Source organism: Lycium barbarum, chromosome 3 (genome assembly GCF_019175385.1).
Source record: "Lycium barbarum isolate Lr01 chromosome 3, ASM1917538v2, whole genome shotgun sequence".
Classification (NCBI taxonomy): Eukaryota; Viridiplantae; Streptophyta; class Magnoliopsida; order Solanales; family Solanaceae; genus Lycium; species Lycium barbarum.
In genome coordinates, this window is record NC_083339.1 from 135,786,899 (window position 1) to 135,858,987 (window position 72,089).

Below are 72,089 nucleotides of genomic sequence, written 5' to 3' on the forward strand. Positions count from 1 at the left end.
GAATTCTTAACAATTGTAATTGTAACTCAAAAAGAGAATTTGAGTAAACCAATAAGACACTTGAACTACCGGAGCAAAGAACAAGACTGAACAGCTTGTGAGTTCTACTTTTGTTTGGAAATATATCTTTTCACCTCCCCGTGTTTATTACACCAAACACGTTACTTTACAATGATAGATGATACATTTGCAGTAAAGTAGATATTCCTTAACCATAGTTATGTAATAAAGCCTATGTGAAAACACATATCCTATTATCATTAGTTTCATTTAAATATTGAGCATTATAAGTAAATCTTATTGTCTGCTAGCTATTATCCTTATTTTAGTTGGGCCGATTTCATTTTCAGCCCATTCTGAGCCCTCAAAGAGAAATTGGCCCACATAAAAGTTCCTTTTAGCAGAAAACTGATGTGCATTTGCCCGATTGGCCTTATTCGGGTTGGTTTAATATTTGCTCTCGAATTGGTGGTCTTTAATTTTTGTCCTTCGCTAAAATAATTTCGGGTTCGAACCCCTGCTCAATCAAAATTTTAAAAAAATTCACAAGGTAGAGTTTGAGCAAACTCTACCTGATCAAGCACATAAGGCAAAACTCTACCTTATGATAGAGGTTTGCATTAAGACAATTTTTTTTCTTTTACTCAGTTAGAATTTTGTAAAACTCTGCCTTAAGGCCTAACTTTTTCTCTAATAGGCCTAATTTTGCTACGAAACTCTTCCTTGCGATTTGTTTTTACTGAACCGGAGTTTGAACCCCAAATCTCATGATATTAGGTGAAGGACAAAAATTAAAAACCAGCAATTTAAGGGGGAAAATTAAAGAACAGTGCCTTTAAAGAGCGATCCCCACAAAAAAATTGAAACTAATCATCTTATTGGGGGCGCTTCATCTTATTCGAGCGCCAATTAGATCATTGTTGGTTTACTCTCGAATTAAGATGGACAGCCCAATAAGATGATCAGTTTTGCTAAAGGTAAACTTACAGAAATAACTACCTTATTAGAGGTTCTTACCATTAGTAGCTACCCTTTTCAATATTACGATATATAGCTACCATCTCATTAGTTTATGTATTCGGACGAGTGTATTTGAAGATCTTCAAATACATAACTAATCTGTAAACAATAACCAGATCCCTTAAATTTAGGCATTAAAGCTAGTGTTTATTAATGACAGAATAATATCTTTTTTTTTTAATATCTTTCTCTCTTCCCTTCAAACACACAAAAACATGCAAACATATGCATCACTGGTTCAAATACACAAATTACATACATATTAATTAATGAAAACAAAAATAATAGTGTAGAAAATCAATGAATCAAATAACATTGAAAGCCATTGAGGCATCAAGAAGGTATGTTAACAAATGCCATATTTTGATGCCAAAAAAAAAAAAAAGAATCTAATATGTTTGGCAGCACCTGCAACAATAATGATAGCCGTTGTTGAGAAGAAGTTAGGGTTTAGGGTTTAGTGGAAAAGAAGAAGTTAACAATGATAGCCGTTGTTGAAAAGAAGTTAGGGTTTAGGATTTAGTGGAAGAAGGAAATGGAACATAGTTGAAGAAGGAAAGGGAAGAGAGAAGGAGAATCACGATTGAAGAATGAAAGGGAAGCTAAAATTATGGAATCAGTTTTAATAATAGTCAATGCCTACTGTTAAGGGATTTGTTTAACCATGTATGTGCATAGTTACTGATATAGTTATGGATGGTAAATTAGAAAAGTAAATTAGCTACTAAATATAAATAACTAAAAGGGTAATTATTATCAATAAATAGGTCTTATAAGAAGTTACATCAAGTAATTATTCCTTGCTAAAAGGAACTTTTAGGTGGACTAATTTCTCCTCTTTAAGGGCCCAAAATGGGATAAATGCTAGGCCTCATCTAATAGATGACTCAAAAGTGTGCCTTCAGGGGTTGTTTGGTTTGAAGACAGGTTATGTTGGAATTAGTTATTTGGTATTATTTTCAATTCACTGTTTGATATGTTGTATTAGAAATAACATGCATTGCCTAATTTTTAAGAAGAAGTTGTTTGTTTACAAAAATACCCTCCACCCTATTTAGCCTAAAATGTCCAAAATTTACCCTCAGGGCTATTTTAGTCAATTTTCCTATTTTATCCTGGGATAAATTATTGCCAGAATTATTATTCCACCCTCTAATTGGTATAAGTTATCTCGGTTCTATTTTTAATGCTAGGATAACTTATCCCAGGATTAACAACCAACAATGAATAATGTGGTACTAAACTTTTATCCCTAGACTAATTTTGCTTATACTTCATACCAAACGTTGCCTCAAAGTTTAAAATCTTGTGGGCTATGATTACAGCCTTCCCAGGTAGGGGAGTACAAAAACTGATTTATCCGATAAACCAAACCAATAAAAACGCTATTGGTTTATCGATACCAGGTCATTGGGTTAACGGTTTGTAAATGATTTTGTAAATTTTTTTATTAGGTTATCGGTTCGGTTTTCGATTTTAGAGATTTAGTAGCTTAAATTTTAATTTTTAAATACAAACCTATTTCTAAATTACTTACCGCAAGCACGCTTATTCTCTCAATTCTCATGGGAAACTAGGGCTTGCGCCTTGTGATGCCTAACGGTCTGCTGCTTACTGCTTTCTTTTGCATTTTATAGATTTTGTTTTACATTTGATAGTTTTTGTCTTGTTCGTAGTGTTTTGTTTATGAAAAAGTTGGCCTTGTTTATGAAGAAAATGAACTGTGAACTGCCCTTGTTTGTTTTTGAAAGATTAATACAATGCATTTTATAATTTGTGTCTTGTAACTTGTGTAGACTTTATGCATGAAAGCAGTGTGTATGTGAACAAATGGAAACAAGAGAAAGCCAAAAAAAAAAAAAAAAACCGGAGCATTTTCTTATTGGTTAAATCGAAAAACGAACCGTTACGGACCAATAACCAATAAACTAAAACGGATAACGAATATCTTATTGATTTGGTTTTGGTTTAGCATATTTACAAACCGAACCGCTAAGTTCCAAAACCAAACCGACCGATAAGCACCCCTATACCCAGGTGATTTAAATATTATAGTACTTTTTTTGTGGCAACAGGTGCAAGTGTCAATGGTACAGTTTGGGCGGTGATTTTATAAAATTTATACCATACCAATTTTTCGGTTATTTTATTTTGTAAAATCAAAATTAGACTTTTCGAAATCGTCACTTCATCTTGGTTTCTCTTCGGTATCGGTACGGTTCGGTTAATTTTCGATTTTTTTAACAAAGAGCACGATATCATGCATACTGCTATATGACTTTGGAAAAAAACTCTCTAGACATTTTTACTATTTAAAGAGTGATGAATCAAGAAAACATGAAAGACGATAAGAATAAGGATTGGTCCCACTATTTTACGATAGTGTAAAATAATGTTAAGCAAAGACAAAGAGTGAAATTAAGATCGCACAAGGGGGAAAATTCAATCAAGATGAGACTCAAGAATGGAGTCTACTAAGATTAAGTATTTAATAAAAAATTAAAATCATACGAGAAGAAAAATATCTAATACTTCTTAGGTTTCTATCCAAGATCGTTGGAATACCTTGTAGCTTACAAGGTAGTTACTACTCGAGATGCTAGAACTAACTTGATTTCAATAGGAGTAGTTTAATAGGTTTCAGCATTGGAACTTTAGGTGTTAATTATATCGCCGGCTTGTAGTCGTTTTCATCATCCCAAACCCAAGATGAAAATTTTAATGTATAGAATATATTTTACAAATATAAACTTATTTGGTACGGTTCGGTATTTTTTCGATTTAATTTTATAAAATTAAAAACCAACCAATTAGTCGGTACGGTTCTAAATTTATATAAAAACCGTCGGTTTTATTAAAAAAAAAAACTAAAAATTAGTTCAGTACGGTACGGTTCGGTCGGTTAAGTCGGTTTTCTCAAAATCATTGACACCCCTAGGTGCAACTAGACATAAATACATATTTAAATATTACATATATATAATTTTGATAACTCTTCTTTTTTTTTGGTATGCACTAACTAATTTCTTTCTTTTGGTAATTCCAAATTGCCTACGCATAGGAAGGAAAACATACATTTTGCATCTAATTTAAACTTCTAAAAATTGCCTCACATAATTTTTTTAATGAAAAAGTCATTTAACTCTGCATAAGTATAATATACATGCCTTTTTGTTTTCTTTTAATGACTTTTTTACTATAATTAGGTAAAGTTGAGTGATCTTTTAGTTACAAAAATAGTTTAACAACTTTCGTGACACTTAAATAAAATCGAGTGATCTGTTAGTTACAAAAAAATAGTTTAGTTACTTTCGTAACACTTTAGATAAAGCTGAATTATTACAAAGAAATAGTATGATAATAAGTGTTATACTGTGAAAGTTATTACCATATGAAATTAACCCAACCTAACAAGTAACAATTAATCATTTAAAGAAAAAGAGAAAAACAGCAAAACACGCGCACAATGTAAATACATAAAACAAAGATCTTGAAGTTATCTGCTTACTGTTCCAAGTAATAACTAAGTATTGTCTGCTGCTTAAAACTTAAACCGAAAGTTATGATAATTGAGGCCCCGTTATGAGATCAAATAAGCAATGATTTGATGATAGATATTAAGCTCCCAACCCAACCACCCAGAAATCCCATGTCACTTTCAGAAAATCTCATCTATGGCTCGAAGATGTCTTGCTTCAATAAAACATTAGTTGCACTCAATTTCGTATTTGATTAAAATAGCTAAATTAGTTTTATAAACCAAACTATATGAGTTATCATGTTTAAGCGAGAAATTTCGGTAAAATATATTAATTAAACATGATTAAGTAATAAAGTACATAAAAAGCGAGAAATTTAGGTAAAATATATTAATTAAACATGATTAAGTAATAAAGTACATAAAAAGACACCTGACATGCCTTTTGTAGAACAAGTTACTCTATACTTATGCTAGTGAAGAGGTTGGAGGTACTCATAAAATTAGTTAAATTATAAATTGTCCTGAATGTTACGATTATCAAAAAATGAAAAGAAGAAACTTGGCATGCATTTATTGGTTCACACCCGAAAATAAGTAGTAGTAGTTTCTTAACCTTGTTCTCTTGACAACTATTGGAAAGATCGCTTTCTCCGGGCCCTATCTTTTTATTTTCTCCTCCATAAATTCAACTTGTGAAAAGATAGAAGGAGGAGAACAAAAGAAATTGGATACTTGACAACAAGGTAACATTAATTACAATGAAACAAATGCTTACAATTGGATAAAGAAAAAACTAAAAAAGAATACATGGCTATAGAAAGGAATCAACACTAGCAATCAAGTACTCCTATCTGAAACAGAACCTCTCATCCTTTTCTCTTTCCCCACAATTTGTAATGTACTCCCTCCACCATTCACTTTTACTTGTTCAATATTTTAAAAATAAATTTTCACATTTACTTATCACTTTTAGCATATCAAGAGAAAGTAATTTATTTTTCCTGTTTACCTATAGTATTAATTACTCACTTCAAATCATTTTTCAAATTCAATAAAAATATGCATCAATTAGCATGAGTACATTGATAAATTATGTACTCAATTTATTATTTCTTAAACAACATTAAAAGTTTGAAGTGGATAAATAAAAGTGAACGGAGGGAGTAAATCAAAATATACTACCCACTCCCCAGTCCCTACTTCAAATAAAAAAAAAAAACAATTATTGTTACCTTTAAGTCATTTCAAGTGCAACTTCACTAGAATTATTGCTTTGTTCCTCTGTTTCCACTGGCGATTTAGCACTTGCTCTACAAATTGGACAAGCACCTGTTTTTGTTAACCAAGAATCAATACATTGAGCATGAAAACTGTGATTGCACTTTGGCAACAACCTGCACTTTTCACCAACCTTAAAATTCTCTAAACACACAGCACAATCCACTGGGCTTGTACTCTCTTTCACACCTTCCACTTTGTAATCAAAACAGGGCAATTTCTTTATGTCCTCTTGTGACATACTTCTATTCACACTTCTTGGATTAAAAATTACACCATTGATGCCATTTCCGTTACCGAAAGCTCTCCCAACTATACAAACATGAATGAACACCAAAACAGCTATACCCACTAACAGCAACACCACGGAGACCACAATTTCCATTACCATAGTCTTTTGAAAAACACCTGGACTGCAGAAATGAGTTAGTTTTCAGTTTTGTGCCCAAGATTTGGTCAACAAAAGACCACAACTTTCATAAGTAATCCGTGAGGGTAACGAGTAATTTGATCTGATCAATCACAGTTAAAACACAGCTCTGATTTGAATTTTCGATGATAATTAAAAGGGGAAGAAAAGCATGAACTAGGAGCCAGGGTTATTGGAATCATATACACACTTGACACTAGTCATGCTGTTTGGATTTTGATTATTTGAAAGTGTTTGCTGTATAACAAGGTTATACTCCATTGGTTTATTTTTCTTTTTGGTTGTCGTTTTGTTTTATCTGGTGGCTGAAAGCTCAGACAGACAAATAATGTATTAACGTTGCATTTCTCGGTCAAGTAATGCAAGGCAAATTTGATTGTTATCCTGGGGTACTTTGGTGTGTTTGTTTAGTCTCCTATTATACTATCAAAAAATGTGAATCGTAAATGGGGCTTATTTATAGCTTTTGGGCAAGAGGGGTATTTTGTGAAAATAGTACTACGTAGTAACGTAGAGAATGGTGAACTAATTATTGGTAACTAGACCGAATTGAGGATTAACGTCACATTCATTATTTGTGAGACTCTCAGCGGTAGCAGTAAATTATTAAATTAATTAGCTTGGACATAATTACTTTAAGTTGAAAAAGATGAATATTAATTTAAAGCTGAAGGTAAACCCGTCAACCGGTTCGGGTTAACCGGTTCAAACCGGTAACCGGACTGGTAAAATCGGAACCGGAATCGGAACCAGTTAACCAGTTCCGGTTAATCATTTATTAACTACCGGTCCGGTTTCGATTTTTTTGGAATCGGACCGGACCGGTTAAACCGGTAAAATCGATCGAATTAATTTTTTTTTTTTAAATGTAGCCGTTGGGCTGCTAATTTGGACCGTTGGCCAACGATCCATTTGCAAAAATGGCCGTTGCCAAACGGTCCCAAGCCCATATTTTGGCTCCCCCAACCCCTCAAGCTTTTTTTTTTTTAACACTTTAACCCATCCCCCACCCCTATATAAACCCCTCTCTATTTCCATTTTAATCCACACCAATTCACTCTTCTTTTTCTCTCAATCTCTCAATTATAGTTACTTTGCAATAATTAGCTACTTTAAATTTCTCTCAAATAAATATTATAAAGTTTTATTATAGTTTCAATTATTAATTTTGCAATTATAATATTGTTGGTGGAGTTGGTGATTTTGCAACAATCCGAAGTGACTTTGGTGGATTTACAATTCTAGCCGCATTCACTTTGTTGGAAATTAGTCTGGCAATTTGTTACCTTCGTTCCAACTCTATCTTTATTTTTCGCAATTTAATTTACGCAATTTAATTCTAGCAATTTAATTTGTTGCAATTTATTTTCTTGTGATTTATTTGAGTGTGATTTAAATTAATTCTATTTAATAATGGCGAAGAGATTTAGACGTGGTGCCGGTAGTAGTGGTATTGTTAAGGGTGGGTTTAATGAGGAAACATTTGTGGAAGAAACACCTAATTTAGGTATTGATGTTGGTGGAAATAATCCACTTTTAGGTCATGAGGCAATGCAACAATATTATACCGACACTTTTAATGAAATTGATGATGATGATGAAACACAAGTCCTCGAAAATCCCATAGGAGATACAGGTCCTGCACAATCACATACACAAGATAAACCGCCTAGAATTCGTAAGCCAACCGCTAAAATTTGAAATTTTATGACTAAGGATAAGGAAAGCCAAACAGTTAAACATAACATATGTAAACAAGTATTTGCTTTTAGGCAAGAAACTAGTAAGGATGGTGGAACGGGCACACTAAGTGGTCATATGAGAAAGAAACATATGAATGTTTGGGGAGAGCAAACAGGTTCAAATGTGGGGGTATTCAAATGACGATAGACCTACGAACCGGTAAAATTTTTAAGTATGACAAGAAAAAAGAGCGTGTAGAAATAGCTAAAATGGTAGCTTATGATTGTTTACCATTTTCCTTTCCTTCGGGTTTGAGGTTTGTTACTTACATTCAACGTTGTTATAATCCGTTATTTGAGGGTATTCCTAGAAGTACTTGTAGAGCGGATGTTATAGCTTTGTATAAAAAATATAGATTTTATTTGCGCCATGTATTTAATTCTTTAAATTGTAATGTTTCTCTTACCACTGATTTGGGTCTTAGTCTTAACAAGTTAGATTTTTTTGCTATTACATGTCATTGGGTTGATGATAATTGGGTTATGCAAAAAAGAATTATAGCTTTTTTATATGATGAAGGGAAAGGTCGTCACGATGGAATTTTTTTAGTAGATTCAATGTCTACCATTATGAGATTTTTTAACGTTTATACAAAAACACTTTGTATTGCTTTAGATAATGCTTCTAATAATACAAAGGGGATTGATCTTTTAAAAAGAGAATTAAACCCTCCGCTAAAAAATATTTTTCATATGAGATGTAGTTGTCACATTTTAAACTTAATTGTTAAAGATGGTCTTGTGTGTTTTGATGATTCTATTCAAAAAGTTAGAGAGGCGGTTGCGTTTCTTTTTTGTAATGCTAATAGGAAGACTTAGAGATTTAAGAATTGTTGTGTGGAAAATAACCTTAGACCTAGAAAAATTCAAGTAGAAATTGAGACTAGGTGGAAATACGTTTACATTATGCTACAACAAGCATATGAGTATAGGATTCGCATACAACAAGTTCGCAACAAATATAATATTAATAATGATGATTGGTTAAATTTTACGCATTGGGAAGATGTTAAGGAATGTGTTGAACTCTTAGAAATTTTTTATAATGCAACTCTTGCTTTTTCTAAATAATTCTATCCCACGATAACTGAAATTTTAGCTTACTTAGCGGAAATAGCTAGAGTTTTATAAGAGTATAAATATAAACCCGATTATCAAGCAGCTATTTTTTATATGACAAAAAAATTTAAGAAGTATTTTTTTCCCATCCCAACTTTATTTATATTGGGTTCTCTTTTAAATCCTTGTTTAAAAGTGTCTTATACTAAAACATTGGTTAATCAAATTTATACATTTTTAGAAATTGAAGAGGGAGTTCAACCATCTTTAGTTGAAGCCGAACTCGCTATTGATGTCGAGTTTAGAAAAGTTTTTAGTCATTATTCTAATTTGGAAGAACATGCTACACCCGTTGCTCTACGCCCTGCTACTTCTCAAAGTAGCAAAAAGGACTTGTCGGGTTTGTCGCATTTAAAAGTTTTATATTCACATCCAACTCCTTCTTGTAATGCAAACTTTGATAAATATAACTTTTATTTGATGCAGCCAAATGTGGATATCAAGGAACTAGATGATTTGGACGTCTTAGCATGGTGGAAGAAATACAAGGCAAGTCATCCAATACTCTCAAGAATGACTCGAGATATCCTTACGGTTCAAGTATCAACCGTGGCTTCGGAGAGTGCATTTAGCCAAGGAAGACAACAAATTAGAGACTATAGACACTCATTATCCGGCTTTAGCTTGCAAGTACTAGTGTGCATTCACAATTGGATTAGATCGGAGCGACACAACTAAAACTTAGAAGCGGAGGAAGGCAAAGAGGAAGAGATTGAAGATTTGATATCAAGTGGAGCAGACCAAATGGAAGACTTTGAAGATATCTTCATGGCCAAATATGATTTGGGGGAAATTAACCAAATGATTGAGAATTGGTGATTTTATTCTTCTACTATTTCTTTGCAACTCATGTATTATTTGCAAGTTAAAAAAAACTACAACTTGCAAATAAATATTATCCAAAAATGAATAAAATATATGGCTCATTGAGCTTTCTTCTATTTACTTGTGTGCATATTTTTACTTATATTAAGTTAGGAATATACCTAAAATATACTAAGAATATACTTATAATATACATCTACTTAAATTAAAAACTAGAAAGTTATATACTTGAAAAATAACTAAAATATATTAAGAATATACTTATAATATAAATATAATTAATTTATAAAATACGAATTTATAAACTTAGAAAAAAATTAAGCTATAAATATCTTAAGTTATAATATATAAGTGTGTATATATATATAAGTTATATAACCTAAGTATATTGATATATATAAGTATATTCTTTGTATATTTTAGGTATATGTAGTATAACTTAAGCATATAACTTAATATATATATATATATATATATATATATATATATATATATATATATATATATATATATATATATATATATATTGTTGTTAGTCAGTAAATATATAAACCTTACTTATAAACTTATATAACATACGTAAATATACCTACAACATATTAATAAATACTATAATATATACATAATATACAAAAAACAAAAAAGAAGAGGTTTTTGACACTTTTGAACCGGACCAGTCCGGTTTCGGTTATTTAACCGGTAAACCGGAACTGGTGGCCGGTTCCGGTTTTTGAACCGGAAACCGGCCTGTTTGTTAACCGGTTATTGAAATAGTCCTTCATGTTTCGAGAAAATGATCAAAATGGTCCTTAATGTATGAGGGTTGGATTGTTTTGGTCCTTGATATATTCACTTGATTGAAATAGTCCTTGATGTATGCAAAATATGGATGGTTTTGGTCCTAAATCCTAAATATAATGCCGTAACATTATTCAAATGTTTGACACAAAAAATCCATCAAATGTAAGTGAAATATTTTTAATTTTTTTAATTTTTACTTTTTTATTATTTTTATTTTTAAAATGTATTATTCTTTTTATATTATTTATTTTTCATTTTCTTTCTTTTCATTCCCAACCTTCACTTCTTATGATTCCATGTAATTGCTCGTATTTTTTTATTTTATTCATTTAGCATAACCGTGTTAGCATAACCGTGTTATTATTCTAATATTTGAAACTACGCCTCTTAATATTGAAAAGAATGAGTTATTAACAAACTTGACATATAACGGGTGACGTTATTAAAGTAGAATTTCATTGTGAATGGGGTTATAAACTTATATTTTTCCTTTCTTTTGAATTATTTACTTAAGTTTCAACGTAACATACTTATGTAATGTTATGAATAATACATGTCAAATTCTAACATTACATAAGTAAGTTTCAACGTAACTTAAGTAAATAATTCAAAAGAAAGGAAAAATATAAGTTTATAATAACACGGTTATGCTAAATGAATAAAATAAAAAAATACGAGCAATTACATGGAATCATAAGAAGTAAAGGTTGGGAATGAAAAGAAGGAAAATGAAAAATAAATAATATAAAAAGAATAATATTTTTAAAAAATAAAAATAATAAAAAAGTAAAAATTAAAAAAATTTCACTTACATTTGATGGATTTTTTGTGTCAAACATTTGAATAATGTTACGGCATTATATTTAGAATTTAGGACCAAAACCATCCACATTTTGCATACATCAAGGACTATTTCAATCAAGTGAATATATCAAGGACCAAAACAATCCAACCCTCATACATTAAGGACCATTTTGATCATTTTCTCGAAACATCAAGGACTATTTCAATCAAGTGAATATATCAAGGACCAAAACAATCCAACCCTCATACATTAAGGACCATTTTGATCATTTTCTCAGAGTATACTGTTGATCAAGTTTTATTCGGACATGTATTTTCATTTGAAAGAGAAATTGAAAGTCTCCACGCGAAACCCATAATTTCACTTGAAATGTTCATCGAACAAGTTTTCTAACCTCAATATTTTTATTTCAAGTTGAAGTTTAGATAATGGATAAAAGTGTTAAACAAATGCTGATTTGCAACTAATGTTTCACTATTTGCATATAGTGTTTCTCCATACTTCATGAGTTCATGTTGTAGTTGCAATTAAATAAAATAAACATGACATGAAGATTGTTGTCTTTGTGTAAAATTGTGCATAATCCCCCCCCCCCCCCCCCCCCTCCCCCCCTCTGATTTGACAATTGACTAGAGATCTGTCTTCTTTGAATTAACCAAAAAAACCCAAAATTTCCACAATTTAGTTTCAATCACTGGTTCCGTAGTAAACCAATATATCCTGGAAGAAGTTGAAGGTTCAATGTCAGTTGTAACACGTTTCAACACTTCCTCTGATCATACAGATTTATTAAGCCATAATTTATAAGTTTTCTTAGTTACCAAATACACGGAATCATACTTTTTGATCACCTTATAGACACAGCCGTTTAATTAATGAATAAAATAAGGAAACTTAAGAAAGATGGGAGAAGATTCTACACAACTGCAAGATATAATTAGTTCAATTAGTCATGCTATTTTAACATTATTGTCAAAACAAAAAAATAATCCGTTTCAATGGTAATCTTAGGTTTGAACAGAGAAGATTCTACACGTACACTAATAGATAATCACTTTTTTTTTCCTTACGATCTAGCAGCAATTGGATAAATATATCTGAACTTATGTTTACACTGAAAAACCTATAGTATGACTTTCGTGCTATTAGAATTTAGAACATCACTTGAGCAAACACATTTTTTATTCGGATTTTCCCATTTTTGGGTAGTGAGAGTTTCATCGTTATCCTTAACAATTAGGTCTGAGCCTTGACATTTGTATCTAATTCCATCAATAACATTCTTTAAAAGGAATTAAATAAATCTTGACAGGGAATTCATATATATTAAAAAGGGAAGTTCACGAGGGTCCATCATGTGGCTGGCGTAAAGAAAGTTACTTCAACCCAACAAGCGTTATTTCAACTGAATAAATGTATGGTTGAATGCACTATAATAGGAGATATCTTCTACTTCTATAAGCTTATCCTTTCACTTCAATCCAATAATATCAAATAGCAGCTGGCAAGTTTGGCTACTTGACTGCACAAATGCACTGGCAGTGGGATAAGTTGGATAATTTTGATAGTTACCAGCCATAGAGAATAAGGAGTTTAGAGTATAAAAATAAAGACATCTTTGTTGCATGGATTTGACATAAATCCTTCAGTTTTTGTAGTTTGTATATTTTAAAAATTACTTAAGTAATACTATTGATGAAGATTTAAAAAAATATTTATTAAATGTTAAGAGATCGTAGTCAAATGAGATACATTTTACTCTCTAAATAGTAACAAAAGTAATCTATAAAGGAGATTGCTATAAGGAAATTATCTCCCAACATCCAACAGTTCATTATTTAATATGTTATCATCATATCAATAGTAATTAGCAAGCAGTTCAACGTCCGATTCAAGGAGGTAGTAATGCAGAAGATCACTCAATTATGGATAATAATCTCTTGAGATCATGTTTTTTTATTTTATAACAATAAGGTCATCTAACTTTTTCTATATCACATTAAAAGTCACCTAATAAATATTTGACCAATAAAATATCACATGAAATTGAATTTAGTCCACATGAACTTTTCCTTTTTTTTTCCTCAGTCCACATGAAAAAAAGACCCGACCCGACCCGACCCAAATTAACTCTATTCTCTCTTAATTAAAATAGAGTTTCACTCTATCTGAAAAAATTGGCCCAACATTTTATTAAAATTGGGTAGTCTTCTTTTTCCTTCTCTCAGGAGAAGTCCATAATGATTTTTTTAACGACATAACAAAATAAGGATATACTAAAATATAAACAAGGGCAAAGATGCAAATATACCCCTCAACTTTGCGATTTGGAGCAAATATACCCCTTGTTAAAAAAAGTGGTATATATATACCCCTTACGTTACAAAATGGTGCAAATATCGTGGAAATATAGCCTTTTCATTGACGATTTTTTTCTTTAAATCATTTAGCATATTTTTTAATTAAAAAAATGTCACGTGGCTTTAAAAAAAACGTCTATCAATTTTTCTTGAGTAGACATATTTTTTCTAAAGCCACATGGTAGTTTTTTTTTTTTTTTTTTACCAAAGGTGCAAATATACCCCTCAACTTTGATAGAGAAGATATACTCTCGATAAAAAGTGGTGTATATATACCCCTGCCATTAGAAAATGGTGCAAATATACCCTTGCTGTTACACAAATGGTGCAAATATACCCTTTTCGTTGACAGATTTTTTTTTTAAAAAATCATTAAGATTATTTTTTAATTAAAACAATGCCACGTGACTAAAAAAAAGTCTACTCATTTTTTTGTAGTAGACATATTTTTCTAAAGCCACATGGTAATTTTTTTTTTCTGGTGTGTTGGGTCTGGTTCGTTTAAAAAACTATCTCCGTGACTTTAAAAAAATAAGTACCCTTTTTTTAAACGAACCAGACCTGACCCACTATTGTTTTTTAATCATGTGGTTTTAGAAAAATATGTCTACTAAAGAAAATGGGAAGACTTTTTTTTAAAGCCACGTGACATTTTTTTAAATTAAAAAATAAGCTAAATGATTTTTTCAAAAAAATTCTTAAGCAAAAAGGGTATATTTGCACCATTTTGTAACGGTAGGGCATATATACACTACTTTTTAATGAGGGTATATTTGTTTTGAATCGGAAAGTTGAGGGGCATATTTGCACCTTTCCCCTATAAACAAAGATATCAGTAACAAAACAAGGTTTCTCATATACCTTCCATAACAAAATGGGAAAATACATAAACTCCCCCCCCCCCCCCCCCCCCCAACGTATAGCCAGATTAATTATGACGCACCCAACTTCTGCGGGCGACCTATTACCCCCCCAGTCTTAATTTTTCTGTATTTTTGTACCATTTTTTGACTGACGTGGCAAAAAAAAAAAATTGAAGCCGAGTTGCACAATGGAGAGTGTTGCACACTCTCCGCCACGTCACTGCAACTTTTTTTTTCATTTGATTTTTCTTTTATTAATTATATTTACACTAATTAATCTCTAATTAACCATTAAACCATTAATTTTGTCTTCTTCATCACTAAACCCTTCTTCTTCTTCTTCTTCTTCTTCTTCTTCTTTGTTTCAAGAAATCCATCAACCCATTGTCTTCCTCCATTAGCACACACACATTCAACCCATTTTCTTCCTCCATTAACACACACACACACACACACATTCAACCTATTTTCTTTCTCCATTGTTGCTGCTGCGGTGTGGCGGCTATTGACACCCAATTTTGTCCCTCCTTTATTTGATTTTTATCGGGTTTCTAAATTTACTGACGAGCTAAATACTTTATTTTCCAAATATTTTATTGCTACTACTATTAATATCATTACTTATACTTTTCGACGTTATGAGCATTACTTTATCATAAATTTTGAACAGTTAGTCATCATTTTCGTTTCGGGTTCGGATTCGTTAAATTAATTACAAGACAATACTTTGTAAAATCCTTACTTTCCATATATTAATTACTATTTATCTTCACATAATAAATATTGTACTGGTTACTAAATTAGAAGCCCGAAAATAATTAAATAGCGGAGGAAGGATCAATATTTTTAGCCAAATTAATAGCCAAAAATACAAACACAATATTATTTTTTACCCAAATAAACAACCCACATTTTTTCAGCCCACTACCATTTTAATTCCCTCAGCCCATTACCCATTTGTCCTACCCGGCCCAAACCAAAACTACCCGACCCGGCCCAATTTTTCCCTAAAAAACCTAAAACCCTCAGCCGCCCCTCATTTTTTATTTTCTCCTTTCTCTTTCCCTTTCTCCTTCGTCTCCCTCTCTAACCCTAGCCGCCTCTCCCTTTTCCCTCATTCTCGCTCCCATCTCCCACCATTTCCGCTCCACTTCCCTCTGTCCCCCACTATTCTCTTCTACGCTCCTCTCTCTCTTCCTCAAACCCGAATCGAAAACCCTATAAATCTAGGACGAATTGTTCTGCACAAGGGGGGGGGGGGATTTTTTGGGGAATATCTTTAGAGATTTGAGGGAGATAACACTTAACACTTCCTATTTTTTTACTCTAATCTAAGTCTGTTTCAAATTCTTTTGTTAGAGTTCGTGGAGTTAAAAACGAAATCAATCCTACAAAAGGGGAACAAGAAGCCGTAACCGCAAAAATCCCTACCAAAAATATCGATTTTGATCATAAAAGAGTCTTTACTCGAAAAGGAACAACCAACAATCACTCTATTTTTGGTTGGAAATTTTTGTCACTTTAATCGGGTTCTTCGAGTATAAATCCGAGACGTCGACACCCACTTCACTGCACCCACAAAAGGTCAGCGTGTTTCTTTCATTTTGAATTTAATATGTGATGTTGTTCGTGTATGTTGTTGCTTCGGTTTTTGGTTAAATTTCAGTTTATCAGTTCAATAGTATTGCGTATATCCAAGTTTTAGTTAGTCTAATTTCGGTTTAGTAACGAGTAATGTTTAATTTATCTGCTGGTTACGTTAGTTAAACAATGTTTGTGAGTTGATGTTTTTTTTTAAAAAAATGTTTTATTGGGTCTGAATTACTACTACTATACGACCAGATATCCCAGTACGCCTTAGCAGGGTTAATTTCAATTGTGATTAAGTAATCAGGTACAGAAATATTTTCTATAGTTTCACAATTTCATCTTGATATAGAAATGAAGCCATTTTTCATTTGGTCTGAAGGTATTTTGTAAAAAATAGCAAAGATCCTTCACATTTCGTGTTTTGAAAAGTTTTGTTTTTGATCTGTTAACCTCTGTCTGGATACGATTTAATGATAAATACATTTTCATAAGTTCGGATGAAATATCTATACATGTTGGCCTATAGTTAAAGTGCAAATGTCTCTTTTAAGTCAAGAAAAAAATTTGTTGCGGCTGAAGCCAAATACATTTGCTTGTGATCAGTTCACTTCACTTTCCAGGAAGCATAGAGAGGTTTTGACTTAGTTGATTTTCTGGTTTGATCCTTTCTTTGCCCAGTCGTAACAACTTTCCTAACATTGGTTTTTCCATGTCCTGCTTAGTCATTGAATTCTAAAGAAAACATGCTATGTATTTAAATCTAGAATACTACCAAATGGTTCTTTCAATCTTAATACATGCTTAGTTGGGGTTCCAACTTGCTCATTCTTATTTTTTTTTTTTAAAAAAGAGGTTTGCTTCTCTGTCAAACTGAGCATGGGGTACTGTTGAAACAATTTGAAGGTTCACTTTGCTAAATTTAAAGTCTGCATCCCTACATCTGCTTTCAATATGTCTACAAAACCAATTGATGAGTGTATGTTTTAGTTGGTCTGGCCTTAGGTTTAGCCCTAAAGATTCTGGGCATGTATGGTTTTATTAAAACCTTGTATGTGTTCATTTCAGTCTGCTGCAGTGTCTTCCTGTTTGAAATATTCCCTCTATGTATTATTGTATGGAAAAACTCCACTCAGCTCTACATCAATGTTTTGAGTTGGTTGTCAACCTAATTTGCCTTTGTTGGTCCTTAGCAACCGCATACTTCTCCCTTTTTTTTTACCTTGCCTACAGCTGCTATTACTGTTTGTCTGCAGCCTTCAGCCCCTTTATCTGCAAAACAAAATGATTGTCAAGGAATTTATTCTTCGTTTCATTATAGCAGTGAAGGATGTATTGAGTTTGTGGCTTGAGTTTTCTTTGTTCTTTTCACAATAAGAATGTCTATGAATCTTGCTAAGGTACTTGTTTTCTAGTATGGTTTAATGTATGTCTAGAGGCAGTTGGCCGCTCAATTTGCCTCATTTAACTGTGGCTTTCACTTAAAAGGAACAAATCTTTGTATTCGACTAAGGAATGGTTGCGGGTTAACATATGCCACTACAAAATTTGTTATCTTCAAAGGGGAGTAGTTTGCTGACTTTTGAAAGGGCTGGTTGCTTTAAGTTTAATAGGTCGTAACTGGTTGTTAATTTGTTGCATTGTTGCTTCGTTTGCGGGGGGTGAATTGAGTTGTATCCTCTAAACATTTTGGAACTAGAAGTACTGCAGTTATTGCAGATATGTGGTTGCAATTTTGAGTCAATTTGCTATGGTGTTTCGAGAAATAATCTGCCATATTTTAGGCAGATTCGATTCTAAAATAACTGCAGAATTTTGGGTCATTTGTTGTTTTGGGACAATACTTCTTTTGTTTAAAAGGCAAATACCTGCTACGTTTGTCTTACTTCTTTCTTATTGCTTGTTTGGAAGTCATTAATAAGTTTAGTCACGGGCAGACCCTGTTTTAGTTAAAAGCTATTGTCTTGTTTCGCATTCGCATTCCATTATGTTTAATCTTATTCATTGATTATATATATTAATCCTTTATTTTTATTTTATGCATGACTATCGATACGAGTCCGAGAGACTCGTTCTCCCTCCGCACTTGGCGTTGGGCTAAAGCCCAACAAACCTCTCTCGAGTCAGCCTGCAACAAATAGAATGCAGAATTTGGGCCAAAGCCCAATAAAATGTGAACAGCTACAGTAGCAGGCAACATCACTCTTTAACGGACTGAGCCCATTTAATTTCTTTGCTCCTCTATCTTATCTTTGTGCATTTAATTTTGTTGTATGATTAATTCTTTGTTTGTTAATCTAGATGAATTTTTTAGCAAATTAGTGGAGTTTAGTTGGATAATGGGTAGCTAATTTAAGGAAACTAATAATAATAATCAATTCCATGAAGTTTCATTTTTTTTAATTATTTATAGAATCTCTAATATTTACTTTTTGTATAATTGATATTCGATAGCAAATTCATATTTCAAGTCAAAGAAATCATACTTTATTTTACTATCTTAGAATTCTCAAAAAACGTCACTAATATGTAAATTATTAATCTGAGTATTCTTTATAAACATTATTTTGAGACACATTCAACTATGCATATCTTTAGCCGAATTAGTTAAATAAGTTAGTAAGAAATAAAATTCACCTCCTTTGCCTCTTATTAAGAATATAAGTCTAGGTATTTTTACACCACCATATTCACATAATATCATCTTTACCTAAATATCATATTGTCAAATCATATTTTAAAAGGTTATTATTCATAGGTAAATTAGCTTATTTTCTGCAAATCATATTTTTGAATAGCATTATTATATTTTTATTTAAGGTCTTAGCAATATCTTTAAGTCTCATTTAACATTTAGAATCTTCTTTTACACAAATTATTGTGTTTTCTACAAGTATTATTTTAAACAAAATTATTGTACTTTCGTTTAAAACTTTAACAACATTTATAAGTCGTATTAGAAAATAGCATTAAAGATACACTTTTCATACAAATTATTACTTTTCCACAAATCCCATTTTTTTCTAAACAACATTTTTATATCTATCTGTAACTTTAACTATATTTACCAAGTTATTTTTTTATAATACTATATTTACACTTAGCCTAATTAATCATAAGTCCGGTCGGTTAACCATTGTTAATGGGTCTTAAAGGGTGCCTAATACCTTCCCTTTAGACTAATTGAACCCTTACCTAGAATCTTAAGTTTCGCAGACCTTAAACAAAGTTAACTTTAAACAATAACTTTAAAAAACTTTAGGTGTCCTAATTCACCGTAAATAATTAGGTGGCGACTCCTTAACAAAACAACAAAAATAGGAATCTCCAATATGTCGTACTTCTAATTTAACTCTACGGGGTTAAAATGGGGTGTGACAGCGGCGGCGGCGGTGGTTGCTACTGCTGCTGTTGCGTTGTTGCTGCTGCTGCTGCGGCGGCGGCGACGGCTGTGTGGCGGCGGTTGCTGCTACTGCTGCGTTGTTGTTGCTGCTGCGTTGTTGCTGTTGCTGCGGTGTGGCGGCAGCGGCGGTTGCTGCTGCTGCGGTGGCGGCTGCGGCGGTAGCGGTGGTTGAGGAGAAAGAAGAAGAAAGAGAAAAATAAGAAAGAAGAAGAAAGAGAGGGAGGGTGGGAGGGTAAAATATAAATAAATTTTAAAAAATTAATTTTTATTAAAATATCTTGTTTGGACCATTTTCACTCGTCATATTTTTTTTTTTGCCACGTCAGTCGAAAATGGTACTAAAATACTGAAAAATTAAGACTGGGGGGGGTAATAGGTCCCCCGCAAAGGCTGGGTGCGTCATAATTAATCTGGCTATACGTTGGCGGGGGGGGGGGGGGGGGGGTTATGTATTTTCCCATAACAAAATAATAGGCAGTTTGCAACTATTCTTTTCATAGTTGACTATTCTCTTATTTCGTTAAAAAAAATCCTTATGGACTTCTCCTGAGAGAAGGAAAAAGAAGACGACACGATTTTAATAAATGATGGGTCAATTTTCTTAGAGAAAGTGAAACTCTATTTTAATTAAGAGTTAGGGTTAATAAGGGTTTGTGTCGGTCGGGTCGAGTCATTTTGTCATGTGCACTGAGAAAAAAAAAGTCCATGTGGACTAAATTAAATGTCATGTCATATTTTATTGGCCAAATATTTATTTGGTGACTTTTAATGTGATATAGGATAAGTTGGGTGACCTTGTTATTACAAAATAAAGAAACATGATTCTGTAAAGTCCCATAGTTGGGTGACCTTATGTGTTACCGCCTGCAACACCTCCCGATTCAAGTCCCACCACGACTTTCTTCCTTGCTTTTATTTCACTTCATCTTTTAAGCATCACTCTTTATAATATCATCACATAGTTAGGACTGAAGCTAGAAGCCAATTTATGGTTTCACTCAAACTCAGATGATTTTTCCTAATTCTGTATTTACATTATGAAAATTCATTAAATATATACAAAATGTAAATTTACAACCCAATTATTATACTGGAATTTTTTGTTGTAGATTTCAAAACTCATAAAGTTTAAATTTAAATCCGCATCTAACATTATATTATAAATTCTGTAATGATCATAAAATATTTCATGCAATGCTCTTGGTTTTTTTTTTTTTTTTTTTTTTTTCATGCTTATTGAGGACGATTATAATAAGGTAAAATTTAAACCTCCTTAGTTGTACTTTTCAATTTGAAGATATTTTTATTGGTAGAAGGTCACTCACGGTAAATTCCTGAATGATATTAGCTAGCTTTAAAGAAAGGTCCCGCCTCATTTTATCATTCTCTAAACATTCTTTTTCTTTTTGCTCCTATTTTGCTTCATCATAAAGATTCAAGTATAATGAATCACCTTTATTTTCATAATAATTAATTGATTTATATGATAAAAGATTATATCTATAGCATTTTTCGAAACTGCTTTGATTAAAGAAACAAAATTGCTACTTAGTTTCAAACCTGAAGCAATCTAATCCCTCCAACAAACAATTGACACGGTTGCAGTACTATTTTGAAAGAAATTAAATATTTGTAAGAATCTGATGTCGTTCTATAAATCTATGATTAATTACTCCTTTTCAATTTACTCAATCCAAATTACAGACATCATGTGAATTGTGAGGTCTCCTTTTAGAAGGAGAAGTAAGTATGACGCACTAATCAAATGCTTCCAAAATTTTACTTAAACTGTACTGTATCTTATCTTTGGTTAATGACTTTGTTACTTATTTAATTTAACGTCGTTAACATGACATTTTCTTTAATCCCCCGATGGTTTCGCCTCTCTTCCCTAGCATATGATCTTTCAAAAAGGAAAAAGTAAGAGATGAATAAAACGAATTACAGCGTGTGAACAATTTTTGGTCAATAGACTCACTACTAAGTCACTAGCATAAGTAGTGACCATATATTATACTAGTGACGTAATTAGAGATAATTAACTAGATAATACCCGCAAAAATTATGCAAACATTATGGTCACTATTCACTAGCATAACCATAATATCCTTGAACAAAGAAAATTCACATGGCTCTGTTAAATTTGTGGATAAGGTTGCATGCATATAGCCAGAAAAAGAGCTATTATCACTTGACCTTTTTCTATTTGTTCTTCACTTCTCACGAGTAACCGAAAACAGAGGAAAATTTGCTCATCCATTGTTCATGTATAAATACTTTGAAAATTCGATGGCTTTCCTTTAATAATTGAAGATATAAGTTATCCATGCAAACAAATTGCAGGTTTTACTTTCCAATATACACTCTGTTTTCAAATTAATCCATTTACAAAAATTAAATTGCCTGAAATTCCCTGATTTAGTCTTCCTTTGACATTTAATTTGCCATCTCTTAATTAGCTTTTAAGGTGCTCGTATCCTTAATCTCCTCGATTGCTATCTCCTTCTTCCAGCATTAATCGGATATATGGCTAGTAGAGAGTCAATAAGGACGGTTGTTGGGATTATTGGTCTGTATAATTAATTTGTCATACTAATCTTTAAATAATATATCTAGCTATATCCGCTCTTAACATTTTTTTTCATGCAACAATTCATGTAGGAAACGTTATATCATTCTTCCTCTTTCTATCCCCAGTGTAAGTCCCTAGCTTAACGTAAATGTTGATTAATTAATTATGTTTTGGTCGATCACGTTGAAACATTAGTGAATTTAGTATTATTGTTCTTTTGGTTGCAGGCCAACGTTCATTAAAATATGGAAAGCAAAGACGGTGATGCAATTCAGACCAGACCCATATGTTGTAACTGTGTTAAATTGTGCAGTTTGGGTATTTTATGGAATGCCTTTTGTTCATCCAGATAGTCTTCTTGTCATCACTATTAATGGCATCGGTCTCGTTATTGAATTAATTTACGTTTCCGTCTTCTTTATCTATGCCGACTGGCCAAAGCGTGTACGTACTCAATATTAGTTGTAATTATATTGCCTTGTAACTCTAGATAAATTTAATTTGAGCTAACATGTTGTTTTTATGTGTATCATAACAGAAGAGGATTATTATTGTTTTGATAGCTGAATTAATCCTTTTGGCGATCGTCATTTTCGTTACGCTTACTTTCCTTCATGACACCACGACCAGATCTATGCTCGTCGGTATATTGGCTGTCATTATGAATATTCTTATGTATGCTTCGCCCCTCACTGTCATGGTATTAATCCATTTGAATCCATTTCTCTTTATTTTATTTTTTTATATTCAAGATAAGAGTACTTTACACTATCGAGTTTAGGTTATATGCATTAACAATATAATTTATTTTTCAACTATCATAGTAATATTCTAGGCTTGATATATATAGAGAGATTCATATTATTATAGGTCAATTAGTTAACCTGATAGTGTAAACGTATTTTATATTGTTAGTTCAGAGAACATAAACTCTACCATGCATATATTCATTAACGTTTGATGGTTACTTTTATGTAGCGTCGAGTCATCAGCACCAAGAGTGTGAAATACATGCCATTTTACCTGTCACTTGCAAACTTTGCCAATGGATGTGTTTGGTTCGCGTATGCCTTCCTCAAATTTGATCCTTACATCCTGGTAATTTTCTTTCTTAATTTCTTTTTTGCCTATTCATGTACATTACTACATAAGTTAAAAGTTGGTAATAGCATTTTGAATTAATCTGTATTTTCATTTTAATGATAGGTACCCAATGGTCTGGGAGCCTTATCTGGAGCAGTTCAGCTCATCCTTTATGCAACATATTACAAATCCACCAACTGGGACGATGATGGAAAGTCGAGTGAAATTGAACTTCCAAGGAATCCCACAGCCTAATTCACTAAAATATTGTCACAGTGGCTATGTTGGAGATACACTCTCCACTGACCCCCAAAATAAGAAGGAAAAAAAAATTAATTCTAGATCAGTTTAATTTAGAATTTAAATTAGATGCACCGGTAGTTTTTTTTTTTTTTTTTTTTTTTTTTTTTATAAGACCAGCTTGATTTAACACGTTATGGCAAGTCACTTACCATTTTTATGTAGGTTGCCGGTCAAGGCTTATTAGAGAGAGTTATCCTAACTCCCAATGTAACTGCAGTTTAAGCTACTTACTTGATTGTGTAAATATTTTCTTTCACTATTAGTGCATAGATTTTATCTTTTCAATATAGCCACTTATTTTGTTTCAACACATTAGCAATTGTGTTCAATCACAGAAAATACAACTAGGCTACCATGTTATTGACTTGCAACTGAAAACTGGAAGGCACAAAAGAGAAAGTAACAAGGCAGAAATCAGTAGTCAAATTCCAATCAGTTCCAGTTTAATTTATTTGTTCCGAATCAAAAGACAATATAACTAGTACTGATAACTTCAACCATGCTTTGCGCATTTCATTTTAGCCTCAATTTTTATGACTACTACTGTTATAAAATAAATGTCAATACATAGAAGGAAGCAGTGTCAATCCCATCAACCAACCTACAGAAGTCAAATTGATGACATATTTGAAAATTTCGCAGAAATAGAAAAGAAAAGAATAAGATTGGGGATCTTATAAGCAAAAAGAAAAAAAGAAAAGAAAAAAGAAAACAGAAGTAACCTTTACATCAAACCAAGAGAAAAATGCATGTATGTAGCATAGCTTCTCAATAGAACTGTTCAAATACTCTGGAGGTCCGCAAGTTCACTTCCTTTGTCAAATATTTGGAAATTGAGATGGAATTTACCTACTTTTGTATGTCTTGATCTGCTTGAGGTATAAGGTTCAAGGTCCACGATGCTTTCGGAAACAGAAACAACCCTGTTGTTGATCAACGGGAATCATTCCTCCGCCCTTTGACGTATCAATAGCCTCTATCATGGATACTACCTCGTCCATCTCAGGCCGCTTGTCAGGGTTGGCGTCCCAGCATCTCTTCATTACATTAGCAAGGGAACTCGGGCAACACCTTGGTATTTCCGGCCTCAGATTCTGCTTGGCACAGCAGAAACCGTAGTTAACCAAGTTGACAAAAGCATATACGCAATAAGAAGCCAAGAACTATATATTATTCTCTGAAGATCTGTTTTATGCTTCATATGTCATTACTTATATCCAAGAAGTGCTATGAAGTTCGAGAGTTTACTTACCTGGCGAACCACAGCTGAAGTTACTTCTGAGAAACTGAGGTCAGGATATGGCATGTCGCAACAATATACCTCCCACACGCATATGCCAAAACTGTACACATCACATTTTCTATTGTATGGATTGCCGTTGAGAACCTGTAATTTTAGCATTTGAAAATTCAGCAACAGTGAGTTATGTCCAACTACGTTCCTGTTTCAGCGTTTTCATTTTTCACATATCTTTCCCAGTCTTAATGAAACACTTTCACCAGTTAACTGGATTTTGGGGGGATTTCAGCATATTTTGAATAAATACCGCTAAACATTGTGTTATGTAGTATGTATAGTTATATAGATCAAACGGCTCAGAGAGCGAGTCTTGCACACAAAGGGTTGTACTTCCACAACTTGACAAATGAATCTTGGAGAAAAGAAGGGAACGTTTTGCGAGTAAGAGTAGCAGGAAAAAGCTTTATATGCGCTGAATCAGATTGATCCACCAAAAGAACAGAAAATGACCAGACAGATTACTGACATGAATGAAGGATAGTGTGGAAAAGTGAATCCTAGCCCACTTCCAAAATTACCTCAGGAGCCATATATCCAAGGGTTCCAGTCTCCCCAGTCATGTCATTTGGATTAGAGGCCTCAACGCGAGCAACCCCAAAATCTGCAATTTTTACCGTACGCGTCTTATCCAATAGCATATTCTCTGTCTTGACATCTCTATGCACAATCTTTTGAGAGTGAAGGTAACTTAACCTACAAAGTTCAAATGTTTGACCTTCGTTCAGATAAATGATAAATGGTAGTATATAATTCAGGGATGTTTGAAATACATGAGAAAGAGTTCCAATTACCCTCTGGCCATATCAAGTGCCATCTGCACAACAACTTTGAAAGCTAGCTTCTTTCTTCTGTTCTTTATAAGGTAAGATTTTAATGCACCACCCGGAAGGTATTCCACAACAACGCAGCATATGTTACTAGGCATGCCAATATGACCATTTTCTGTTTGTATATTGAGACCAGAAGAGCCCATAGTTGCCCCAATGAACTGCATTAGATTGAAGAGATATATTAGATGTCTTTCTTATGTGAAATAAACAGTTTATTAGAAAGATAAACTGTCCTTCAAGAATCATTTTTTCACCTTCACCATAAAGGTTCCTTGTTAGTTGTAATCAACGAATGAATATTGTATTTCATTCGCTTAAACTAGAAGTAACACATAAGATGTCTTTTGTCCTCACAAAAATGTTTTGAGAATTAAGATATTTGTGTTCTGCATGCGACATGATAGCTCAAGTACATTGAATATCAGAGATCAGAACTTGACTATCAAATTAAAACTTGTCGCGATTTCAACAAAATTCAAAAAGACATTCTTGCAACTTCCTGACAGCCTAGTATCCTGATACTTGGAATTTAAGGTTCATCCAATCAAGTTGACTTAACATGTAATATTCTTTTTCTCTTTCTCACTTTGAAAAGTTAGGTAGTGGCGCCTGGCGTAATTTACTGTTAACAACTTTGTCACTATGAAATTCTAGTTCCCTCCATCAACCCAGTTGGTGGTCAAGAGTATGCTAAATTTCCCAATCTCAAGCCTTTTTCTGATCTTCATCGTTATAGAAATTTTATCTCAAAAACCTACCATTATCAGCTCAGATAATTCTGTTGCTATTAGATGAGCTATTATCTTTGTTCTCTTTTTCGGTCATACTCTTGATTGTTTTACCAACTATTAGTTGCTACTACATACCTATATCATCTCAACGTACCACTGCTAGAATTGTGCTCCAAAAATGACAAATTTAAACAGATCTATTAGATGCATCAACAACATCCTTATGCGAAAGTTATAACACTGAATTAAAAAGAAAATCTTTTTCAAAGCTTCAGCAATTTGACAGAAAAAAGCAACACACAGATAAGCACACCTTGGTACAAAATGTGTCATCATTCAAATTTAGGAGGTCACACGAGCATGATTCACATAGTTCTCAATTCTACTAATCAGAACCTACTATCTAGCTTGGTCATCATAATGGCATATTCTCACTATTGACTTCAAGAACCACACGCTAAATTGGTCTCTCCACCATAATCTACTTTCCTACTTTAGAACCCACCATCTCTCATATTTGTTTCTTTTCTAAAACATATCATCTTACTTTGAACGTTTACCATTAGGTATATCATTCACAATACATCTACATGTTGAGTAAGCTAATCACTGCCAAACTAGCTGTTGAAGAACTGCTCTACCAGCATTATGTCCATGCTATGTTAGCAAAGTAGTGAAAAGAGTACAAACTGACTAAAAGGTAGCATATGCTGGAAAATATTAGTAGGTGGACCACAAAACTTTTAGCCCCTTTGATTTGTTAGAGCATTTAGGACAATTAAGTTTCATGTAGAAGCAGTAGCATCAAAGAAGTCTTAAATTATTCCCACATAAACATGTTTTTTTTTTTTTTCCTTTGATTTGTTAGGAGCGAGCATAAACGACAATGAAGTTTCACGCAGAAGCAGTAGCATCCAAGAAGTTTTAGGTCATTCCCACATAAAAAAATTTGAGGTCAAGTGTCACCTTAGTAACATTTGGATGGTCAAGCTTATGCCACACTGATACTTCCTGAGTAAATGCTGCCCTTAGTGATGCTATTTCAGCGTCCGTTCTGTGGCCCTCTTCCCCCCAGTCCAGTAGTTTCACTAAGGATCACAGAGGAATTAATACAAAATGTGAAACAATAAACATGTTAATAAGACCACTATTTTGCGGTAGTCATTAAATCATTCCAAAATTTGTTAAAAGGTAAGCACATTTTATTAATGCGTTGTAGCAGTGACAATGACAACCATATTTAACACCAAAAGGGCAAAAGGCTAGTTTAAGGAGGATAAAAAATAAAAATAAAAAAATAGAAAACCAAAAATAATAATGAGAGCAAGAAAATGAGATCCAGAGTTGTAGGATGTGCATTAATGTTTAGGATTACTTTATTACTTGAATAACAGATTGGATCACATGAAAGTTGAGAAATACAGCAACATTGCAAGACCAGCTAAATTTAATGCAGTCATCTGCAACTTGCATAACTCAACCCAAACCCGTGCCATTATTCACGGATTCCATAAGAATACACTCAAATTACGAGCCATCAAATCATTATACAATATTCATTCTGTTACCCTCAACACACTCCAGCCGAAAGAAGAAAACTAATAAATGAGTAATAAAGTACCAGATACAAAAAGTTGTTATATCCAGCAGATTATAGAACATTAAAATTGAATCATGAATAGGCCCACAAAATCAATAGTGAAGTCCGAACACAAGAAAATAAGATGGACCTGAGCACAATTTTTCCACTATTTACTATACAATTAATGACTTGCCAAAATTGTAAACACGTGAACCCTTTTTTTTTACCATTCTATTTTGTTTAAGTTCCTAGCACCTATTCTTTAAAATGGTATGATCCATGCATTATAATTAAATAAATGAAAGGAAAAAAGAGAACTTTTCAACAGTACATAAAAGGAAAATGGACCGACAATCCCAAAAATGCTCTTCCCGCGGTTCCCTAACAAACTTTCTGCCCCTCCCAAAAAGTTAAAATAGATAATAATAACAACAATAATAATGATAAAAAAATATTTTGAAAAAGAAATCGAAAAATCAGGGATAATTGAGAAACTATATCACACAGGAATCATTGAACAGATAATTTTCCGAGCATGGTAAAAAATACCCCTACACTATTCCCAATATATCAAAAATAACTGCCCATTTTGAATAGTTGAACGACAACTATGGCTCATTCCCCCTAAATTTGGAGCAACCGTCAGGAGGGTATTTACGAGCTATTTGGTTAGTTACGGGTCATTTTTGAGTCGAAAACGTAATGAAAAAAGTATTTTTGAGGAGGGAGTGTAAAGTGACCTATTTCGAATAAAATTATTTCATTTTCCGGAGCAACCGTTATTAAGAAAAGTATTTTCAAGCTATTAGGAGGACAGTTTTGGAAGAAAAAAATTAACAACAAAAACATTATTAACAAAAAACGTAAAGAGACCTATTTGGAATAGTTTAGGAGTGTTTTTGACCGTTCTCCCTTACTTAAAACATAAAGGATTAAAAAAAGACTAACCGGCAACATCTTGGCCGTCGTAAACGCCACGGTGGACAGTACCAAAAGTGCCACGAGCAATGACGCTTTTGATGATCAGTTTTGAAGGGTCAATTTCCCAGTCATGTCTTTGCCTGGGTTTAGATAGAGGGAGAGGAGCAGCGGCCGTGACGGTAGCTGCTGCTGCCGTAGCAGTAGAGTAATTAATGCACGAATCATCCGATGGTTTCTTCTTATTATTGTTGTTGCTCTTCTCCACAGTCCATGCTTTGTTAAGGTGCCTTTCTAGTTGTTCATCCAAACTCTTCAAATCAATTTGATCAGCTCTAACAAACCCATCACTTCCCTTCTCCATTTTGTCTCTTTTACGTAGTCCCCTGTTTCTTTTTCTGTGTTGAAATTGATGGATTGTTGGGGAGTATATATGATATGGGTAATGGACTAGATAGTACGTAGTGATTGGGTGTTTGATATTTATTGTTTCTTTTTTTTTGAACTACTTTTGCAGGGAGGAATTAATTAAGCGAAACAGAGAGGGGGAAAAGGGCAAAGGGTCTCTTTGGGATTAGTGCGCTGGGGAAAGAAGAAATGGAAGAGAAAATAATTACTCCTAGTAGGGGTCGTTTGGAGTGAATGCAAGTCATGCCGGAATTACTTAATATTTTAATATTATTTTTTATTGATCGTTTGATTTTATTGTGTTAAACATAATATGGAGTACGGTATAATTATTAAGAAGAAATTGTTTGTTCGCAGAAATATCCTCCAGTTTATTTAATATTAATAGGAAAAGGGTTTGAGGAACTTTGGGGGTATTTTAGTATTTATCATTGTTTTATTTAGGGCTGGTATTATTAGTTCACCATCTAGCACAAATAGCTTATTCTGATACTATTTCTAATCGAGATTCCAACAAGTCTTTCGTTGATCATAATATTTTCATATATTTTTTAAATATTTTGAACTGTCAATTATTGTGACTTATAGTACTTTTATGTAGTTTCCGAATATGTAAATTTTATACTTATAGATTTTATGTCCGAATACACTATCAAAATTAAACTATTTGATTCTCGAAATTCAAACAGTGTCACATAAATTGGGACAAGATGAGTAACTCTTTTCAAAATTAGTAATCAAACAAGAGATAACTCAATACTGAATTTTTGTATCAGGAGTATTTATAGTTGGGCGACATATAAAACAACCCCTTAATACTAGAGATTATGTGTGGCAGGGAAAGAAGAGAGGAAGTAATATGAGCAGCGCCATGTGGACACATGGAATTGCATAAAGACAACGTGTATTCCTGATCAGTGGCAGAGCAAGAATTTTCGCCGAGAGAGTTTAAAATATAAAAAGGTAAAGATACGAAGAAGTCTAAGGGGGTTTAACATCTACTCTATATATAAAAAATAATTTTAACCTTATAAAAATGATATTTTTTCCGCCGAGGGTTCATCGGCTCTATGTGGCTCCGCGACTGTTCCTGACCCACCACTCTTATCTTACTTGCTTCTCATTTATTTCTTCTGCTTCTTCTCCTCTTTTTTTCCCCATCTACTGTAGTCTTTTTTCCCAATATGGAAGTCAAATGATTGAATTTTGAGCGTAATTGACCATGATCCAATGTATAACTTTAATGCTACTTCCTTTGTTTGAATTGATGTGTTTTACTTTCTATTTTATCTATATAAACAAAAACAATTATTGGGTGTAGATTTCCATAAGTGATTCCTACGAATTTGGCATATTCATTAAAAATATTACTACTTAATAACATTAATTAAGAAGATTATTTAACTAAATTATCCAGTCATGGAAAAAGTGTAAAAAAGTTAATACTTTCGTGATTTTTTTTTTTAAAAACCACTTATTTTGGAAAAACTTAAAAGATTAGAAAATCACTTATTGTAGACCAAGGGAGTAACATCTTTCAATATTTTGGAAGAATTTAATTGTAACATGCATTTTCATTTCATTCTTAATGACAAATTCTTGTAGGAATAACATCATGACATGTTTATTATATTCAAATTAAAAGATATTTTCCGTATATTATATATGTTTAGTTTTAGATCAAAATTCAAATTTTTTCTTTACATCTGTAAATTTCGTTTCAAGAAAAATTAAGATGCATAAAAATGGAACAGGGGAGGTACCAGAAACATATGAGTTGGCTCAACTATAACGAATGTCTTAAATAAATACATCATGATAAAAACTGTCAGTTTTAACAGGGTATGTCAGTAACACAATATAAACCAAAAATTGACGCCCATGAGAAAAATATTACGAAGTAAAAATTGTTGTTTGAAACGGAACACCCATAAAAATACAAAGGATTGAAATGTGTTACTACGTGTCTAAGTTGCCCACTATAATTGCCAGAACACTATTTCGTCTAAAAGGTTACTGTCAAAAGTCAGGGTTGACTTCACATGTCCTTTTCTTATTTGAAAAGGAAAAGAAATTTATTTATATTTGACTGGCCAACCTTTATCTTTGCCATTAATTAAAGTTCGCAAAAAGGCTATGTTTTGAGTGCTTAAATCACATCATGATGGGGAGATATCCTAGAATACTAATTTTCCTAAGGGATAGACATCGACTATGAGTAATAAACAAGTGATTTGTGATATAATAATATGGTTTTGCATGAGAATAAAGTTGAGTAAATCACTAGTTCCAATAGTAAACAAACACCTCAAGATCAAGATAGATATTTCAATTACTCAAACCACTCAATGAAAGAGGAGAAGGGGGGTTCAAATGAAGGGGAGGGACAGCAGAAGTTCTGTAGGAAACATTTGGTTAGAATTTTGCTTGTTACTACGTACATTGAGTATAAGTACTTCAAACGTAGAGGGAATATATTTGCAATTTTACTATAACATACACAATCCTTCCTATATTTTAATAATCCAATAATTTGATATTTGCAGTATTTTACATACCCAATTTCACACTTTATTCCATATTTCTTCTTACTAATTGAATATAAAAATCATTTTATCATTTTGGGTGTGTTCGGTATGGAGGAAAACAAATATTTTTCAATTTTCTCATATTTGTTTGGTAAAAAAATTTGGAAAACATTTTTCTTAAAATTGGGAAAAATGACTTCCCTAATAAAAATAGAAAAAACAAGTTCACAAGTTCATTCCACCATCCAACCCAATCCCGACCACTCCCAACCCCCTAAAAAAAATATTTTTTTTTGAAAAAAAAAAAAGTTAGACTTTTTTTTGCACTCCACCCCACCCCGCACCCTACCCCCTCCCCACCCCCGCACCCCTACCCCCCTCACCCCTACCCCACGTAAAAAAAAATTTGAAAAAAAAAGTTGACTTTTTTTTTGCACCCCACCCCACCCCGCCCCCTACCCCTCCCCCATGGCCCGCACCCCCACCCCTACCCCCAGTAAAAAAAAATTACTTTTTTTGAAAAAAAAGGTTTTTTCTTTCCACCCCCACCCCAACCCGCACCCTACCCCTACCCCCGTCACCCCCCTCCCCTGGCAAAAAAAATTAGTATTTTTGAAAAAAAAAATTTGACATTTTTTTTTGTTTATTGCACCCCCCAACCCCCACCCCACCCCGCACCCTACCCCCCCCCCCTCCAAAAAAAATTGAAAAAAAGTTGACAATTATAAAAATTGAATGTTTGCATGGTTAAAATTAAAACTTTTGGAAGGGGTGATGGGGCATTTTGGGTCGGGGGCGTGTGGTGAAAAGATTTTTTTTTTGGGTAGGAGGTGTCTGGGTGTGTAGAAACCCGCAAAAGACAATAAAAAACTTCAAAAAAAAAAAATTGGGGTTGGGGTTGGGGAGGGGGGTGTTGGTGTGGTATGGGTTCCATGCAAGGGAGAGGGGGTGATGGGGGATGTGGTTGTGTAGAAAATTTAGAAAAACAAATTTAAAAACTTCAAAAAAAATATTGTGGGAGAGGGTGGTGGGTGGGGGGTAGGGTGCGGGGTGAGGGGTGGTGTATGGGTTAAGGGAGTGGTTGGGGGTGGGGGTGCAAAAAAAAAATGGAGGGGGGTAGGGATTAGGGGTGGGTGAGTGGGAGTGGGGTGTGGGTGGGGGTATGGGGTTGGGTTGGAGTTGGTGAGGGTTGGGGTGGGGGTGTAAAAAACAAAAACAAAAATCAAAAGAATTTTTTTTTGGACGGGGGTTGGGGGAGTGGGAGTAGGGTGTGGGTAGGGTTGGGGGTATGAGGTTGGGTTGGAGTTGGTGAGGCTTGAATGAGTATTTTCCGGAAAACGTTTTCTATCAACCAAACGAACATGAGAAAATAAGTAAGAGATTCACTTATTTTGAACTACCCAAACGAACACGAGAGAATAAGTGGAAATTCACTTATTTTCTAGGAAAACATTTTCCTCCATACCAAACACACCCTTTGTCCTCGTTCCCTTAAAGCATGTCTTTACTCCCAAGACTGGATCCATTCACAAAGGCTTCCCTTCCCTTGCTTCGATGTTCTTCCATCTCGGGGGTAAGCTGCTCTAGCTTTTTGGTACATGTATCAAGCTTGAGGGTTGAAATATTAAATTAATACTAGAAGATTGGGATATCAGCTGAAACACTCGAAGATGCACATTAATTTGGGAATTCAACGATAAAGGCTGGACAATGATCTGACTTTCTTCCCCATATTCGGTTTGACTTATGTTCAATTGCTCTACCAGTAAAACGACATACCAAAAAAGGCTCGATTTTTGCCGTTGCGATCTGGCTTTAGCATCTGCCGAGTACATCTAAGCAGCAACAACAACAACAACAAGGCTTGTATAATCCCACCATGTGGGGTCTGGGGAGGGTAGAGTGTACGCAGACCTAACTCTCACCTTGGAAGGTAGGGCGGCTGTTTCCGAATTCGAGTACATCTAAGCGAAAAATAGAAAAAGATGCTACATTTCAATTGATAATTCTTTTCTTTCAGGTATAAGTCAAGTTGAATTTACAAAATGGTCAACCTGCTAACATATATTGTGGGAGTACTCTCTTCACTATCACAGAAAACATGTTGCTAAAAATTGTCAACTTTCAAGATCTCCTAGAGCAAGGGGCTTGGGACATGTATATACACTTCTAAAGATGTTTCATTAGGACACAAGCATTCCCTATAGCTATACCTATATTGGATCCATTCATAAATTATGTAACCCAATGCTAATTGTGTTGTACTTTCATAATCAATCAGTTATAATATTGTATAAATTCAATGTGTTTAATGTTAAGAGTCACATATGTACACCTGTCAAGCATAATACATATGTACATTCTGAATGCATATAGTATATCAATTATGTACAACCAAAAGAATTGTGTAAGTTTGAGCAGTACTGCTTCGAGATAGCTTCCAAAAATATTTTACTGTGTAGTGAATAAAATTTAAACTATATTCCTTTTTTCATTTCTTGTGGTCGATACCGAATTAATCATTCAATTCTCTTTCTGAATATTTGTTATCTGGTGGACGGCTAAATAAGTGGATCACCAGAAGTCTACTAGGCATGACAAAGTGTTAGTGATATTGCAATGAAATTACAATTACAATTGAAAAATAAAAGTGAAGAAATAAAAATTTCTTCGGCTGAGGCGCGGATATCTCGCTCTCTTTAAGGAGATTCAAGCCCACTGCAGCAAATTTACCGGTCCAGCAGTAATCTTTCTGACTTGTCCCCTCCAGGATACAACAGCCCGAACACGTCGTATAACTCAACGAACTCTGGACAAGATGTTGAGTCCAAAGCTCCACCAAAAGAACACCTTCCTTCAACTAATAAACTCTTTTATTTTTCACTTTCCTCACTTTTCCTCTCTACACCCACAAGTTAAGGATTGAACTTATTTTTTTTCTTGAATGTATAAATTGGTGAATCATAATTCATCCTTTTATAATGGATGAAAATGTGAAAATCATGGTCAACAAAAAATGTGAAAAACATTGTCACATTTTATATTACAAAACAATGTGAAACTAAGACCAAATATGTTCATATGGTGGCTACCATGGTCTTCACATTTTTTTCCACAAAAAATGTGAAAGATATGGTCAACTTTTGTAGCTACCCAAATGAAAATAAAATTGCATGGCAAGGCACAAAACATGTGAGGAATTTGGACAAAATGTGAAAGATATTTGCAATATTAAAATGCTCAAAACCTAACACAAAGAAAACATTTCAATTAACTGAGTTATCATGCTTTAATCAAGTGACCAACCAATATGATAATAAGTTAATAACAATGGATAAGTGTGGTATAGGGGTGGCAAATATGTGGTTTGGCCTGAATTTGAGTGGGACAAAATCAGAGGCGAATCAGAATTTCAAGAGGATGGGTTCACCATTAGCTATGGGGGGTTTTTTTTTTTCTTTTGCCTTCGATTCACAACTTAGCGCCTATGTTTTTTTTTTTTAATCTTTTGGGACTTGGGTAATTAGAAATAAAGGGAAAAAAAGTCATTAGATTAATATATATATATATATATATATATATATATATATATATATATATATATATATATATATATATATATATATATATATATAAAAGAAACACGTTTTTTACTTTTGGGTAATTAGAATTATAGAAGAAAAATGATTTAGAATAATATAAAAAGGAAAGTTAAAAGGTTGCTTTAGAAGAAAAAAAAGCATTAAACGTGCAGGAGCTCGAGTTAGATCCCAAGACCCTGAGGAAATAAACACACCCCCTAACCAGTGTTCTACTCGGCCTGATTTGACCATGTGTTCCTTTAGTTAATATTAGATATATTTTCAGAATTATACACATAATATATCGAGTTTAGTCGAGTGGCCATGTGTTCACGTGACCCAAATTTGATACCTAAATCCACCTCTGGACAAAATGAGCTAATTCAATAATTGATTTATTTTAATTAGGCTGAGATGACTCGATCAAGATGGGGTACACAAATAGAATGTCGATTCACTATTTACCTTTTCCTAGATGGTGTATATAGCTTATATGTGATTATACACATAATATACATGAATTATACATATATTGTACATCCGTTGGCTAATATAGATGGACAGTTGGGTGGATGACTATTTAGGCTAGTTCCCCATCAAGAAGTCAAGAGGATATGCTAAATAATGAGTAATAGCCCAAACCGTCCAACTGTTACTAAATTTTAATTTCTTTTTGTTTTCTTATAATTTGTTGAGTTACTGAACAAGCTAAAAAAATTAATTTTCTTCTTTAATTTGTGTTTATATATATATATATATATATATATATATATATATATATATATATATATATATATATATATATATATATATATAACGTATTATACGAAAAAAAGTTTAAATGTTTTGACAAAACTTTTCATGAGTCACTTTGGGCTATTTATTATAGCCCAAATTTATTCAACTTTTAAACAAATTTTTGTGTGGATTGTCCTTCATATGGACCAGTCTTTAAGTTTTGCCCCTCAAAGCGTTGGTTTTTAATTTTTTTTCCCCCTACTTCTCATTTAATGAAAATTTATGAGTCAAAGTATCCTTATTCACTGGTCTACGAAACCAGAGATTCTAGATTCGAACCCCAACAGAGTAAAAAAAGAAACAATTTCTCAAGGCAAGCTTTCATAGAAACTATGCCTATTTTGGGCAAAGTTACATTGAAATTATGTCTTGTCCGACATAGTTGTAACACCCTAAATTTATTATTGACATTTAAATAATCTTGCTCTTGTAGTAAATACTTTTTATTATTTTTCTTGAGTTTAAAATTTTAGTTTTTGTTTAAAGAGAAATAAAAATTTAGACTTATCATATTTTATTTGATCTTAGACCCATTTGATAAAAAGGGGTACTACCTTTCTACCTCAAGGAAAAAAGACTATTTCTTTCACCCCAATCTCTACTTGTTCTTCTTCTTCTTCTCCTAAACCCCCCATTAGAGACTTCAATCCACATAAACTACTCTCCATATATAATCAAAATCCTTCTAATTTTCATGCTTTGAATATATTTTGGAATGTTGCCACCAAGAATAAAATAGTTTAAGCCTTGTTTTGAAAATTCTAGGTTTTGGGTTTGTGAAGAAGTTCAATCAATCTTGTGGTAAGCTTGTTATTCCACATATTTTGGGTGGAATATTCAAGTTTTTGTTAGAGATTTTGAAACCTTGAAGTAAGACAAATTAATCTCGATTTTTGGAGCTGGCAGCAGTTAGTATTTTGACCATAACTTTTTATCTATAAGTTTACATTTGATGATTCAAAAGGCTGTGAAAAGATAAGAAAATTATCCACAACTTTCGTGTTTTGCAAAAATTCTAATTCCTCTGTTTACTATATCAAAAATGGGCTGAAAGGCAGCATATACCTGCTGTCCAGAAATTTTTCTACTTATTTGTTTTTGCAATAATGGTGACCCATTTAGCCCCGTTTTTGTTCTTCATGATTTAGCTTCTATATCGTTAAACTCTAGACCTTAAGTGTGTATTCCATTGTGTATTTAAGGTACAAGAGGCTCTTGTAAAAGCTAAGGAAGTCGATATAATTGCTTGATAGTTGCTTTGGGGATTTGTAACTTCTTGGTGTTTTTCTTTGAGCTTTAGAGGCACTAAAGCTCCAAGGTTTGCACATATTCTTGAATTTCACATTTTATTTAGTTGAAGTATTTAGAATATCTTAATCTTGGGTAAAACTTGTCTTTACTTGAATTTGTTATCCTATTCGGTTGTTGCTAGTTAAATTCTTATTTCGCTATGTTTAATTGAGAATGAATACTTTGAGTCACTTGGCAGCTTTAAATATCATTTGGTATCATGTGGAATGCTTTTGTAAGACAAACTAACTCGCCCACATATACGGATTGCTTGAGCGTTATTGCATTCTCGTTGGGACTTTGTCCTTCTTGTGATAGTGACTTTGCCACTTATATTGACATGCCTCTTGAGATTATTCGGATATTGTCCCATCTTGATTTTGGATTCACATTTCATCTTAATTATGGATCTTGGTCTTTCTTAAGTATGAATGGGGAAGACACTTTCAACATGGTTCTTGATTCTCTTGATTATTGGGTGACGACCCTACTTGATTTGGGACTCCGGTCCTTCTTGTTATTAAATTATGCTTTGATGTGATTGCATGATGTATGTGTGGGCGAAATTAACCAAATGGTGAGTTTTCTTGGATTTTCTTTGGAAAGCTTCTTGATATTTGAGATTTTGAATATTGATATCTTGAACTATTTTAATATTTGATATTTTATTTTCTTGAAAGGATTGTACCTTCATATAGTTCTTGATGGTGATTTTGACAAGCTTATTCCTAGAATTTATTCTTGTACTCCTTACATTATATTTTTATATTAAGTGTTAGCTAAGTTTATGTGCTACTAAGCTTTATGCTTAGCGATAGTTTGTTACTATCGTAGGTGATGTTCCGAAAGAGACTTGAGGATGGACATCTTAAGTAGACTCTTTGGATGCTTAGATGAAGATCACATTTGCATGAACATATTCATTTTGTATACTTTTGGGGACTTGTACGTGATCCATGTGATACACTTAGATATGCACTTTTGAATGATTTGGGTCATGATGCTAATATTTTGTAACTTGGTTTTGATGAATGACTTGCCTATTTTGGGAGTGTCCATGCCCGAGTCTTGTAATATTTTAAATTCAGTACTTGTGTTGAACTTGGGAAACTTAACTAGTTTGTATTTGAGATCGAGAGTTGAATTTCATGCTTGGTATGAGCCTTGGATGTTGAATCATGAAAAATATATCTCTACTACGTGTTTGATGAATTCTAAAGTGTTGATTTAACTCAAAATAGGTATTGTCCATTTTTATGATTGGATATTTCTATTTTGTTTAAGGAGGTTTCTTTTAGATCCTACTATGTTGAGATGTCGTATTTGGAAACTTGTTCACATGGGCCTATTTCCGCTACCACATGATAAAGTCATTGTTTTAAATTTGTTTCTTCTACATTTTGTGGTATGCTCGAATACATAAGTATTTATTATTTTGTTCTACTCGTGAACATGTTGTCAAATAAATTTTATCCTTAAATTTAGTTAATAGTCTATTTTACAAAAATAGTTTCGGGACGATTATTAAATTTGTTAGTATGGATTAATTCGTTAAGTAGCATCCTCCCTAGGGGGTTGCTACAATAGTTCTGTAGAAATTAAGTTATCCGGCATAAGTTTCAAAAACTATGCCTATTTGGAAAAAGTTACATAGAAACTATGCCTTGTCTGACATAGTTCTGCATAAGTTAAGTTATCCTACAAAACTATACCGGACAAGGCATAGTTTCTATGTAACTTTGCCCGAATATGCATAGTTTCTATGAACCTTGTCTTGCAAAATTAGGTCCTAAATCCGATTTTTTTTTTGTTTTTGTTTTTATGTCAGAGATACTTTCAGCCACTTTTTTTATTGCTTAAAGTGCCTAAGGGAAAAAATTAAAGACCACCCAACATAGCGGCAATTGTGCGAATTGCCCACTTTTCAATGTTTTGAATTTGAGCGGATCAAGATGGGATGAACTAATAAATAGGCCAACCAAAATTATAGGGGCAAGATCACAGATGCCCTCTCAAGCCAAAATAATTACCCGCCCATATCCCTGTTACTTTCATACCCCCAGAAAAAATCAAAAATACTTACCCGAGATGCCCCCAGTTATGATACCAGCATGTTATGTAAATATACTGAGATGGTATCATGGAAGATGCTTCAGTCCTTCTCTTAGTCCTCCATTATACCATCATGGTATATAAATATACTGAGATGGTATCATGGAAAATGCTTCAGTCCTTCTCTTAGTCCTCCATGATACCATCATGGTATATAAATATACTGAGATGGTATAATGGATGATCATGTTCATTTATTCAAAGCGACACACTTTTCTCGAAAAAAGACCTATATGATACTATCGTCTTATATACATATACCGTGATGGTATCACGAAGGACTGCTTCAGTCCTTTAATGAGACACTGTGTCAGTATATGCAACTTAATCTTGTTTTCAATTATTTGATTACAAATATATAATAAGGCTTGTTATAGACAGTATTATTTGTTTTCATATTAAATACAGATGGTGTTGGAAAATTGTTAGAGGCGTTCACATTAGGAAGAACAAATAAGAGACAAATAAAACACAGTAATGATAATAAAGATAAGACAGAGTTGAAATTAGAAAATCTGGTTCAAGGCACACTATGATTGATGCTGTCTTCAGAGTAGATTTTCGTCGCTAACCGGTGCAAATTGCAAAGTGACATTCTACTCCCAAGATACAATGAATCACTCAGCTATCTTCTAATGTGCACTCAAACAGAAGTTCCGAGAGTTCCTTTTTAATCTCTCAACTACTTTTGTAAAAAGGAAGAGGCAAGAATGCATAATTTTATGTTGCAAAAACTTTTTGTGTTGCTGGAATTTTATTTTGCTGGAATTTTTTCTAAGAGTTTAAAATCTACAGTAGACTTATTACTTATAAGGTGTAGAAAAACTTAACACACCTTTTCAAAGGAAGGATGCACCCCTTAAGGGATGACATCTTTTCACGATGAATAAGTGTATCCTTTAAAGAATGGGTAACACCTTTGTTGTTTCTTTTCAAAGGTGTGTTTAAATTTTGAATCCCTGCTAAAATAAATTCGAGTCCGGAACCAAAATGCCCCCCAAAAAAAACATTTTGAACCAAAATACCCCAACAAAAAAAAATGTTACCAAAATGCCTTTAGCGCAGTAATTTACTGCGCTAAAGCAGTTAACGGGGATGGCTCCGTTAACTGCTATAGCGCAGTAAATTACTGCGCTATAGTGCCTTTTTTTTGTCGTCCCTTTTGGTTAACCCTTCTTCCATTACACTTTTTAACGTACTTTGACCATAGATTAATCATCCTCCGGGATCCCAAACTTCAATATTTTATATAGAACCCTATTTATTTTTGTGCGATTAATAAGGTAGGATCAATACATCAAGGATACGCAAAAGTTCGGATGGCCGTTTTAGTGGCTGAAAAGTGCTCGAACGCCATTTTCGTTTGAAGACTCGGTGACATTAGCTTGAAGTTCTTTACAAATACTTAAACTTGTTCATTAATAATTAATCAAAATTTAGTCAAAATGACAGCATTCATACAAAAAAAATAAACTTAATTAAATTGCATCATTCATTCATAACCTTGAGTAGATGAAAATACTTAACATACTAATTAATAAGAAAGCCAAACTTTTTAAAATACAATCATCAAAGTAAGAAAAAAACTTAAAAAACATTCATCAATTAATTCCCTTGAGTTGATCTTCCGCCACCACCGCTAGATGTGCCACCACCACTAGAGGTACTTCTACCACGAAAGTTTCCTCCACCACGAGAGGTACTTCCACCGCGAGATGTAGTTTGACCACGATGCCGTAAGGGACACTTGCGTTTATCATGACCAACATAATTGCAAAATGAGCATTTTCGAGTGTATCTCCCCGGTGGAACATCCATTTCATTATGAATACGCGAGTATGCATTCTTTCAGAATTTACGGATAAATGCTTTATTTGCAACCATTGAAAATGGATCCGGTGGACAATAACTCTCACTGCCAAGTGGGTAGAACCTTCCAGCATACGTTCTTGTATAATTTTTCAACTGTATATTCCTCAGCCATGTACGAGGAGGCGTTCTTTCCCATTGTGATAAAACACTTGAAGGCATGAGAACATGGCATGTGATATGATTGCCACTTGCTGCATGTGCATGTTCTTGGAATCTCACAAATTGTGTGGACGTTACCTCCTTTACCTTGGTGCACACTTGTTGTGGGTTCAAATATGCGCTCTGCAGGGTTGTACTCCATCCGATCATGTTTCTGAGCCTTATATTTGTGGTACTCGAACAGTTTTGACGGTTTTGGCATCCATCTTAGACCTTCTGTTGCATATGCTTTGGCCTCTTTTGATCTAGTGACGAACCGCTCCACAACCTGCTTAAATGTCATTCTCACCATTGCGGTGACGGGTAGTCCGCTTGCAGATTTCAACAAGCCATTGAATGACTCAGAGCTATTTGTTGTCAGCATACCCCATCGCCTACCTTCATCCTGGTGTAATGTCCATTTGTCTTTATCAATTGCATTCAACCAGTGGAAGGCTTCCTCATTCGCTCGCCTAATAATGTCCAACTGCAGGTTAAACTTCTTCTCCTGATGCTCTGTTGCAGCCGCCCACATCCAATTGCAAAGTGCTGGGATTCGATATGCCTTTTGGAAGTTTTCCTTCAAATGCCTTAAACAATAACGATGGTAGGCAAAGGGTGGCTGCCACCCCTGCAAATTGAACATATTGTGCAATTTGCCAGCATTTCTGTCTGATATCACACAGATTCCCATGCGATCCTTAATAACGTGTTGCCTTAAGTAGTCCAAAAACATACCCCACGTACTAATGCTCTCATTAGCTGCAATTGCAAAAGCTAGAGGGAGTATAGCTCCATTTGCATACATTTCAACTGCTATTAGCAGCTTTATGTCATACTTCCCGTACACATGTGTTCCATCTATTGATATTACAGGCCGACAATGAGAAAAACCATCAATGCATGGTTTGAATGCCTAAAACACAAAATCAAAAATATTACCGGGCACACCAGGTTTCGATTTGAGCTTCCATTCAACAACAGTACCATGATTGAAGTGTTGTAGAGCCGCCATGTATCTCGGCAACTTCTTGAAAGAGCCCTCCCAATTGCCGTAGACTATCTCATGTGCACGCCTACGCCCAAGATACGCCTTCCTCCTAGTAACAGTTTTGCTATATACTTTCAGGACGGTTGTAATACAATCTTTAATAGGGAACCTGAAAAAGTTGAAATATCAGCATATAGCAACGAGGAACATTATATTAACACCAAAAATAAAATGAACATAGGCGAAGGGGATACCTTGGGTTTTTTCCAATGTCGCCAACTAACACACGGGCAATCATATTGGTATTTAGATTGCAATGATCATCTGGGAGGTCACCCATATCACAAGTGTGCTTTGTGTAGAACTTTGAAATAGTCCACATCTTTTCAGCAATTTCCTTACCACGGAGCATCCATTCGCAGCCTTGATATTTTCGCTTGCAGACCAATCGCCAAAGTTTTCGTGTGGAATCGTCAACTTTAAACTCCCTCATCCCCTGGATGCAATAAATCTTAACAACCCTTTGCAATGATTTTTTCGAGCTGAAAATCATCCCTTTTTCAATATGAGCCTTTTGTTTTAAAAGATCCACTGGCTCTTTGCACAAACTTTGACGAATATGATCATCATCCCTAATAAAGACAAAGGCATCTGGGCGATCTTGAAGATGATCAAGATATGGGATCTCATCGGAATGCCACTAAATCGGCGTCGACTCTTGCTGTTGAAATTGGCTTTGTGGCTGAACCGGAGTCGACTCTTGCTGTTCAAATGGTTGCTGTGAATTCAGTTCCTCCTCGTGTGCCGGACTGTCCATCATGTCTTGCAACAGTTCTACTTGATGTTGAGGATTAGTTCCAACCTCAATCTCATCGTCACTTTGCTCATCGTCACTTTCATCCGCACTAGGTATTTCCTCACTATCGCTGGATGATGTCACTATATAATTCGGATAATCCGGACCATCCATAGCAGGCCTTTGCCTATAATTTGGTGCAACCACCACATTCTCCCTACATAAGAAATTAGGGTGTTTTAACTACTACACATCAAATAACACTATTGATGTTAAAAAAATAGACGTACCGATAGTAATCAATTGCACCGAAACTTGAGGAAGGACCATCGCTTTGAGTTGTTGGATAGGCTAAGGATGTTCCAACCTGATTCCTCCATCCCGATTGAGGAGACCGTCCGATATGATCCATATCAGGTGTATAACCCCTAAATAATATAATCGACATCATTAGTAGCATTCAAGTGCTAATATAATAATAGTAAAAATAGAATATTTACCACATTGGTATCTATTATTGCGGTTTGCACCGAGAATGGTCACATCGGCTTGCAGAATCAGAAAGTCTTGTTCGTGACTTGGAAAATCTCAACGCTCCAATCCCAACAAGGTACTCCTTAACCATGCCTCAAGTAGGTCCAGAAACTTGCGAGCTTGCCGTGCAAAGGATTAGAAAAGAAAACAACAGAATGCTGGCAAGACGATCTCATGTGCACGTTTAAAGAATTTAAAGAATACAAAAGTAGTCTTTTATAATGATGTCAGAGTAGATTTTCATATTTTAGTTAAGAAGAGATGATACTCTTTATTGGACACTTCCGCACCACTAAGACATTATTAGAGAATGTTGGAAAAGTATTAGAGATGATCACATTAAGAAGAGCAAATAAGAAACAAAAAAATTATTTTAATAACAATACAAATAAGACAGAGTTGAAATTGAAAACCCCGGTTCAAGGCACTCTATGGATGGCGCTGTCTTCAGAGTAGATTACCATCACTATCCCGGTGCAAATAGCAAAGTGACATTCTACTCCCAAGATACAATCAACTTAACCACTCAGAAATCTTCTAATGTGCACTCAAATAGAAGTTCCGGAGAACCCTTTTAATCTCTCAATTGCTTTTGTAGGAATTGAGAATAAGAAGAAAATAAACTTTTGCAAAGAATGAAATTATAGAGAGCCTAAAGATCTAGATCTCAATGGGATTGCGTCCATAGAAAGTGAAATACACCTCTTCATGAATAGATGTACCCCTTAAGATTGGATGACACCTTTTCACAATGAATAGGTGTATCCTTTAAAAAATGGATAACAACTTTTCAATTTTAAATTGTGTATTGTCAAAAAGCGCTTTTAAATTTTGAATCACTCCTAAAATTATTCCAACAGATGGCACAAGGTTGTGTTCGGGCATGGCATGGTATGATTACTATTGGTACTTGGGTTATCAATATTTATGCACTAGCGCACTGATTTTATTGAACTTTAAAAAAGGTCTATAATGACATTAATTATGTTAATGCTTTCGTGGTATATTGCATTAAATACAAAAGAATCTATATATAATATAAATCTAGGCATAGACAAGGTGATGTGACACCTCTCTATGACCAGCTTTACTATTTATCCTTTTTGTGGTTTTTTTGGCTTTTTATCTTATTTTTTGTAATAAAAATATTAATATATCAAAGAAAACTCCATTTAAGATTGACATTTATGTTGTCAAATATCGTGTTCCTCCAAAAGAGTGGATCAGTTGCAACAATTAATTCTAATAACGGACGCAATTTGAATGGGCAATTTCCTGATTATGGCCTTATTGGAAGGTTACAACATTGAATGTAAATATGTAATGATAGCTATTAACGTAGTAACAAAGCAATACACAGCCTCTTCACAACCAATCCTTTACGCATTTTCCTCTTCATAGTGGAACAATGAGGATATTGCAAGATCGGAGCATCTCCCAAATATTTTCTCTTTTGGGCCATGGCGGAACCTCGATAATTTTGTGATTCATTTATGTTTGTTTCCGTAAGTGTGATTCATTTCTCTCTCACACTCTGTCAACCGGCGAATTTATGTAGTTTATGATGGTAAGTTTGCATATTCGTAAGATGTCGAATAAATCCAAATTTAGCATGCATTTTTCTTAATTTGAAGGCCATGATGGAATATGCGAGTGCGTGTATAGTATTATTTACTTTTGTACACACTATTAGTTATGTTTTTGATTTTCCACCCGGTATCCGATACCCGCATTAGAGTCTCATTATATTCGGATTCCCGGTGCTAGGGCCTCATTCAGGGGAACCGCTCCCTATCAAGATTTTTCCATACCCATGGTTCGACCCCGAAACCTCTGATTAAGGAGGAGCAGCCTCATCCGCTGCACGACATCCTTTGGTGGTTGCTTCGTCTTCAGTAAGGTAATTGAGACTCTCCCTTACAATTTTGGAGTAATTGTTCTTTATTTTGTATTAATAAAACATTCATTTATCTTGTCTTTTATGGCATCAAACCTTTTTTATCCAATACTTCTAATTTAGCACTTATATAATATTTTGGTTGGTAACATTGGTTGAGGTAATATACGTGCATCCTGCTTAAAGAAGTATTAAATTAGGCAAAGCGATGTAACACCTTTTTATGGTCCATTTTACTATTTATCTTTTTTTTTTTTCTGATTTTTTAGGCTTTTGACCTAATTTTTGTAAAATATATATATATATATATATATATATATATATATATATATATTCATGAGATTACACCATATGCATTCACCATCTCACTTTTTCACATATCAAATCCAAATCTTATGCAATATGCATTAGCAAAAATGGGTCAGATAATACAGACATGAACAGAGCTAGAGAATCAAGGCATTAACAATTCAAGCCATTGGTAATTTGAAGGAATCAACATTGTACCATATTAGCTCTTCATTCATTCTTCGAGTCACCAAACGTCAATCAAATGGACTTAACAAAAGGAATCAGAAAGCTTTTGGTGAGCAGTTTAAAGTATCATATCACGGGATGAAGCAAAAAGAAGAAAGGAAGGAGGGGTAGATGTTTTGTAAAAGTTTTTATGAGAAGCTACATCTAATCTATATCTATATATAATATAAAGCTAGGCATAGACAAGGTGTTGTGACACCTCTCTATGGCCTAGAAACACAATTTTTTTTTTCCGTTTTTGACCTTTTTTTATTTTTTGCCTCATTTATGTGCTATGTTAAAAAAACTTAAAAGTCACTCCTTTAACTCTCTTAATTACATTAAATATGCTATATATGTTAAAAAACTATAAAAAATTGTTTTAATTATCTTAATTATGGCCAGCAAGTCATTTTTCCTTTACCTACTTTTTCTTTTAATTTTCTTTTTTCATTTTGCTCCTTCAATTTATTTAACACAATGGAATGTCAAAGAAAAAGAAAGTTTTTTTTTTCTCCATCGTCAAAGAAAATGAAGTGTCTGAGAATTTCGCTTTGCCTACCAAAGTCCAAATAGCCAATAAAGTCTGAAAGTAAATGGGGGTACGTTTCTTAAACCCCACGTAGGAGTATTTTTTCCTCTTCTTTATTTGCTTTAAAATTTCACCTTCATAACTCATATTTAATTACTTATTCAATTTCTACTCTTAATTATATTCATAACTCACATGCTTTTTATATTCATAACCCCCAAATATTTAGTGCAAAAGTTTAAGATACCTTATGATATTCCTCCATTTTGTCTATATAAATTCATAATTTTTATTTTATGAGACCCCTACCTAATGTTATGCTTTTCATTCCATATTTGAAGTAGCAATGCCCTTATATCATCACTGTAAATTAGATTCATGCTTTAGTTTGGCTTGGTGAAGAATGCTCTTGAATGTTGATCGGTTTGCGAGAAGGGACGTCGACCAAAGTTGAAAGATTATGCACTGATTATTATGTATTTCTTTTGCCATCTATTTTCTTACTATTAAGGTCCTAGGCTCCTAATTAGGAGGATGTGTTTGTTGTACTTTTTTCGTTTGTTTTCTTTGTGAGACCTCTTTAATTTAGTTTTCTATAAATGAGTTTCTAATTGTTTCAAGTCTGTATTTTTGTTTGCGCTCAAATTAGTCATTTGTGATTTTGTTGGAAGTATGCTAACTACTAACCAAGGTCCAAAATTTACAATTTGTTGCTTAAAATCTATAGTTTGCTGCAAGTTTGTATTTAATTTGCTTTAAAATTGGTGCGTTTTTTGTATCCTCAGGATTTTGAATTCACGCCAATTCTCCTTATTTTATTTTTTTAAAGTTTCAAGAATAGATGTCTTAATTATTGTAGAAATAGATATGTCTTAGTTATTGTATGGAAATTCAAGCGGAAGACTCTTCACCTACCATGGCAAAGCTAGCATAAAAATGTTACTCATTTGAGGATGCTAACCGAAAAGGATCTTCAACAAGTTGACAAGAATCTCTCTGTAAAGCTTTGTGTTGAAGGCTTACTGGATATAAATTGGTAAATCATTGTTGAGCATGTTCCTTCTTCTCGGTCTCATGGTTACTACTTACTAATGAAAGCATTATTTCATGTTTTTGGGTGTTTTTCTTTTTTTCTTTTTATTGGATACGTAGAGTAGATTTCTCATGTAATTTTTCAAAATATTATAAGTACTTTTACTTTTATGCTGGTGAGGAATAGGTGTTATTGATTTGTTTACTCTTAGTGCTGATTATCCCTAGGGTTAGAGTCAATTTAAATTTTTGCTCAATGATTTTATGTTAATTTTTTAAATACAGATCTTTAGTACAATTGTTATATTCACTCATTCAATGTTAGTTTTTGTACTCATGGTTATGAGGAATGTCTTTTACTCAGACAAGACAGTATTCTACTGAGTTTACATAAAGTTGTCTTTTCTAAGGGTAAGTATAGAAATGAAAGAAAGAGTTACTTAAGGAACCACAAAAATTAGAGAAGATAGGACACTGGAGAAATTTATAACTCTCAAGTTTCAAAAGGAAGATCCGCTCCAAAAACAATAATGCGTGCATAACTGGTAGAGATATAGCAGTCGGACTCTCGCTGCTCAATCTAATTTCCTCTTTTTAATTTGATCTATTTGTAACTATAAATTGCAGCATGATTCGAGATTTATGTTTTCAGAATATATTTTTAGTTATAATTAGCCTCAATATATAATTACTGAGGTTTGGCTTGCAAGGCCAAACTTCGTATATTGGAAGTTTGTTGGCACAAGAAATGTCAATTTTGAGACAAATTTATGATTTCAAATGCAAATTTTTGCAACTTCAATTGTGTATGTCGAAAGTTATTTCCAAAATGGTGAAACTTAAAAGAAATTACAACCTAAGACTGTAGCTTAAATAAGGGTTCCAGAATTGGCTATATGCGCGCTTTCCCAGTATCAAATGGTTGAATACATTTGATGAATTATAGTTACAAAATAGAACACTAAAGGGTCGTTTGGTAGGAAGGATGGGACTATTGGTCTCATGGAATTGAAATTATCCCATGTTTGGTTGGTGGGAAAATTCTTTTGGTATCCCACCCAATCCCATCTATATGGAATAAAAGGTGTGATAAGTTATCCCATCCTATCCCACTCAATCTCGTTTATATGGATAACTTATTGCTCCTACCAAATGATCCCTAAGGACTGAAAGTGGGATGAATTAAAAAAAAAAAGATTTTTTCTATTAATTTTCTTCCAAGTCATTTTCTTATTGTGGTTTTTTTCCTTTTTTAAAATGTTAATAATTTTTAGTATTTAAATATTAGGAGAAGATTAGTTCGTGAATTTCAATGAGATCTTTCATGTTTATATTTGTTACTACTTAATGTTAAATATTAGAGAAAAATTAGTTCCTAAATTCAATTTTTTAATAAACTGCGCGAAGCGCGGCTATGTTTACTAGTAAAAAGGACAAGAGTCTGGATACATTAATCAATATGACGAAGATAATGACGAGAGTATTCACGTAATTTGATGCATACAGTCAATAGAGCTATTATTTGGGCAAGATGCTTCCTGTTCAGGTAATTAAGTTGTTGAATTCTTCGATTCATGTGAAATTCTGTGGACAATGTATGATCAAATACAATGGCCTTTTTTTTTTTGGGTCACAGAATAAGATTAATCAACATATTAACTAGTCAATCAAAACGATCTAAAAGAGTCCAAGCAAACGTTTGATGTTTAAATAAAACCAATTTTAGTGTACGTGTGATGCGTATGTATTCGTGAATTAAAAAAAAAAGACGAATTATGTAAAAATGACATTAAATAGATGCAACTTTATTTAATGGGAAAAAATATTAATCACGTTCAGCTAGACAATAAATGAGAAGAAATCATGCCATTCAAAGATTAAATTTTTGAGTAAAATATGTTAATGAAAAAAATAAAAATCTAGACAAGACATACATTTCACCCCAATGTTGATCAACCCGTAGCTTCTTTCTATGCGTCTCACAAGAATATTATAATCAATTTGAACACCAACATATAGTCCATCGTCAATTTATCAAAATTGTAAGTGACACAATTGTGGTTGAATAAAAGTTGTACGACAAGCTAAAATTTAAATATTGAACTATAATCGTCGTTGATATGAGATATTATACGAGTAATGAACAAAATTAATAATAATGCTACACATCAAACATATGAAATATCCATAGACCTTGACCTTAGTAAGAGTTTACGACAAAGAATGTGAAATAGTGTAAAAATACCCAATTCCTCCTCCTCCTAGTTGGTTTTAGTTTTAAATTTCTAACTTGAGTACAAAGTCTACCAACAAACACATTCGATTGATTGAAGGCATTAATCAACCAATTTTTTTCCAAAAGTGTCCTTAAATGTTTTAGCTATCATGTTGGATGAAAAATTAACTTTTCCTACTAATTGTCATCTTCTTTTCCTTTAAGCTGCGACACTTCCTATTTTTTCACAAAAAATAAAGAAACTCTCCGCATACTTTATTTATGTGAACCGCTTCTCACACCTCAATGGTATTAAAAAGTTCACCAGTAAGCTATTTCATAAATCATGATACCACTAAAGTACGTAGAGTAAGCAAACTAAGCTCAAACCTTCTTTTAAACCCTCTTCCAGGAGCTTCACCTTTTTGCTCCCTAGCTTGGTTACTCCATAATGTTGATTTATGTACGATTTGCTCTAAATTTTCCTCACTTCCTCTTGCAATAGATTTGCACCCGGAGCCTAGAGGGAAAAAAAAATCCGATATGGAAGGCTTCTAACTCCAAGCATATATCTTTACGTACAATAATTAAGAAAATTAATGATATATACTTTGGATTCGATTTTGAAAACTAATGAACATATTTTAGAAGTTATTATATATTCTAGACACAACATAAAAGAAAAGTTATGGCTTCAAAGTGTTTAATTTTTTAAATTGAAGCATGAAAAATCAGCAGATGTAGAATAATCAATCACATTACTCACCGGTCACGACGTTAAGGATTAGTCGCAACTTTCAATGAGTCATCAATTGTGATGGAATACCAAATAAAAACATCAAATGTCACACCCAACTTAAATAAGTTCTTTTCCTAATTTTTATGAAAGGACGGAGTTGATGAATTATGCCGACGAATGCACTGCAACATAAACAAAATAACGTTATTAGGAAACCAGTAAATTAAGATAAATATACAAACATGTCACTATTGGAAGAAAAATAAATGACTTGAGATATAAAAAATGTATTACAAAAAGACGGATTGATGAATTATGCCTACGAATGCACTGCAACATAAACAAAATTATGTTATTAGAAAACCAATAAATATAAATAAATATACAACCATTTGAATATTGAAAGAAAAAAAAAGTAGGGATCTAGTAGCTCAGTTGGTTGACTATCTGAACTTTCACCTTGTTAGTGAGGATTCAAATCCCAACATTGTAATCCCCTTCCCCCTCTGTAATAAAAACAATTTTAAAAAAAAAAATTGAAAGAAAAACAAATGACTTGAGATATGAGAAAAAGTAGAAACTCAAGATTGTTAGCAGAAATATATGCCATCAGAAATCAATATATTGCAATTCTGCAAATCACGAATAAAACCACGGTTAATTCCTATTCAAGTTCTTATAAAGGACATATATATACATAACTTCTATCGTTTAGAATCCAATACAAATAAGAATCTCTCTTTAGTGGCAGTGATTTACCATAATTCGGAGTCGCCATAATTGTGGTCGAATTGAAAGAGCTACTATGCATTGTTTTTAATTGACTGTGAAGTATAGATATATAAATATAGCAAATAGTAGCACGTAGTAACTCTATTTCCTATTTTCTTCTTCTTTTTTCCCCCTAAAAATAATCATATGCCTACTCTTTATAAAGAAAAAGCAAGAAAGGGAAAAAGTAATGTTTTGTTGATTAATCTCTAGGAAACGTGAATGTCAAAATTCTTGCCGTCAATGAACACAATTAAAATAAGGAAAAGATTTTTATAAGGTAAAATTTTAAAGTGTGAGAATGACTTTAAAGATGGTTGGTAGGGGTGTTCACACTTTGGTTAAAAATCAATTCGAATCAAACCGATTAAATAAACCGATAATTGTTTGGGTTTGGTTTTAAATTTTGCAAAACCGATAATGTTTTGTTTGGTTTGATTTGATTTTATTAAAAACAAACCAAAGGAAAAATCGAACTGAACCGACAAAATAATATACACAATTTTACAGTTATATATACTTCATTCATTTTTATAAATAATTTTTAATACTTTGTTTACTTTTTAATCAAAATTTTCTTTATCTCTATTAGGCTAATGAACTTTACACCCTAAGATCATTTCTTAAATCTAATTCATGAATTCAAACTCATTTATTCAAAGAAAAAACTATGAGATTTAACTAAAAAAAAAAGTTGTATTTCTTATAAACATTGTTCACTTGATTAAAGCTTATAGATCTTAAGACATTTTATCCATAATCAAAGAAAATTATAGCTCCCACAATAAAAGGGTAATAACTAATTATAAGTTGAAAAGGGATGAAAAAGTCTTTCCTAACCATAGAAAAAAAAAAGAGAAATACCATTAGGTTTCTTAAAAACTGAAAAACCGAACCAACATCGACAACAACCAAACCGATGGTTATGTATTACATTTGGTTTGGTTTGGTTTGGTTTTAATAATTAAAAACCCGACTAAATTGGTTTGTTTTGATTTTGACCAAACATCGACCAAAACCGACCCATGAACACCCCCAGTGGGTGGTCTTGAACTTTTGACCTCGCTTACCTCACAGGCAAAACTTCAAATCTAATGAATTTTAAAGTCTTAAATGTTATGAATTCATACATAATATAAATAAGGAAAGACCTAGTAAGAAAATTTTGTTTGATTTCAAAGTCCTTTAACTTAGGCACACAATTCAAATAAGGTAAGGTTTAACAACCAAATTTTAATAGATTTTCAATTTCTAATTTCTAAAAAATACGTATTACGACTTTACCGACCTCATGAGGTCGGTTTTTTGAGGTCGGTAAAACCTGTTTTTTTAATTATATATAATTAAATTATAATTTGTGGAAAATAGTAAATGACAATTTTGTCTATTGTAGAGTCTTTTAATGAAGGACAAAAAGTTCAATCAATATTTTTAAGACCCTTCGTACTTTTAATATTGTATAGAATAAGAAAGAGAAAGTGTCTTTAAATAGAAAGGGTGTGTCCTACAATTGGTCTTCTTAAATGGGACATCTTCGAATGGGACATATTCGTTTATAACATTACTTTGCTGCAGAAAATTTAGTCCTATCTCCACCATTCTTCTCGTTCCTTTTCTTGTCCAGAAGATCAATCCCTAGTTCTTGCCTTTCTATTCTATTATATAAGTGTCTTAAGAGGACTAACACAGCATTGAATAGTTGTATTAGAAGCTGTATAAATTGTACACTTTAACACAACAATGAATACTTGTACCAAAAGTTATATAAATTGTACACTTTAATAAATTATCTTTTTATCCCACGTGGACATATGTCATAGTGCTGAATATTTATTCTTTTCTCATGTATACACGTATGCACTTCAATTTTAATTCTCCGACATATTTATTTCCTTCGTGCACTGTTACTTATTCACTTTTGACTTTTCACGTTCTTTAAGAATTAATAAATGAAGTACTCCCTCCGTCTCATATTACTTGGCCACATTACTAAAAATATATGTCCAAATTACTTGTTCATTTACAAAACCAAGATAAAATTGATTAAATCTTTCTCATCTTACCCTCTCCGTCCCATATTACTTGGCTACTGAATATTTATTCTCTTCTCATATATACACGTATGCACTTCAAATTTAATTCTCCGACATATTTATTTCTTCCGTGTACTTTTACTTGTTCACTTTTGACTTTTCACGTTATTTAAGAATTGGACCAACACTGCCGCACATATTTGTACAAAAAGCAACATAAATTGTACCGTCAACTTGGACATTTTATTGGGTGACTGAATTTCATTGTTCTTCTAATACAAACACATGTATTGTAGCTCAATATTAACCTTTCATTTTACTTTTAAGGGAACACGTGTTTACTTTTTTTGTCTATGTGGAGAAACAACTTGGGGTGGGTGTTCGGTTTTTCGGTTCGGTTTTATCAAATTTCGGCTTGACTATTTCGGGTTCAGTTTTTTTAAGGTGGACACCAAACACCGAACCAAACTAGTTCGGTTCGGTTCGGTTTCGGTTTTTTTAATATAATATTAGAAGCGATTCTATTGACACTAATTCATATTCTCAAAAGCAATAAAACATAAAACTGATAAATTGAAATCAAAATCAAACAAACAGGATACACAAGAACAGAAAACTATAACCATGACATAGGATTACTAGGTGTTATATACATACCGTAAGAATAATTAAGAAAACACACAAAGGACATACATTAATCCTAAAGAGACATCCTAGTTACCTTTCTTTGTTAAGGATATTTGATTTTTTCAATTGAAGTGGAAAATTAGGGATACAAATGCAAAAGAGGACTTATTACAATTGAGTTTTTTTTTGCTTTAAACTTAATGGGCCTGGACTATTTTAATTTTTTTGGGTAATGTATTAAATTTCGATGCGCGTTCGGTTTTTCGGTTCGGTTTTATCAAACTTCGGTTCGGCTATTTCGGTTTCTATTTTTTGACGATGGACACCAAACACCGAACCAAACTAGTTCAGTTCGGTTCGGTTTGTTGAAGTTTCGATTTGATTCGATTCGGTTTTTCGATTTTCGGTATTTATGCCCAGCCCTAGAAACAACTGATTTCCTCTTCCATTCTCACTTAGATTTCCCAATCACTTTTGACTTATATTCCTTCTACTTCTCTATCTCTCTCTTTGTTTTTTTTTTTTTTAACTGGTAAAACTATATAACTTGTATACTTTAACCAATTACTTTTTATTCCACGTGGACATGTAGTATAGTATTTAATATATATTCCCTTCTCATGTATAGATGTACGCACTTTCATTTTAATTCTCCGACACATTTATTTCCTCCGTGCACTTTTACTTGTTCACTTTTGAGTTTTTACGTTCTTGCTGAATATTTATTCTCTTCTCATGTATAGACGTATGTAGTTCAATTTTAATTATCCTACACAAATTTATTTCCTCCGTGCACTTTTACTTGTTCACATTTGACTTTTCATGTTCCTTAAAAACTAATAAATCCCACGTGGACATATGTCATAGTACTGAATATTTATTCTCTTCTCATGTATACACGTATGCACTTCAATTTTAATTCTCCGACACATATTTATTTCCTCCGTTCACTTTTACTTGTTCACTTTTGACTTTTCATGTTCTTACTGAATATTTATTCTCTTTTCATGTATATATGTATGCACTTCAATTTTAATTCTCCGACACATATTTATTTTCTCCGTGCACTTTTACTTGTTCACTTTTGACTTTTCACGTTCTTTAAGAATTAATAAATGAAGTACTCTCTCCGTCCCATATTACTTGGCCACATTACTTGACTTTTCACGTTCTTTAAGAATTGATAAATGAAGTACTCCCTTCGTCCAATATTACTTGGCCACATTACTTGACTTTTTACGTTTTTTAAGAATTGATAAATGAAGCACTCCCTTCATCCCATATTACTTGGCCACATTATTATATTCGACTTTTTACGTTCTTTAAGAATTAATAAATGAAGTATTCCTTCGTCCCATATTACTTGGCCACATTACTAAAAATCTATGTCTATTTTTCTTTTCTATAATTTTCTTATTTTCCTACTATATATAAATAGCTAAGAGGTACGAACACCGCAATACCTTATTGTACAAAAGGTAAATTAGATTGTACTTTATATTTGGACACACTTTATTGGTCGGTGATTCAAGTTTCTTGCCCTTTCCTCTATTTTCCTGTTAGGGCTACACGTGTCTACTACTTTTATGTTTTTCTAATCTAATATATATAAGTGTCCAAGAGGAACGAACACAGCAACAATAAATTGTACAAAAAGTTGTTTGAGTTGTATATTAAATTTGGACTTATTCTAATTGTACTTGTTTTTTTTTCCAGTTGTGGGTCCACTTCATTTAACAAGTACTACCACTTGGTTTGCTGCCTATTCTCTGTACACGTGTATTCCACTTTTACGTTATCATATTTCTTTAATTCGACACTTCATTTTATTACTCTATTATAGAAAGCACATGAAATTGCACTCTAAGCAAGGACTAACATGTGCATATTTCAGAAGTTTAACATTAATTCTACCTCTTGCGTGTTTATTTTTTAGGTTTCCACATGTCCGCAATGTCTCAATTGTCCTTTCATTTGGCATATACTCCCTCTGTCTCAATTTAAGTGTCTAAGTTTGACTAGACACGAAGTTTAAGAAATAAAGATATACTTCTAAATCTTGTGGTTCTAAATTAAAAACGTGTATAATATAATAAAATATCCTTTGAATCTTATGATTATAAATTTGACATGTACAATATGTGACTTGTCAACTTAATAAATATAAAAAGAGGTGGACATAACCAAAATAAGACAAATTTTAACAACAATTGAGAAATTAAGGGGAAAATAAGAGGAAAAGAAACAAAATATGGAGACTCACTAAGGAGAATTGCAGTATCATTTGCAAAATACACACATCATAAAGACTAACTAAAGTGAGTAACCAAATTAATCATATTGGACCCCATGCATCGCACAGGCATAATTTGCTAGTTCTGTGATAATTTTCTATAATTTGCTTAGCGAAAATAAAAAATAAAAAATCACATCAACTAAAATTATTTATGTATAAATCAATAGCAATTTCACCAACGAGAAGGAACAAATATTGTCGCTTTTAGAAAAGCCACTACAAGAAAGTATTGAAATGGCAGCAAAAAATTTAATATTTGGCAACAACTTAGTTTTATTATTGGCAAATGAACTTTTTTGTTGCCAAAGAAATTAATTTTGTTGCCATAGTATTGATTATTGTTGCAAAGAATACTTTTGGCAACAATAAAAAAAGTTGTTGCACGTTATTGCAATAACAGCAGTTGGGAAAAGTTTACGCAACAAAAAAAAAAATGCAAAAAGTACTTTTTGCAAAAATAATCAATCTATGGCAATAAAAAAAAATTGTTGCCAAATATATTTTTTCTTGTAGTGACCGTTTTGCACCTATTATAAGCCTTCAATTTGAGTTTTCATTCATGCTTTCAAGCCTTAATCTTTAGTTTTCTTCTTCATATAATTTTTACAACAAGCCATGTTTTGAAGCTTATGGGTTCAAACAGTGGCGAAGCCAGGATTTTTCATCACGAGGTTCAAAAATATAAAAGAGTAAGAAACGAGGAAGCTAAGGGGGTTCAACATCTACTATTTATACATAAAAAATAATTTTAACCTTGTGTATACATGATAATTTTTCGCCGAAGGAGGTTCGGGTGAACACCCTGGCTACCACTTGGCTCCGCCCCTGGGTTCAAATCTAGTCCTTTTATTTTTGGGTTCGAAATTAATGTATTGTACATATTCAATGAAACTTGAATTTTTATAGAATCAAAATAAAAATGATTTCTTAAAAAGAAAATAGAAGGTTTGGACTAAAGCTGCTGAATTCGGCCGAATCTCATGAGCTATACTGGCTCAGCCCCCGGGAGAATCCACATCAAGCTCAGATTTTCTTAATAAACCTCTCCTTTTTTTTTTTTTTTTCTCTCTCTCTCTTCTTTTTCATCCTTCTTCTTTGTATTTCCAAATTTCCGATTTTGACTAAAAATATGAGAATTTTGGGAGAAACCTTTGACGCACAGTTAATCAAACCACTAGTGGTTCACCCTTTTATGGAATTCTAAGTACAGATTTATACTCCTGTCAATCTTACATGTACGTTTAATTCACTAATTTGTAATTTTAGCTATACTTGAATTATATGCTGGTTATATTCGTGCATATTATTAGACATTAGTATACCCTTTTTTTTTGTCAACCTTTTGATTAATCTATAAGTTCATGTTTGAATTCATTAATGTGCCCACTTCTTTTTTCCTTCAAGAGGTGCATAACAAGAAGATCTTCTGTACACTGTAATCTACTAGTACTAGTAATATTTTAATTTAATGAATCTAATTTCTCACTGTAGCTAGCCTTCTTAATTTTCGCAGCTTGCCAACGACCTTCCATGTACAGATGTTTCTTTCTCAACAATAATTGTTAAAATCTGAGAATATGTATCTACCCCCCCAACCCACCCCACGCCATCCCACCACCACTGTGGGGTGAAAGTCTGAGCGGATGGAGTTAATTAAAAAAATATTAGTGGACAACAAAACCAAATGATAAGTTATACTCCTCCGACTCATCCTCAATCAACACATAATTATCAATCGCATCTTAATTGGTATAGTAGAATTGATGGAAAAGTATACACTTCAAATGTAAAGCAAGTGGTAAGCCACAGCGTGTTTCAGAATTGACGTCAAAGAAGGATAAAAGTTACTTCCTTTGTTTCAATTTGTTTGAACCTATTTTCTTTTTAGTCCGTGTCAAAATGAATGACCTCTTTCCTAATTTGGAAACAAATTCACTTTAAGAATGATTTACAGCCATGCAAATTTTCAAGGCTTATTTTGAACCATAAGTTTCAAAAGTCTTCGCTCTTTCTTAAATATCGTGCCCAGTCAAATGAGTTCATATAAATTGAAACGGAGGGAGTAAAAAGAAAGATGCGGTTCTCTTAATCTTCCCTACCGCGGGCTATGAGAAATTTCTTGAGTCCTCGTTTTAAACTGGATCTTCACATCTCTCAATTTTCATGTGTGCGATTGTAATAAAGGGGAGGCGGCTATAAGTGAATATATCATGTATCAGGAAAAATCTTATGTAAAAGAAACGTGTCAAGAACGTATAAGGAAAATTAATTACTAGATCTTTTACTAATGTGGACATTATAATACAGGAGTCTTGATAAGAAACGGGTTGTAGAACGAACTCAACCTCAAAAAATAGTTCATAGGATAATGATTGACTGAGACCATATAAGAAGATCAAATATTCATTCTACAATCAATGTGCGACAACTCAACAGCACGCTTGCATTGTCCTGTCCACTGGCGCGTGACTATAATATGAATCCAGTATTGGGTCAACAGAAGTAAAATTGGGTCAACAGAAGTAAAATGTATGTGACCTTGATATCATATTAAGGGAAAAAGCTCTAACTCCTCAAAAGAATTAGCATACGAGGTGACACCAAGTAACAGGGAATATTCTAAGGTTTTGTCTTAGGTTTTGTTTAAACCGTTGACGTCAAGTCTAAACCTTTTTTTTCCTTTTGGTCATTATTTAATATTTGGTGATTCCAATTCCTTCGTAATCGGAGAAAGTGACACCCCGTTTTGCTTGCCGCTTTTCATAGCTTTTATTTTCGACTGATTTTTTTACTAGAATAGTTACTCATACATAAAGACACTTAACACATTACATTTATATAAAGTCATGTACTTTGAAATAAAAGATAAGGTATAATGAAAGAAAAATATTTATATACGCGTATAAATAAAAATTCGTAAGTGGTGTCAATATTTAAAGAAAGCATAAAAAAATATGCTACTATAACATCATATTACAAGACACAATTCAATAAGTACATATATGACGAATCTCCTTCACAAGATTTTTCATTTGTTTTTAAATATATGTATAAATATTACTACTGAAGATGAAATATCTAGTTGAACTTCATTTATGGAGGAGGTCACTGGTTCCATTCTATACAACCGCTGCAATATTGACAAACGACTAATGAGGCCTAAAAAATGTAATTAAATCACATTTCCATGGAGATTTGAATCGATGATCTTAACCAGGAAAGCGATGTGCCCGAGCAGTGAACTTGTAGAAACTATACAATCTTGACTTATTCCATTCATTCACCAAGAGAGAATATATATAGGATACAATCTTGAACCCTAGTGAAAAAAGGAAACTAAGATCCTAGTGAAACAAGGAAACTAACTAATATATGGTAATTAGTGAAACAAGGAAACTAACTAATATATGGTAATTATCTCCCAACAAATATGCTACCAAATAATATCAAATAATATAAAGATATTATACCGCAATACCCCCCTCAAGTTGGAGCATGGGAATCAAAAATGCCCAACTTGGAAAGCAAGAAGTCAAACTGAGTTTTGCCGAGAGCTTTGGTAAAAATGTCTGTCAATTGTGAAGATGTTGAAACGTGTGACGGAGAAATCAAACCTTCATTAATTGCATCACGAACAAAGTGACAATCTACCTCAATGTGCTTTGTTCGTTCATAGAAAACCGATTTTTTTGCGATGTGCAAAGCGGACTGACTATCACAAAATAATTTGATCGCCTTGGGATGTTGTATACCTAAACTCAACAACAGACCTCTCAGCCACTTCAACTCACAAGTGACCGCAGCCATGGACCTATATTCAGCATCTGCAGAAGATCTAGAAACTGTGTGCTGCTTCTTTGTCTTCCAAGAGATGGGAGATTGACCTAGAAATACTAGCCAACCTGTCAACGAACGACGAGTAAGCGGACAAGCCGCCCAATCAGAATCACACCATCCCTGCAAAGTCAACTCACTGTCGGCACGTAACAAAATACCATGTCCTGGTGTGCCTTTCAAATAACGGACCACTCGTAAGGCCGTTTCCCAATGTTCAATCCGGGGTTCTTGCATGAATTGAGACAAAATATGAACAAAATATGCCAAGTCCGGTCGAGTGACCCCCAAATAAATCAAACGCCCGACTAATCTACGGTAGACCTCCGGATCCGACAACAAATCTCAATTTGCAAGGCCAAGTTTATGATTTTGCTCAATAGGGAACCCACTTGGCTTTACACCTAACAATCCTGCTTCAGAGATAATTTCAAGAGTATACTTGCGTCGACACAAAAACAACCCTGATGAACTACGAGCTACTTCAATACCCAAAAAATATTTGAGAGACCCAAGGTCTTTCATTTTGAAACAATCACTCAAATAGGCTTTGAAAGTTGCAAGTGCAGCGGAATCATTCCCAGAAATAATAAGATCATCAACATAAACCAAGATATTAATCTGAATATTTCCTCTAGTAAATGTAAAAAGAGAATAATCAGAATAAGATTGAAGGAAACCGTACCCTTTCAAAGCAGTCACCAATTTTGCAAACCAACATCTAGTGGCCTGTTTCAACCCATACAGCGATTTGCGCAAACGACACACCAACGTAGGATCTGGACTTTCAAACCCGGGAGGGAGCTTCATATACACCTTCTCATCAAGGTCACCATGTAAAAAGGCATTATGAACATCCATTTGGTGAAGTTCCCAATTTTTGGATGCTGCAATGGCTAGGAAGGCTCGAACAGTAGTCATCTTGGCGACCGGAGCAAAAGTTTCATTGTAGTCAATCCCCGCTTGTTGATGATTTCCCAACACAACCAAGCGCGATTTGAGCCGTTCCACATCTCCATTTGACAAAAACTTGGTTTTGTACACTCACTGATTACCAAGTGCTTTCTTACCCGGAGGAAGATGTTCCAAAGTCCATGTACCATTGTCTTCTAATGCACGTATATCTTCTTTCATTGAATGTCTCCAACCTTCGTGTTTCATGGCTTCTTTGAAGCTCTTAGGATCCTTACCCGAAATAATAGCTGCAAGAAACTTACGATAATTTACAGAAAAATTGTCACAATTAATATAGTGTGCCAAAGGATAGGGAGTACCTAAGGATTGATTGTTAACAGGAGTTGTAGGGGATGGACTATTAGCAAAAACTGAGTGTGTCACATAATCACGAAGCACAACAGAGGGAAATTTCTCCCGAAAACCACGCCCCAAGCCACCTTTCACATTCGTGACTGGGGTATAGTGTTACTGCCCCCCTTGCTGCCAGCGGGCGCTGGGTTCCCAGCGGGCTGTGTAGTGGCTGTTGGCAGCCGCTCAGCCTCGCTGCCAGCTGGCGCTGGGTTCCCAGCGGGCTAAACAGTGGCCGCTGGCTGCAGCTCGGCCTGGCTGCCAGCAGGCGCTGGTTGGGCAGTGGTTTGCGGCTGCTGCTCGGCAGCCTCCGAACTATCAACATCGCCCCCTAATTCATCCCCGTACACCATAAAATCACGATTAATTTCAGCACCCTCATAAAAAAAACTAGACGAAATATTAACATCTTCCGGACAAGCAAAAGGAAACACATCCTCCACAAACTTTACATCACGAGAGACATAAAATTCCTTCGTATCAAGATCAAACAACCGCCACCCCTTCTTACCAAATGGATATCCCACAAACAAACACTTTCTGCTCCGACTAGCAAATTTGTCACCCTAAGTTTTTTTATTATGAGCAAAGCACAAACACCCAAAAGTACGAATAGCATCAAAAGAAGGAGGCTTATTGAATAAAATTTCAAAAGGTGTTTTATTTTCCAATTTGGGTGTGGGGGTACGATTTATGAGATGAGATGCAGCTGTTATATCGCGTATTTTTGAACGTCGGATTATTTGTAAGCTGAGGTGGGGCCCACACGTCGAGATTTTTTTTGGAACATATGACGAGTTATATGAATCACATATGTAAAGTTAAACACAACTCATGAAGGACCCTTAGGCCAAATCAAAGTGGAAGTCCTCCAAACGAATATTTTTAAGAAAACGTTTTCGGGTGACCTGACTTTGGGGGGAAAAAACGGTATTATAAGTTTGGAATTTAGAAAAATACCAAGAAATAGAAGTTGTATATAATTGAATTATCTTTCCAACCATAGGTCGTGGGTTCCCAGGTGACGTCGGTACAAGGAGATATGGACGTTTTAAGGTCGAAAGGTCAGTGGGCTAGCCCAACACGGGACCAACCGGGTTGGCCCAAAAAAAAAAAGAGAAAAAGAGGCCCAAGTCTAAGGGGTGGCCCGCTAAGCCTTGGCCCAAGCCCATGGAGTAATTAATCCATGTGATTAATAATAAAAAGAGCCACAAGTCTTCATTTTGAAGAAGTTTCAAGACTAATCAAGAAAACAAAAGAAAGAAGGAGAAAAACAATGGCCTATTCGGCCATGAAGGAGAAAAAAAAAGACCCTTTGAAATTTTGTCCCAAAAATTATTTTCTTCATGTATTCCTACTAATTCAAGGGCCCTTTACAATTTGGTGTAGTTGTTTTGGAAGAAAGAGCACTTGTTTCTTCAAGTTGACAACTTGGCCAAGTGAAGAAGATTGTAAAAAAAAAAAAGAAGGTAAGAATCAATTCTTTTTTTCTTATGTTATGAAGGTTTGTTTATGTTGTAGTATGTAGAAATGAGTAGAAAATATGAAAATATGAAAGTTTGCAAAGTGGGTATGTATGTAAGGGTGTAGCCGTGTATGTATATTGTTATATATATAATATGAGTTGAATTTTATGTTGTATTCTAGTTGTGGTTATGGTGAAATTTATATTGGAAATGAAAGTTGAATGAATTTGGTGGAAGTTGGAAATATGGAATGTAGAAGATTATGTCACTATAGAATGATTTTATGATATTATGGAAATGAAGTTGTTAAGATGTGAATTATGATTATGGTTGATGAAATTGGAAGGTGGAAATATGTTATGAATATGTATGTTGAAGATTAAAAGTTTTGGATGGATTATGGTTTGGTGGAAAATTTGTATATTTTGTATATTTTGTAAAATGATATGAAATGTTCCGAATTGTATTGGAGTGATCTTGATTAGTAAATGAATATGAGAATGTTGGTATTGAATTGAAAATGTGAAGTTGGAATGAAAGTTGTTGCACTATGTTGGAAAGAAGATTAGTTATGCTATATTGTGTTTTCTAATGATTGTTGGTGTTGTTGTTGAATTATTTTGGCCGAGTTAAATTCTCGGGGATGCTATATGTATAGGGGAGATGCTGCCCAAATTTCTGTAGACAAGTATTGGTTAAGATTGAACTTTTAAACCTTATGATTTATATTTGGTAAATGTGACCAAATGTAGATTTTGGACGAAACGGGATTTGAATTTGGAGAGGCGTAAGGAGCGAATAAGGTATGTAAAGCTTTACCTATTCTTCTCTTGGCATGTCCTAGGTATGATAGGCTTTGATTCGAGCCTCGGGGACGACTCTACTCTTCGGAATCTACGTCCAAATTTGCCCCTTTTTCATTCAGTAGAATTGAATTGAATATGTTATGAATAGTTAGAAAAAGTGCCTAAATGTCTAGAACTTGCACCAATAGGACCCGATTACCTTAAAACTCTCACGAGCGATGTTATGAAGTGTGATATACATAAATTACGTACGCCACCTCATTTGACCCGAGGTGGGCCCATTATTCCCGGATTTTTCTGATTTGTTCCGTTTGACTTATTTTGAAGTAGAATTCAAAGGAAACTCTTAGCTACTCTTCTGACTACTATATGACATTCGTTTGAATTATTTTGATAAGTCCCATAATATATTTTGAAACATGGAAATGATTTCAGAAAGCTTATTTTGACATATGCTATTGTGATGTCCGAAAGGCATACACTATGATTACTGCTCCATTTCTATTATATGGTTTGTCATCTGAATTATGCTACTGAGTCTCCGTAAATGTGTTATATTTTATTTTGCACTAGTTTCTCACTACTCCATTCGTGGATGCCTCAATGTTTCCTTCACTGAGCCCGGGCCAGGATATGTTATCACGCGTATTCCACTGCATTGTTCGCCATGCCTCGATGTGAGGGGGCAGGTATACATGTACATGGGTTGTGGAGTATGCTGTGCCATGTACACACATTCTGATATATGATGATTTGATATGATATGATATGATATGATATGATATGATATGATATGATATGATATGATATGATATGGCCATCTGATATGTTTGATATGTGCACATTCTGATATGATATGATATGATATGATATGTTACGGAGACATTCCCTACTCTGGAGTTATGCTGTGTTGGCGCCAGTGACGGGGCGGCGACCACGCTCTGTTCACCATGTCCTATAATGGGGCCGAATATGACATATGTTCCGACATGCATTGATAGTTCTGTCCACCGTGTCCCTCACAGAAGGGCCGGGATCTGTTATATGCACATATATGATATACGATTCTGATATGCACGGTTTGTGTTTGGGAAGTAAGCTCTCTGGAATTTTGTACCCTCTGTACTTCTTCTGACCTATGATATTGATATACATGATCTGTGTCTGGAAAACCAGCATTCTGACATTCTGGATTCATACTTCTTCTGACATATGACTTCGGCATACATGCTCCGCGTGTGGAAGACAAACCTTCTGGTACTCTCGATCGGTACCCTTTTCTTTGACACATGATCTGCGTTCGGAAAATAAGTGTTGGTACTTTGGATAATGTACTTACTGTTTGTACTGTCTGTTTCGATTATGGTTCAGTTTTCTGTATTCCATGCTTTACATACTCGGTGCATTTTTCGTACTGACCCCTCTTCTTCGGGGGCTGCGTTTCATGCCGCGCAGGTACAGCTAGATGAGTTGAAGTTATATTACAGAAGATGTTCCAGCGGAGTTGGCAGGCTCCATTTGCTCCCGGAGTGTTGCCGAGTCAGAGTTTGTATGTTATGATTTCTGGATTTATGTTAGAGACTTTGCGGACAGAGTCGTGGGTATTGGTTATCAGTCTGTAAGCGGCTCCATCAGCCGATATGTCATTCTGTGTTATGTAATAAATTTTATATAATTACGGATTTTGTTTAAAATTGAGAACGATAAAAGATGGATTTCAAAAACTTAATATGTATTTTACTTTTATCTGATTTTCAGAGTCTGGAGAAATTATGTGTGTAATAAGAATCTGTGGGTTCGCTCTGCTCCGGATATGGGGTCGGGTGCCCATCACACCCTAGTAAGACTGGGGTGTGACAGCAGCAAGAACACGTTCACCCCAGAAAAAAATAGGCAAATTGGCCTGAAATCTGAGAGCCCTCGCAACATTCAACACATGTTTATGCTTCCTCTCTACCCTCCCATTCTGTTGCGGAGTACCCACACAAGAGGTTTGAAACAAAATACCAGTGGCGGAAAAATAATCGATCAAACAATTAAATTTTGTACCATTATCACTTTGTTCAACATTAATTGTCGATCAACCATAGCAACAAAAGTCATAAACATCGGAAACACTTCTGTTTTATCAACCAACAAGTAAATCCAAATAGCTCGGGAAAAATCATCAACAATTGTTAAAAAATAACGAGCTCCACACGATGAAACATGACGATATGGGCCCCACAAATCACAATGTATTTTCTCAAATATTCTAGATGCATTATTATCACTTAAAGAAAATTTGTCTCAAGGATGCTTAGCACGTAAACACACTTCACAATCCTTTGCTAAACTACTCTTATCACTACTGACATGAGGAAGCAACTTAACTACTCTCTCGGAAGGATGCCCAATCGTCGATGCCACAATTCCAATGGGGACATTGCCACGACAGTAGACACATGTTGCACCACGTCCGGTTTGCTAAAATAGTATAGTCCGTCCGGTTTGCTAAAATAGTATAGTCCGTCCCTCCTAACTCCCGTTCCAATCAGCTCATTCAGTGGGTCATGAATAGCACACATATAAGAATTAAAGGAGACAATAGTATGTAAATTATCAGTAAGTTGGGGGACGGAGAGTAAGTTGCAACGTAAATAAGGCACATAAAGGACATAATATAAGGTGATTTTATCTGACAGTCGAACAGAACCTTCCAAAGAAGCAAGCACCTTTTCACCATTAGGCAAACCAATAGGACAATCAACAGTATGGACATCAAACAACCAAGATTTCTCACCGGTAACACGATGAGTAGCACCAGTGTCAATAATCCAAGAAAAAACATCAAACTTACCGTTCAAGCGATTTTCGGGAATTGTAGCATTACCAAAAAATCCCGTAATAGCCTTCCATTGATCGAAAGTAAAGTGCTGACCGACGGCAGCGTTATTTGATGCGCCCTTGAAACGAGTAGGCGTGATATAGTCCCCGGGTCGGTCTTGAGGACCGAGAAAATAGGGAGAATTAGACTCAATTTTGGGTGGTGGTGGAGGAGGTACGGCGTCACCGGCCATGGAAATTTACGATGAAGAGAAGAAAAAAAACGTGTGGCCTGATACCATGTAGAAACTATACAATCTTAACTTACTCCATTCATTCACCAAGAGAGAATATATATAGGATACAATCTTGAACCCTAGTGAAACAAGGAAACTAAGATCCTAGTGAAACAAGGAAACTAACTAATATATGGTAATTAGTGAAACAAGGAAACTAACTAATATATGGTAATTATCTCCCTACAAATATGCTACCAAATAATATCAAATAATATAAATATATTATACCGCAATAGAACTAGTAGTTGTCGGCCGTCAAATTTCAACATTTGATATTAGTATTCTACAATTTTGTTTGCATATTTTGTATCTATATTACGACGAAGCATTGTCTCATGACACCACTTCCCCTAAGGTGTCTACTCCATCCCTGGAGATAGCTATAAATTTTAGTTATGTTAGCATTTTTACTTTACGTTCTATGCTTTTTAAGAGTTATTTAGTCTTAATTCAGAGATTTAAACATCGGCGAAAAATATTGAAAAACTTCAACACCTAGTAATCTTTTATTTTTATTTTTGTTACTACTCCGTATTTTATTTCGTATTACATTGGTAGAGATGAGTTAATTAATGAAATAATATAGTTAGTGAACGTTATATAACTAATCCTATTTATTTGAAATGACGCATACTTGTTATCGTTGTTTACTGGGAACTGGCATTCCCCACAAGCATATGATAATATGGTCTATGGTGTTTCATTAGGTTTTATGGAAATAAAAGGCACAGTACCACTTGATTACCTCTCTCCCAAGAAGGTCAAAATTATTAATGAAAAGATAAAATAATTTGGCTAATTGTATATAGTCTTCGGGAAGTAATGATTTCAATGTATGATGTACATTAATGCCAACTTGAATAGCCAACAAAAGAAATAGTACAAATGTAATCAAATTAATAGTCTAGGCTGTTTTGGGGGCATAAAGTATGAATAGTATGATTATTGTTTCATCAACTAAAAATCCGTGTATATGGCTTACATATCTCCTTGTAGATCATTGCTGGACCTTCACTTGCATGGAGGCATCTGGAGGCACACGCCACACACAGTACAATCGGTGAGCAGAGTCAAGCCCAACCATTATAGTCAGAAGACGCGTCATGAACTGACGTGATTGAATTTAGCAAACCAGCTTTTGCAATCTCAAATAGATCCTTGATGCATCAACCCCTAATCTTGTAATTTTCACCTGCAAACATGAGATAACAAGAAAAACATTGTTAGTTTAATTAGTTGTCAAAATTAACTAGCTTCGTACGTTATTTTCCATCATCTTTCACACTTCTAATTTAACGTATATTCCATCTATTTCATTTTATGTGTCTTAATTTGACTGTCACAGTAATTACAAAGTATATGAGAAACTTTTGAACTTGTGGTCTTAAACTAACTTTTTGTATAATGTACCTAATTGTCTCTTGAACCTTGTGGTTGTTAAACATGTCATGTACGAACTTGGAGTTAAAAAATTTACTAAATATAGAAAGTCATGACATTCTTTTTCGAAAAGGCTAAAGAAGAGAGTAAAACACATAAATTGAAACAGACGAAGTATGTGAATCACCTGAGCGTGGATTGTATAGAGAATCGTATCGTCAACTGTTGAATAATTAGCAGTAACAACTTGAGCACCTTCTTCCTCTAAGATGTTTATAATCTCTTGCATGGTGAAGTTCTTTTGCAAACCACTAATTAAAATCACCTCTAGAGTTGAATCCAACTCTTTAACTTCAACCATAGGTGCTCTTAAAGTACAAGTGCCTTGTGCTATAACCATCTCCTTCCTTCTCTTTAATCCCTCTACTCTTTCTTTTAATCTACCGATGTAACTAATGGCTTCATCAACTTGGTCTTGTTGTGACATCATCTCCTGAAATTGTTTCATCACTAGGAAGTCAAGGAGAAGTAACAACCTAAGACATTCAAAAAAGGCTATAGCATATAATATCTTAAGACTTTGAAATTAATTAGGCACGTGCTTTCAAAGAACATTCATTTTGGTAAACAGTACTCTGAAATGTAAAATCTTATTGCAAAACCTGTGTTGTTGGTAACATTTGCTAAGTTTTTTGTCCATTATGCTTCACGGTACTGGTGTATATTTTCGTAAAGCATCCAAATTCTTTAAAAAACAAAAAGAAACTAAGGGTTCTATTCATTTGCTATAAACAGCTAAGTAGCTCCGATTCAATTGATTTCAAAACAGTACTGAAAAAAAAGTACGTTAACCAATTAAAATTGGTAGTTAAATAGGATCATGGTACAGCCTATGCATTGCAAGAAGGTTTAAGTTATATACATAAGAAAAGTTTTACCCTATCAGGTCGCCCAAATATTTACAGGTAAGCCTCCTTATAATGTGAGATTTGTAATCTTGAAAATAAAATAAATTACCTAGCTACTATAACATGTAACGATGACCTAATGATATAGAATTCTTTATACTAACAAATTATATACCTTATATGCGAGACATAAGCTTAAAGGCATTTATACTAGAAATTCATATATTGATGGAAAGGATTATATCAGCCGACGAAATGTTAGTACACCTGGACAATTAGGTTGAATAAATTGTTGGCTCGTAGAAGGCAATGATAGACTGACACAGTGGGTTCGGAGCGCTTCTGCTAAAGAAATTACTGAACAAGTGCATATTATCCAATGTAGAAACTTTTCAATCAATTTATCCGTTTAAAGCATCTGAATACAAAATTTCCACACGCATTTGACAGAAGAATTCCTATCTGTTCTTTTTTAGGAAGAATCAGGTACACGATTTATTAACAGTCATCAGATATTTAAACTTCTAAAATGAGTTAATACAAATTAATGATATGTCTCACATGGAAATATTCAGTTGACAGTTCCTCCTTTGTTAACCCTTAAGAGCCTGTTTGGATGGGCTTATGCCTATAAGCTGCAAATAGCTTATAAGCTAAAAAAAATAAGTTGGGGTAGTCTAACTTATTTTTTTTGACTTATAAGTTGTTTTCAGCTTATAAGCTGCTTTAGATAAGCTAAGTCAAATGAGCCCAATTATTTTTTTGAGCTTATTTTAAGCACAAAATGATTTTAAGCTGGCCAGTCAAACACTCAAAAAAGTTGAAAACAACTTATAAGCAACTTATAAGCCAATCCAAACGGGCTCTAAATCTTTTAGACGGACAAATTAGGAACTTCTTTTACTAGGATAACTTTGATTAGCTAGCTAGGTTTCTACATAGATGCCTTCTGATAACCGTACAACTATTCAGCAAAGGACTTTTATAAATAGCACTTCATTTTGTAATGATGCATATCCATCACGTACTATAATATTTTTCTTTTGACCAAAAATTAAAGTAGCCTACAGATGCCTTATAGTAGTACTAATTAATACTACAATTGATATAGTACTATATATAGGCAAAGGTATAATAGTGATTCATGGCGAATGTGTGGACTAAGTAGAATTAATTAATGTCTATGGAATCATTCTAGTTTACTTTGCTCTTGCTTGGGGTGAAAAAACTGGAGGATCTGAAGTTCAAGTGAAATGTATGTAGCACCAATAATTGTTGTCAATCTGTATTCGGAAAATAATCTAAAACAGAATCTGGAAAGAAGGAAAATAAATTCGAGCTCACTGAATTCACAGTGTGTCCTTAAGGAAATTATTCCCCTCAAGTACCCGAGGTTATGAAATATATCCTCCCATGATAGAACGAATTAACACCAGCGTAGCAGTACCTCAAACCTCGGTGAATAGCGAACGCAAAAGACGGTAGAAATCACACACAGAAATTATAATTTGAATTGCAGGAAAGAAGGAAGAAGAAGATCAGAATGTTTTGTTAAGTAAAATCTGATGTAATGACTAAGTATTTATGGCCAACAAAGTAAAGGAATGAAGAGGTGTGAAGCCTTTTCCATGAAATGTGCAAAGAATCATTTCCCATTCACACCTATTCGTAAAATCCTAACAATAATTGCACACCTGAATTCGGAAAGGTAAGTTTACTGGCGCAGAGAACCTTTTAAGGACTTTTAAAATGTAAAAAATTTAAAAAGGTTCTTAAAATTAGACAGGTTAATGTTGAAAGTTGTATAGCGAGAAAGTAAATGAAGTTGCTAAAAGCAATATAGCACTGTATCATCATGCTTATATCCCTCTCTTCCTTTCTCCGTTTGAGAGCATCTTTACGACTACAAAAAAGACCTAGACTTTTGAAAATTGGAGTAGAACAGAAAGTGGCACAATCCAGTAACTTTGGTCTAGACCTTTGTATTTATCTTAAAAAATTCATTTATTGAGTACAATTTATGAATTTAAAACTCAATAACTTCAATGGCTAGAATTTAAAACATATAAACTTTAAATTCTGGATTCATCTCAACGTGATGCTAGCTTGATCCCATCCTCGAACTATCTTTTTTCTAATAGTAACACTTGGAAAGAAAATGTGGATCGATATATTGGCCAGTCTAACAGTACTCACTCAGCACTTGAATCTGAAAGATCACGGTGGCAATAGTAATAATTAAAATAAGTAAGAAGAGAAATTTCCTCCTCTCGCTTAATAACCTACATCTATATTTGATTGAGAAAATATAGATTAAGTTACCGTGGTTTGTAAGATGGAGAAGATCTTGTGTGTGTGAGAGAGAGAGAGAGAGAGAAATAGGGTTTATACCTTTGACTGGTTGGGAGGAATGAGAGAAAAAAGCTTAGAACAAAGATACTTCATTTGTATTCTTCTGTTCTTTTCCTGTGTTTTCCGGTCAGGCTTTTCTGAAGCACTAACAATATTGCACTTAATACTGCTTTCCATTTCAGTTGTAAGAAAGCT

General features: G+C 33.7%; 4 protein-coding genes across 4 annotated transcripts in view; 1 reads left to right on the forward strand and 3 right to left on the reverse strand.

Annotated features, from left to right (window-relative positions):
- Positions 1-5,208: 5,208 nt before the first annotated feature.
- On the reverse strand, positions 5,209-6,649 carry LOC132632775 (uncharacterized). Its single transcript, XM_060348846.1, has 2 exons — positions 5,913-6,649; positions 5,209-5,830 (listed from the first exon to the last, which is right to left on the reverse strand). Exons 1-2 carry the CDS (start codon positions 6,168-6,170, stop codon positions 5,741-5,743), a joined length of 348 nt encoding a protein of 115 aa, XP_060204829.1. The 5' UTR covers positions 6,171-6,649; the 3' UTR covers positions 5,209-5,740.
- Positions 6,650-22,057: 15,408 nt separating this feature from the next.
- Positions 22,058-23,972, forward strand: LOC132632777 (bidirectional sugar transporter SWEET5-like). The gene is made up of 6 exons (XM_060348848.1): positions 22,058-22,283; positions 22,376-22,412; positions 22,514-22,730; positions 22,825-22,986; positions 23,265-23,384; positions 23,493-23,972. The coding sequence occupies exons 1-6, from the start codon at positions 22,241-22,243 to the stop codon at positions 23,622-23,624; spliced, it is 711 nt and encodes a 236-aa protein (XP_060204831.1). The 5' UTR covers positions 22,058-22,240; the 3' UTR covers positions 23,625-23,972.
- A 211-nt stretch (positions 23,973-24,183) lies between these two features.
- On the reverse strand, positions 24,184-29,683 carry LOC132632776 (serine/threonine-protein kinase STY13-like). The gene is made up of 6 exons (XM_060348847.1): positions 29,064-29,683; positions 27,500-27,621; positions 25,764-25,960; positions 25,491-25,665; positions 24,925-25,059; positions 24,184-24,766 (listed from the first exon to the last, which is right to left on the reverse strand). The coding sequence occupies exons 1-6, from the start codon at positions 29,395-29,397 to the stop codon at positions 24,560-24,562; spliced, it is 1,170 nt and encodes a 389-aa protein (XP_060204830.1). The 5' UTR covers positions 29,398-29,683; the 3' UTR covers positions 24,184-24,559.
- A 38,370-nt stretch (positions 29,684-68,053) lies between these two features.
- The window catches only part of LOC132634253 (transcription factor bHLH162-like), a 4,097-nt gene continuing 61 nt past the window's right edge, over positions 68,054-72,089 (reverse strand). Inside the window, exons 1-3 of the mRNA XM_060350531.1 lie at positions 71,934-72,089; positions 68,822-69,127; positions 68,054-68,446 (exon numbers count right to left, since the gene is read on the reverse strand). The exon at positions 71,934-72,089 is cut by the window's right edge and continues 61 nt beyond it. Of these exons, the coding sequence (XP_060206514.1) occupies positions 68,378-68,446; positions 68,822-69,127; positions 71,934-72,071 (513 nt within the window). The 5' untranslated portion in view covers positions 72,072-72,089 and the 3' untranslated portion in view covers positions 68,054-68,377. The remainder of the gene's footprint in view (positions 68,447-68,821; positions 69,128-71,933) is intronic.

Excerpts from the sequence above, each read along its gene's own strand:
- LOC132632775 (XM_060348846.1), bottom strand. The coding sequence starts at position 6,170 with ATGGTAATGGAAATTGTGGTCTCCGTGGTGTTGCTGTTAGTGGGTATA. Across the intron at positions 5,831-5,912 it reads TGTGTTTAGAGAATTTTAAG|GTGCTTGTCCAATTTGTAGA; the intron begins GTTGGTGAAAAG and ends TAACAAAAACAG.
- LOC132632777 (XM_060348848.1), top strand. The coding sequence starts at position 22,241 with ATGGCTAGTAGAGAGTCAATAAGGACGGTTGTTGGGATTATTG. Across the intron at positions 22,731-22,824 it reads ATGCCGACTGGCCAAAGCGT|AAGAGGATTATTATTGTTTT; the intron begins GTACGTACTCAA and ends GTATCATAACAG. Across the intron at positions 23,385-23,492 it reads AATTTGATCCTTACATCCTG|GTACCCAATGGTCTGGGAGC; the intron begins GTAATTTTCTTT and ends TTTTAATGATAG.
- LOC132632776 (XM_060348847.1), bottom strand. The coding sequence starts at position 29,397 with ATGGAGAAGGGAAGTGATGGGTTTGTTAGAGCTGATCAAATTGATTTG. Across the intron at positions 25,666-25,763 it reads GCACTTGATATGGCCAGAGG|GTTAAGTTACCTTCACTCTC; the intron begins GTAATTGGAACT and ends TGAACTTTGTAG. Across the intron at positions 25,060-25,490 it reads TTGGATATATGGCTCCTGAG|GTTCTCAACGGCAATCCATA; the intron begins GTAATTTTGGAA and ends CTAAAATTACAG.